The sequence below is a fragment of the Oxyura jamaicensis genome, chromosome 3 (genome assembly GCF_011077185.1).
Source record: "Oxyura jamaicensis isolate SHBP4307 breed ruddy duck chromosome 3, BPBGC_Ojam_1.0, whole genome shotgun sequence".
Lineage (NCBI taxonomy): Eukaryota > Metazoa > Chordata > Aves > Anseriformes > Anatidae > Oxyura > Oxyura jamaicensis.
The window spans coordinates 60,662,772-60,734,860 of NC_048895.1; the positions used below are offsets into that span (position 1 = coordinate 60,662,772).

At 39.6% G+C, this 72,089-nt stretch overlaps 1 protein-coding gene across 1 annotated transcript; it reads right to left on the bottom strand.

Moving 5' to 3' along the window:
* Nucleotides 1-5,206: 5,206 nt before the first annotated feature.
* On the bottom strand, nucleotides 5,207-58,986 carry ENPP1 (ectonucleotide pyrophosphatase/phosphodiesterase 1). Its single transcript, XM_035321884.1, has 25 exons — nucleotides 58,710-58,986; nucleotides 44,659-44,731; nucleotides 43,161-43,277; nucleotides 40,812-40,937; nucleotides 40,581-40,641; nucleotides 35,313-35,410; nucleotides 32,082-32,161; nucleotides 30,664-30,783; nucleotides 29,496-29,605; nucleotides 28,217-28,282; nucleotides 27,826-27,898; nucleotides 26,176-26,284; nucleotides 25,345-25,476; nucleotides 23,812-23,843; nucleotides 22,751-22,878; nucleotides 21,610-21,679; nucleotides 18,706-18,793; nucleotides 15,475-15,650; nucleotides 14,877-14,928; nucleotides 12,290-12,444; nucleotides 10,917-11,052; nucleotides 9,841-9,921; nucleotides 8,845-8,977; nucleotides 7,963-8,119; nucleotides 5,207-7,095 (listed from the first exon to the last, which is right to left on the bottom strand). Exons 1-25 carry the CDS (start codon nucleotides 58,950-58,952, stop codon nucleotides 6,928-6,930), a joined length of 2,784 nt encoding a protein of 927 aa, XP_035177775.1. The 5' UTR covers nucleotides 58,953-58,986; the 3' UTR covers nucleotides 5,207-6,927.
* Between the last annotated feature and the right edge of the window lie 13,103 nt (nucleotides 58,987-72,089).

Here is a 72,089-nt window from a genome sequence, read left to right on the forward strand (position 1 = left end):
ACAAAACTCAGAATTTCTGTCTCTCTCTTTTTATTTTACTTTTCACTTTTTTTTTTTCTTTTTTTTTTTTTTTTGGGGGGGGGGGGGCCCAAGAGGAGATACGTTGTTCTGAGGGGTATCATTGCCACTACATTTCTGAGACCTCACCCAGAGCATGTAATCGGCACTCTCAACTCAAGTGTTGAGATGGAAGAGCCTCAGGTACCCATACAACCTGCTTCTAGGACCAGTCTATCAGCTGCAAGGGTGGGCCCCATAGCTCACCTCATAGGGGAAGCCCAGGTGTGCTGTCAGGGAACACCTGGTCCCAAAAAAAAATTGTCCAGTTCCCCATGGAGTCAAAAGCCCATAAGTAAGCCATGCAAGCTTCCAGGTGAGCTTTTGCCTTTGGACCAAAGCAAGCTTTCTTTCTGTTGCAGTATGATCATAGAATTCCAGAATGGTTTGGGTTGGAAGGGGCCTAAAAGACCACCCAGTTCCAACCCCCTGCCATGGGCAGGGGCACCTCCCACCAGACCAGGTTGCCCAAAGCCCCATCCAGCCTGGCCTTGAACACCCCAGGGATGGGACATCCACAGCTTCTCTGGGCATCCTGTGCCAGGACCTCACCACCCTCTGAGTAAAGAATTTCTTCCTTATATCTAATCTAAATCTACCCTCCTTTAGATTAAAATCATTACTCTGTGTCCTGTCACTGCACCCCCCTGACAAAGAGTCCCTCCCCAGCTTTCCTGCAGGCCCCCTTTAGGTACTGGAAGGCCGCTATGAGGTACCTTCACTTAAGAGCCTTCTCTTCTCCAGACTGAATAACCTCAATTCCCTCAGCCTGTGAGGGAGAGGTGCTCCAGACCTTTGATTATCTTTGTGGCCCTCCTCTGGACTTGTTCTAGTGCTTCCATGTCCTTCTTGTGCTGGGGGCCCCAGAGCTGAACACAGTAGTGCAGGTGGGGTCTCACAAGGGCAGAGTAGAGGGGGAGAATCACCTCCTTTGCTCCTTTTAATGCAGCCCAGGGTATGGTAAGCCAGAAAGCCAACAGTATCCAAGGGTGCCACTCCTTTTCAAAGCTATAGTTGATCTGGGGAAATGGATGTCAACATGTAAGCCCTTCATGATGGGGTGGCTTTGGCAAATTGTTTCCTCCAGATATGAGCCATTTTGCCCTCAGGAGACATTGTTCTCCCTTAGCACACAATTAGTAGTTTTCACAAGCTCTTTTTTAGTACTGCAGTACCTTGTCCTGTTTGGCTAAACCTGGGGAGTTTGCTAAAATATCTACTGCTTTGTGATTTTTGTGGACTCTGGTATTAAACTCCATGTGCCTTTTTCTTGTATATAGGTCTTTTCACTTGTAGTTCTTTGGATTCACCATCATGTCTTTCAGGCAAAAAATGTCCACCTTTCAGAAGTTTCCTTGTGGTGTGGATGACTTGTTTTGGCAAATTGTCATTGCTTTGCAAAGGATTTATTTTGGTCGCTGCAGGAATCTCCACATTTTCAATGTACAAGGAGCTACACATTAGTAAGCGATGAACGTTGAATGCCACTTTCATCATGTGCTGAATCTGTATGGCTGCCACCAACTGCTCCAGGGTTATAGCTACCTCAGCCCTCAGATGACAAGGCTGTAGAGATTGCAAGTCATTGGAACAGACACTTGCCTCAGAGCCAGCTGGTGCAGGTATCTAACAACTGGTGCCTTCTTCTTTAAGGTGTTTTTTGATCTTCCAAAGTGTGTTTGCCTTGTTCGTTATACAAACTGAGAACTTGCCTACTGGCCCAGCCCTGCTAAAACTCTTCGCTCCTCCATATGAACATCATATCAGGCCAAATCCTGTCCTCTGGAACCCTAGAACTGAAGCCAAACTTGTTGACTTAACCTACAGATTTTGCCACTTAATCCATTAGCTAAATTTCCACTGAAGTCTTGAGTGTCTGTTGTCATTTCACCATCCACCTCTCCAGTCTGAACCAGTCTATTCTGGCTATGATGTGTTCTGACCTTCTGGTATATAAAGGAGCAAGGGAAAGAAAGCTACGGACAACCTGATTTATATTACATGAACTCCAAGATGGCATCCATTTCTGTAAAGTACCTCAAGAACAACTATTGGATCACTGTGATTAAGCAGTCAATACAGAGTCATACTGCATTTCTGCCCTGCTGAAGCCAGCAGTGGGATTTAGCAACACACATTTTATATAATTTGGACAAGAAAAGTAAATTATTAACATCTGCAGTGTAATTAGTTCTACTGAAACACGGGATGTACAACAATGTATATGAAAAACACCCTTCCTCAGTTTGTCTAGCATAACCTTCCAATACTGTTTTGGATTCTTTGGGCTCCCAATGAATTCAGTCTTCCCAATGCTCTCATCTCTAAAAATTGTAGTAGGAGTGTTAACTCATTACAAGAATGTGAAGTATTTCATAAAAAGCTTAGGAAAGCCCATTTTCCAAATGGTTTGTCTGGATTTCTACTGTCCTGGGGCCATATTTCTTCAGAAAATGTATGCTAAGCAAAACAGATCTTTTCCCAGTTACCTCAGATCAGACCAGAAGAGGGGCAGCTATCTGCAAATGCATTTGTTGCTGTGTAAAGTCACATGCATCCATAAATTATTAGTAAACTTTGTACTCCTCTAAACATTTTTTGTTTTCAATAGCAGAATCAATTGTATGTAATTACTTTCTGCAGTGTAAAAAGGCCGATTACAGCTTTCATGTAGTTTCAGCACTGTAACAGTTTAATTAAATTTTTGTGGCAGAATGTGCAATTTCACGCAGTCAGCAGGTGCATGATTTGAAAGTGATTTTGTTATTTTCAAGCAGTGCACTTTCTACCACCTGGAAATTCAAAGCTTTGGTACAGATGCAGGATTGTGAAGCTTCCAGCATAGGGAGACAGGAAGAGACACCAATGATTTCTCTTTCAAACTCCAGACAGAGGGGTGCTGGAATATAGCTTTGCCCAGGTGCTGTGAACACAGAGCCTCACATGTGTTATGGACACAACCCAAGGGCACTTCTGCTGCCTCTTGATTGGGGGACATTGGTCAGGGCTTTGGGGTGACTCAGTTTTCCATCCCACTGCATTCATTTTATTTGAGCGGAGAAACTTAAAATAAAAAGGACTAAACCTGCAATAAAGGGCAACACAAATTTAACACATGTTGTGGCTGAGGAGGAATATGATAATTTGCAACAGCATCCTTTAAAATCTGTAGCCAGGCTTCCATAATTATTGCAAGCTTGTCCATGGTCTCCATAGCAGCCTTTCCTGAGGCTGGAGGCCGGCGTGGTGACTCATAGTGGTTCAGTGAGGGACTCGGACTCTTTTCCAAGGGCGTCTGAGTCACAGGATACTGAACCTGGGCTGGTTTCCTGTAATGCAGAGGTTCCCAAACTACAGTAGACGCACCACTCATGATGCACAAGCCACCTCAGCGCGGTGGTGGTAGGCTGGAGACATTGCTGTTGCTGCTGCCACTGGCAATGGTGGAACCCAAACAAAATATTTGGAAATTTCTGCTTTAGGAAGTTGCTGGGCTCACATTCACTCTGTCCTTGAACTCCTCTAAAGGGTAAAAATGGCTTTCCACAGCACAGTGATAAAAGGGCTGGATGTAGTCCTCACCATTCACCCTGGGATGGGTTCCTAGCCCTGTTGTGGTGCTGCTGTGGGTACAGCTGCAGGGTGACCCTGCTGTAGGAGAAGCCCCTCACGGTGCTGTTACCCCTCAGCATCCTCTCAAGGGCGGTAGGATGTGCCAGCTCGTCCTGGCACAGAGGCCTCCTCAGCAAAAGCACTTAGTTTTGCTGCAGATCTCAGAAGAAGTGAGGCGAGAAATGGGGCCTTTCCTCTTAGCTGAGTGCCCTAACCACAGAGCCACAGATTTAGGCTTTGTTTGCCACTCCTTTTTGTCTTCTGGCCTCCATGAAGCTCATTTTCCTGGAAAAGGGAAAGTGCCCTCGCCTGCAGCAGGGGAGTAGCTCCTCCCTGACTGCCAAGCCTGGTTTATAACCTTGCATTTAAAGGGATAATTATGTATGTCGAATCTCCTCAGCCTAAGGACAGCCAGATGCCCAGGCCACCCACTCTCCAGCTGAGACCAAGCACCCTGGCAGGTGCTGATGGCAAATGGCTCTTGTGCGCTGGGTGGATGCAGCGGTTCCAGCGTGTGATGGGTGTGTTGTGAGCACGTCAGAGCAGGCCTTTCTCAAATACAGGCAGACACATTTTGCCTCATTTTATTTTTAAAACACTTTGGACAGCCTGGGGTGAGAGCGAGAAATCTGTCATGTTAGTCAAGCATATACCTCACAGTCACTGAGAGGGGAGCAGCCAGCAATATCAGCCTGAAAACCTCTGAAGGCACAACTCCAAGGGCATTTTGTCAGCAGCAAAAACATCCTGAGAAATCCTCTCCCCCACTGCTCATTCCTGCCCCACCATCCTAAAAGATTTAGTAAATAAGTCAAGTTATGGGAAAAAATAAAAGCGTTTATTCACAACACTGAGATGACACAATTGCACTTTTTTTTTTTTTTAAAAAAAAAAAAAAGGCAAGTATGATGAAATAAAAGAAGTATAACTATTTACACTAAGATGAAATCAGGATAGCTCTCTGCTCTGACAAGTTGACTTGGAAAATTCTGGCAAGGCCACATTGCACACTCCTCTCAGCAACTACCCTGTCTTGATGACTACATCAGCTTTCACAACCACTCTCCCATCCAAAATCTTCTCTAGGTCAAACCAGCAGTCAGCTGCTCCCTGAAGTCCATCCTGTTCTATCCTTACCCAGGAGCTAGGCTGGCCATGCTGCTTCTCAATTGAAATTGGCATTGCTTCACTTTCTGAAGGTGTTAACATCCCTGTCATTTGCATTCAGGAGATGATACCAGTTCTACCAGGTGTTAGAATATTTTGTCCCAAGAGGAAATAGTTTTATCTCCCAAATTTACTGATTCATTGATGTATTTAATTGAGATTATCTTCTGTTGGAGCTTTATTCCATGCCAATCAGAATCAAAACCAACCTTGATAAATGAGATTTATACGGAACTTCTCACCACCTCTCGCCTGAAATCAGGCATCAACGGTCAATAACTACTACAGGTTAGAAGAGTTATAGAGTGCTATATACGTGTACTAGTATTCAACTAGTCAGTAGCAATTGGTACAAAAAAGGGTCAAGAACAGCATACATCATCCGATGTTTTTATTGGTCACGGGCAACATTACAAAGCAGTTACACTGAATAATGCTGTCACAGTCATGTCATCATGTGAGGTTGCTACAACACATTTAAATTTCACACAGTGAAACTACTTTAGAAAAAAAATGCTTGTAACAGAAGGTCAAGAAAATACACTTGGTTAAAGGAAAAAAAAAACGGTCCCAGGATGTCAGCCCACTCAAACTGAAGTTAATGGGAAAGCTTCTATTGACTTCAGCAGGCTTTGAATCCAGCTTCCAATATGCCCTGACCAAACTGTAAGGTCAAATGCCTCTCTCTGTTCAGTCGCAGACTCTTCAGTTTTCTAAAATACTTGTGCGTGATGTATTTTCTTTCTTTTAAAATGAGAAGAACATAAATGTGTAATTGATTATGCCAAACTTTATACATAACAGAGGCAATTTTGGCTCGTCAGTTTTAGAGACAGTGGGAGAATTACAAAGGCAAGAGCATGTGTACTAGAAAAGGAGGGAGTTTCTACACTTCTGAGTGCCTGTAGCAGCTGTGTGTGTGACCTGAGAGCTTCCAAGAAAGCTCATGACATGCTTCTTCAGGATTTGCCTCTAGCAGTGTCTGCATTCAAGATAGGTAACTTATGTGAGCTGGAATTTGGATGATGTAGCACTAAAGAGACAGCTAAAAATGTAGCTAGGATCTGGCTGTTTGCTGCCAATGGACAACTGAACTGCCTGTGGGCATTTACTGCAGTGATGAGAAGCAAAATCTGTGCCATTAAAGAAGATCATATTACCATTTTAAGGCAACAATCTTAGTGCAAAATTACCTTTTCTTGGAGGAAAAAAAAAAAATCAAAACCACAAATGACATAATCATATACCAAATCTAAAAAGGCATCTTTGCTTTAGGAAAAAATCTATTTTACTTCAAATTAAACTTATATTTGATGTAAAATTATTTCTGAGAGGTCAGGTATCTTTCTGATTTTTTTTCTAATTTTAGGTGACTTGATGCATCATATTCAAAATACTTCTGAGGATGCATATACAACATGCAAAATACGCTTCAAACTCTCCTCCAGTGTTGGCAACGCTAGAGGGCAGCATCATACCAACACTTCACTGCTACCAACACTACCTAGGAGCCTATTCCTTGCTGGGGAAGTTTCACGAATCAGTCTCACTGCTAACCTCAATATAGGTTCTTGCACTACAATGCTGCATTATTTTATGAGACCAAAACAACGCTCAGAATGCAATTCATGCCTCAAGGAAAACTGGAGTAGAAAGGTGCTGCTGCTGTTTGTATTTCAATGGTCAAGAACATAGTTATTTCCCCCAAACTGTAAGATATTTGCTAATTATCTGCTTTTAAAGTATTGATCATAACACCTACCTCATAAATCTCTCCTCCAGTGCATGTAAAAGATATTTTTTTAGTTTGTGTCTCAGACTGTGATGATCAAATGCCAATAACATTTAATAATGGACATGGTTTACCACATTCAAGTGGGAATGACAGGAGCTGCCATCCTGTGTTATATACAGAGTCCATCAGGAGTCCCTGAGATACAAATATGGCACCCACTCTCCTCCCTACTGGCATTTTGGTCAAGAGAACTCAATAAATGTTCCAGCTTATTTAAAAAAAAATGTTTTCATTCATTAAAAACAGTCTATTTACAGATCAGTTGTGAAATGGACAACAACATTCCATAGGAAAAATCAGACCGTTTCAAAAGTTGGTAAATATGTTTTTAACTGTAAAATCTCAGATACTGGCTGTTTTCTGTCTTGATAGAAGCTGAGTCCTGTAAGTAATTCTATATCTCTGACCCGAGCTGTGTGAAACTTCATTCTCTCTTCAACCCACAAAGACTCAGACTTGTCATCCTATTGGGAAAGAGGAAGAAAAAAAGGGTTTGTGAAATGTAATTGACTAATTGACTAAATGTATGTCAGGGAATAAAAACAACATTTTAATGTTTTATAAAGGCAAAATGCAGTCACTGGTGGCAAAGATCTAACAAATAGGAAGCACTGGCTTCCACAAATAGTTATAATCTTGCCTGAATTTAGTACTTGCTCTTAACATCCTTAAGTACACAGAACTTCAATCTGCACCAGTTGAAAGCTGGTGAAAGTAAGGAGTGCCATGTGAAATCCAACATCTATTCACCATCTCTATCATGAAGCTGCTGCTGAGAACTGCATTTGACTTGGGGAGTGACTTGTGTAGATCTGCTCCTTAGGACAGGTCAGCACACTTCACATGCTTTGCTCTGGTTTATATGGAGAATAGCTATGTGGATTCCCATCATAATGCCAAGGCACCTGAACTAGAAGCAACCAGTGCTGTTCAAGACTGTGTCTTCTCCTTTTGGGTATGCATTTGATCTACAACTGAACCTTCTTTGTGGATGAAACCTTCTCCTAAGAAGCCTTTCAGCCTTCTCAGATGTTACGACTAGATACTGCTGCTACAGAAAGTTATGTATTTATCACACTGATTCTCTTAAAACATTCTCACTACTCCACTAGCTATAAGTTTTGGTCTTTGAACAGAAAATGCCTATTTTCACATTTAAGCATATATACACATTTTAACATAATTCTGTTTATAAAAATGCCTTCCCTCCTGGAATGATCATGATAGACTGCAGGGTTTTTACAGTCTTTAATTAGCTAATCGCTGATATTCAAGCAAAACAAGTTCAAGCCTGGCTTCTGATGTGTATGGGGACTAAACAGCCTACTTACTGCGCAGCTTTCACTGTTGTCTTCTCTGTGAGGCACAATGAAAGACAAGGCATCTAGAGACCCTTCACACTCCAGAGGAGTTTCAGAAGTATTTTTACAACTAGTCAGTACAATGAAGAAATGACTTGGAACAGGAACTTCTGAGTTACCCCAGTGTCTGAAATGCATAAGATCTTTCAGTAAATCTACCAAATCATACTTGTACAAAGAACAAATGGCAATAATCGGCTATATTCTGGCATTCTGACTTTACCAATCCATGTATTTAGTTGAAAGAAAACTAAGTCCTGGAAGGAAAATTCATCTGTAATCAAAGTTAACAGTATATTCCAGATAACAAGTTTGGCGTGTAGGCTGATCCAAATGACGAGTTTGATGAGGTATAACAAGTAAGAACTGATTTATCATAAAAAGGTGCGGGAATTTACTATCTGTCCGCTATCTTAAACCAATTTTGCTAGCTGGGACTAACTACTACATTTGTGCTGACAACTTAGTAGTGGAATACTGCCAGATACATAGGCTCAGAAATATCAACCACAATACTAGGGATAAGACCCTGCCTCATCCACTCATAGAGACAATGTCATAAGTTTTCAGGCTAACAGACGTTATTCCACACGCAACAGCTTCTCTTAGACTTCACTGTCAGGTTTTAGGATGACACATTTCTAGCATGCATTTTCTATGTGTTTGTTGTTTACTTCTGAGCTTTACACAGCTCTGTCTGTTTAGAGACATTTTACTGCCTCTCTCTGAACTGTCATAACCTGACAAGGGTCCACCTCAGCAAGATGCCTTCCTTGCTAACGAGGATCATAATTACTTTATAACTTCTAATGGTGTAAAGAAGCAAAGGATTACAATGCAAAAGATTCTCACCGTTTCACCTTTTCTGGGGTATCATACAGCCCATCAAAATCATAATCAAACACAGGACCACTGACTACATTGACACCATTTCTGGCTGCAGCATATTCAGGCAGCAGGTATTGATGGAAGTAGTTCCATAACACTGAAACACAGCAATTGAAGTGGTAAGCATCATCTCCAGGGTAGGAGATGTTAATATAACTGTGCAGAGTTTTCAGTAGAGTACAGACAGGCACAGTAAGCTAGGAAAATAGTAAATTATACAGGTGTTCACAGTTTTCAAAGGCTACATCTATCATGGCTAGCATTTACACTCACATCTCTATTTCATGTGCACATTGTCAGTTTAGATGTACATGCAACGTCTCCTTACTTATATAATTTTAATTCAATTTAAGAGAGAACTACTGCTCCATTGCAAAAAATAAAAATAAAAAAAAGGGCACCTCTTCTGTCCAAAGGAAGTGCCATACTTATTCTTCTTTTCACCAGGAATGTGCTTAACCTCCCTTAGCTGACTGCCTCGTGTCCACTCTCACCAAGGAAAGCCCAAGTCTTCACATCTTTTCTGCCAGAGATTTGATTATTTTCCTGCTTCCTTAGTGATTGAGACCCTAAATTTATGCCTGGAAAGTCATCTGAGATTAGGAGATGTTCCTAAAATAGAAGTGAATTTAACTCATATAACTATATAACTGGCATCTGGGTTCTCTAGAAGACACTGTATAAAACCTTGTTCAGATAGGTAGGGAAATGCAAGCAATAATATCAGGCATTAAATGGAGACATCTATACTACAATCCTGTGCAAATAGCCAGTTGATTAGGAATCATAAGCTCACAATGGTAGGTCTTTGTCCCACAGGTGACAGGCCTACTTCAAGGAAATTTTCACCTATATAAGAAGTCCACAGTCCGGGGAGCTCTTATTTCACAGGGACAGCTGTATCAGGGATCTTTTGCATGGTTTGGAAGCAAGCAAGATATCAAATGCACAAATATATACCTTTAAATGCAGGATACATTGGCACAATGTTGCTGGTAAGCAAGGCATCATAGTGAGGTTTCTTTGCATCTGTCATCAAATCTAAAATCAAAAAGGAATTAATTACTTGGATTTGTTACTTTAAAAGCATGAAAATGCAGCTTTAAAGATTAATGTAATGATGTTAACATGAAGCTGACCTAACTTCACTTCTCAAAGTTGATGTGGGTCTCAGTGGTAACTTCAGTGTATGCTGAAGTTTCCAATTACAAAAATAAAATAATTTGAGCAGCAACACTAACTGAACTTGTCACAGAGGACACATCTTTTAACATTTTAAAATATCAGAACAGGTTTTTGAACTGGGGGGAAGGGTATAAAATTCACTCCAGGAATGTCAGACCAACTTGTTCTGCCTATAGAATTTAGGCACAAAAATAGGAGTTCTGTTTGACTTTGCAAGTTACACTTGATGTGGATGTTAAAATAACCCACTACTCAATACTTTATGCAGTAAAATGGATGTAGAATACTTCCAGATCACATCAACAACATACAACGTAACCCTTTGTAAACAGCCAAATATTTTTGTAATATGCTTTGAGAACCAGAGCTGAGCTTTTCAGACCAAATATTGAATCCCTTTACTAAAGACCACATAGGGCATGTAAGAGTATATTTCAAACATAAAATAAACTTAGCATGTCAGTTTTTCACTTAAGGACAAATGCATCAATTTTACTTTGGGTAGTTTCAACTAATTCCTGTCACACAAAGTGAATTTGCAGTTTTTTAGTTTGCCAGACTTGACTCATGTTTTACACATTCCTTCCAGTTTCTTCTGTGAGATGCCATGTTAGAAACATGACAAGTTGAGAAGCTTTCGGGAAGTACTGAATGACCTTGGACAACCCACCAACTGCTGAAGCACCTGCAATGTTTTTCTTTCTCATGTGATAAAAAGAACTGCAATAATTCAGCAACCACTGCTTCAAACTCTGATTAATCTATCAGTAACATCTATAAAAGAGTATAGCTACTGCATTACAAATTATTTAAATCACATATACTGTAAACAATGAAGGCAATGTATTTACTTGGAGGAGAAAGGAATCCATAAGATAGCCGAGGATGACTGTTGTAAAATGAACACGTCTGGTTATGATTTGAAGGAATACGAACATCCTTGTGTAAACAGCTGGAGATATCTTCTGACGCAGAAAGCCATTTGTCCTGTTGAACGACAAGAAAGTATCTCATAACTCATAGGGCCTCAGTACCACTGGCAATGGTCTCCCCACTTCCTTGTAGATCTGCTCTCTCCAGAAGGCAAAAACCACAGCTCATGCTGAGGAACAGGAAGGAATCAAAGCCAATCCTCACAAATACAGAAAAGTAAAGAGAAGATCATACAAAATGCCTTTTTATATCTCATACGTATTTGAACTCAATACTGAGGCCACTTCTCTTCAATATCTTTATCAATGATCTGGATGCGGGGATCAAGTGCACCCTCAATAAGTTTGCAGACGACACCAAGTTAGGTGCGTGTGTTGATCTGCTCAAGGGTAGGAAGGCTCTGCAGGAAGATCTGGATAGGCTGGAATGATGGGCTGAGGCCAACAGTATGAAGTTCAACAAGGCCAAGTGCTGGATCCTGCACTTGGAGCACAACAACCCCATGTAACACAACAGACAGGCTGGGGGAATACTGGCTGGAAAGCTGCCCAGCAGAAAGGGACCTAGGGGTATTGGTTGATATTCAGCTGAATATGATCCAGCAGTGTGCTCAGGTGGCCAAGAAGGCAAACAGCATCCTGACTTGTATCAGAAATAGCATGGCCAGGACTAGGGAAGCAATTGTCCCTCTGTACTTGGCTCTGGTGAGGCTGCACCTCACCTACTGTGCTCAGTTTTGCACCTCACTACAAGAAGGACAACTGAGGTGCTGGAGCATGTCTAAAGATGGACAAAAAAAGCTAGTGAAGGGTCTGGAGAACAAGTCTTACGAGGACCAGGTGAGGGAGCTGGGTTTGTTTAGCCTAGAGTAAAGGAGGCTCAGGGGAGATCTTATTCTACTTTTTACAATTATATTAAAGGAGGCAACAGCGAAGTGGGGAATCAGTCTCTTCTTCCAAGCACCAAGTGATAAGACAAGAGGAAATGGCCTTAAATTGCACCAGAGGTGGTTTAGGTTGGGTATTAGGAAAAATTTATTCGCTGAAAGGGTTGTGAATTGTTGGAACAGGCTGCCTAGGAAAGTAGTTGAGTCACCATCGCTAGAATTCTTCAAAAAAATGTATAGTTGTGCTTCATGACATGGTTTAAGGGTAGACTTGGCAGTGCTAGGTTAAGATGGATAAGATGATCTTAAAGTCTCTTCCAACCTAAATGAGATGCGTTCAGGAATAATTTATCTTCACGCTTATTACTTTTCAAAGTTGCTTCTAACCTTTATTCAGTTACTTACATCTTTGTTAATGGTATACGCATTCCACAAAGACATCCTGTAGTCCTTGCTGTACGCATTTACATAGCGGTAATGGTAAAGTAGGCAGTAATTAAGTCTCTTCTGCAGAACTCTGGGCCGTCCATAGGGCAAAGTAAGTTTCTCTGTCTTCTTAACTAAAACAGAAACAGTGCTTGTTATGTTTCAGTCAATACTGTTTTTTGAGAACGCTCCTCTCTTATACACCTACAGTTGCCCTAGTTTCTAATTACCAAACAGAGAAGTCACAGTAATGGAGTAAAAGAAATTATTTTTTGTATCAAATCTAAATGAAATACTGGTTAGATCTTCAGATGTGGGTGGACTTGCCTTATAATGACTGCGATAGCCACAAAAGCTTTCTTCTCTCTCTCTCATGGGCCACACCTCTTTTGAAAGTTTGTATACAGAAATAAATATCTCCAAGCGCTTTATGTAAGATATTGCACAAATCCTTGCCTAAGACATTGCCTTTTAATATTGATTGGCCAACTACCTCACCCAACAGACGAGTGAAGACTTTGCTTTAAAACCATAAAGATGGTATGTGGGATCAGAAGAGGAAAACATATTAGACATAAGCTGAAGAGTAAAGCAGAGTTAGAAACAGAATTACTTTATAGTCAATATAATTTATCTTAAAAAGAAAAAAAAGGTAACTAAAGAAAGTCATAAGAAACACATGCTCTTGCAATCACCTGCTGCTGTCAAAAGAAAGTTTCAGGTCCTTCCTCCCCAGCCCCCAAGACAGATTTAAATTTCATCACAACATTGAAAACTTTATTTTGCTGACTGGAAACAAACAAAAAATAAGTTCTTCAAGTTTCTAATTCTCTGATGTAAAATAATTTAATAATGTTCTAGCTTTGCTTTGTTTTTTTTATCTTAAATAATAAAAATATTACTTTGCTACTGAAAATTGAAGTATTTTCAATTATTACACGTCTGGAATTATAAGGAAGGGTATCAAGGCTTCAAATGATATTTTCTGTTACATAGTTCACTGCCATCCACAAATCTACAACTTCAAGGCAATTGTTTTAAATGAGGAAATTATCAATTAATGCTGCAGTTTTCTTTCTCACAGTAATTCCACATCACAAAGAATGTCAATATTATGACATTTACTTCTCTGTCCATGAAGGAAAAGGCAAACATTATTATTTTTTTTTTTTCATAAAACTAAATATGCAGTTAATACCTCATTGTTCTCACAGGCCGCTAAGTTATAGCGATCAAAGACAGAATATGAAAAGGTAATTAATAAACTCTAAATAGTTTTAAGGAGTACTGAGTCTGGCTACTAAATTTTCATTATCTGTGGTAATGCTTTTTATAACTAGTAAGTGCACAATTCGTACAGCTTAAAAGCAAATTACTGCTATTAAGATGAGTGCTAACAGGTCTCACGCATAATCCAAACCCAGATCCCACTGTTTCAGAAATGTAGATTGAGCACCTTAGGTTCATATTTTAACAAATGGGACTAAAATGGATTATGTGCCTGGCATATTTCTTCAACGCCAGATTCAGCAGGGCACTCAGGCTTCTACCTACACATTAACAGCTTGTTTTAGGGAAACTGCTTACCTTCTATGGGAAAAGCACATACGTCTGTATCTTACTAACTGGATGTCACTGTGTGCTCTCATAGGTGTTACAATACTGAAAGATTTTTTTAAAGGACTCTGGGACATGCTTTAAAAAGATGCCCTGTTGTTAGTGGAAAAGACTCAAGAAAACTCTGCCCACGTTTTGTGCCAGGGCAAACTATACGAGTCAACAGAGGCTTAAATTAGTCCTGAATAAGCAGCAAGTATTGCTGTATGCCTGCCTGTAGCTGGCATACAAATCCAATAGTTAATAGTGAGGTACAGTGGGGTGTCACCAAATACAGAGAAACAAGGTTTCTCTGAGAGAAACAAGGTTTAATGAGCAAACACATGGCAAAGGCCTCTATCAGCTTATTTCTCCTTTTGACAACCTAATCATCTTGATTTCACTTTTTAAAGTTATTAGTATCAAGGTATTAGTATGTTCCATTTCAACTTGATTTTCCTTATTTACTTATTGTCTTACTTGCTTCATGCTCAAACTAGTCCATTTTGTTTTGTGAGTCATGAGCACATTTACCACCTTGCAAACTGCAGCTTAAATATGGCATGCATGTGTCCATAGTTTGAAACACAGCAGAATCACAACAAGCAATGACTTAACCCTGTGTAACAACCAGATCACATGAATACTCCATGCTTCATTATGAGTGTGCTGGTGTCACATTCTTGTCAGATACTTCCCTATACAACACATTTGCTTTACCTTCTGGAGCAATCATTACCTCAGTGCTGGAAAATTCCTATGTGCCATAGAGACACATGTACATGAATAAGCATTTGAGAACAAATGGTTCAGCAGGACTGCATCTGAATCCCAAATATATACACAACGTAACTATAACCCCAGAGTAGTTCAAATAATTTTATCCCATGTATTTGAGATTAAACATTTCATGTTTTTAATCATTCTTGCATTTTTGTTATCATTCTATTCTACTAGCTAAAGTTCTTACCTTCTGTTTCAGTGAGATTTAAACGCTGCTGAAAATCCCTTACTGGCAAACCCTGTAAGTATAAAGCAAAAACATTGAGATTCTCTTATGTGTTCCACAAAGCAAATTATGAGCTACTACTACACTTAAAATAACAAATGTTAACACTTCTGTCTTGCAAGGTATCTCTGTACAGAACTCACTGACATCTACAGGAAAGGAGCTATGGAGAATATTCAGAAACATGCTTTTGCCACAGGCAAATCAACAGCTTTGAAATACACAGCCCAAGGACACACCATAGTCACAGAAGGAAAGCTTCAACATAATTTAGTGAAGCAAGAACTGAACACTTTTCCCCTCAAAGCTTGCTTCTGCAGTGTTTTCCAGGATCTTCATAGCTGAATGTGTCTTTACATAAGAAAACTGCAAAAATGAACGTGCAAATACAGGCTAGTACCCACTAGCCCCAGGCAAGATTTCATTTTGATCTGAGACTAGATCAAAAACCAGATATAAAACAAGCTGAAAAACTACAGGGTAAATAGATAATCCAGAGTCTCACTCTGAATACAACACAGACATCTGCCTCCACAACTTCAACCATTACAGCACATACCACTGTCCTGCAGGAGCAGCCAAGGCTCATTGGAAAGGTTCTTTGTCCCACAGCAGAGCATTCAGAAGGATGGATAGTTTCTTTGGGATGCTGAGGGGTGTAAACAGGATTCCTTAAAAGATGGTTTAACAGTCCATGGGTTCCATTGTTTGGGGCTGGTTTCAAATCAAGCAAGTCTACAAAAGAATTCAAATAACAGGATGAAAAAAGACTGTAACACACTGCTGCTTGTATTGTGATTACAGTTAAGGGTGATTAAAAGTATGGGAGAGTCAATAATCCTGCACCGCTTCAGAACAACTGAAAGGGAAAGCAATGACCCCTTTAAAAGGAAGCACAAAATTCTCAGCTAGGGCTCAGGATAGTATTAGTCTGCTTTGCAAGGAGGGACAGAACAAGAACAAAAAATGACAGAGGTTTACTTCTGAAGGGAAGTGAACATGCAGCATCCAAGCATGCAGTAGAAGACAGAATGGGAATCTCAAACACGTAAAGCCTGTGGCTACACATTTAAGTTTTGGGACATAAGTCTGGGGGCTTTTTTTGTTGGTGGTGTTTTTGTTTCTTTCTTTCTTTGTTGTAGTTTGTTTTTGTTTGTTTGTTTTTTTGTTGTTGTTGTTTGTTGTTTTGTTTTTTAATTATCTGGAAATTAATAAACTTCAGTTAAACATCACTAAAAACTGTAGAACTGTAAAAGAACCAGCATAGAACATGGGTTCTGTTTAGCACCGAACTCTTAAAATGTTAATCTTCAAAATTCCAACCAAAGCAGAGTCTAACCATAAAAAGCATCTGTATTCCAAAACCACCTCTGCAGTTAAGTTAAGTCAAGCAACTAAAAGCTGCCTAACACCAATGCTCAGAGACGCATCAGGCAATTTTGCAAAGCTGAAAAGACCAAGCCCCACTTCATGTTTAATCCTCACTAGGATTTGTAGATTTGTTGTTCCTCCAACTACTTCATACTAAACCTATTAAATAATGTTTTCAAAGTACAGCAGATGATGAGACAGTCTTGTATCCAAAAGCTCGTTGGTTAGATCACTCACCTAGAGCACAGGAGTTCAGAGCTCAACTTTCCTTCCTACAGGTGGGAATTGAACACATTTCTCCCTGCACTGTGCCATTCATATTATTACCTCATTCCCTCCAGAATAAGCTGCTTTGCTTTGGGAAGAATAAATCAAGCTTCCTATAGCAGTCCCTGCTCCAATGAACATCTCAAACAAAGCAATATATAAAATAATAATCAATAAATAAACAAACCACACCACAGAACCAATCCTGGAACTCACATCCCCAGTTCAACAGCGAAATTACACTCTTATCTTCTTATAATTTTAATTGGAGCATCCAGGAACTCACAATATCTGAGAAGCCCCGAAGTCTAGCAGTTTGAACGCTTTGGAAAACATGAGATGAAATTCCCTCATTCAGAGGAGACAATCAGTTGCACATATCTGGTGTTCATGATCACTGATGTGCTGCATAAATTGGAACCGTTCTTTCTCTAGCTGCCCTTTGAATAAGGTGCACCCTAGGAACCCAAATGACAAGAGAAAGAAGATGCCTTTCTGCCATCCAGAACCGCATCTAAAGCCCTTAGCAAGGAAAAGGTTTAGGAAGTTGTCTCACTTCATCGTTTTCTACCTAAAAGTTAAGTTGCTGGCTTCCAACTCTTTCTGTACAGGATGGAAGAAATCTGTACCTCCGTGAATACACATAAGATGTCTCATCTATCACTGAACTTGCTTCCATGAGATGCTAGTAAGGACTCTACCCCTCCCCTGAGGCATATACAGAAAGGAATGGGGGAGTATAAGAAGGTTCTAGGAAATCAACCACTACATGACAAGACATCAAAACATACAAGGGTATGCAATATACACTTCCTAATGGCCAGTTTTCTATCCCAGCAAAGAATTTAAACATGTGGTTTAAATACGGTATACCTGAATATTGCCACTGATCTCAAGCATGTGCAGTGTTCCCATTAAGTGCTTTCTGGATCAAACCCTTTGGCAACATATTGTCTCTCACAGAAGCAGGTGTTAGAGCAAGCATGGATCCTGGCAAGAAAGAGAAGGAGGCAGGAGAGAATGGAAAACAGGTGAAGACCCCAACGGGAATAAATGAACTCTGAAAGTAGAAAAACTAGTGGTGGGCTTTGGGAGAAACCATGAAATAAAGAACGAAGGAGAACGGACACGAGAGGAGGAAATAACAGTCACATTGTATTTGAAAGGGGAAAAACAGGAGGGCAGCCAGGTCTGATTTTCTGAAATAAAACCCACTTCTCTGGTACACTGAAGACCATAGAGGTATAAGAAATGGGGAACCTAAGTACTGCAGCTATGCAAATGAAGAGACAGTGAACTTTAGAGGAAGACTCTAAAGCCATGGACCTGCAAGCTAACAAGATATTTTCAGACCATTAAAAGACAGAAAAGGTACGTTTGAAACAGCTGTGATATCAAACAATGAGAATGGACAGGGAAACATCCAAATTCAAGTATTAAGAGATACAATATATAAATTGAACAAGTGACACAGACATAGGTGTATCAGGGAGAAAGTTTGTTACATGACTCAAGAAGGTATGTCAATTTCAAAAAGAAAATCTCAAATACAGTTAACTGAATTAAAAACATCTAAATCAAGTAATTAAAATTGAAAACAGAGAAAAGGAAAACAACAAATAAGAACACACATGACAGAACTCACAAGAAATTGCTCAAGTGCATGAAAAATTGGATGGGGCAGGGGGGACATGACTCAGACTTTCTGGAAATGAGCTGCCTGGCAGCTGAACCCATATCCTCATAACCATTACTGTGATTGCTATTACTACACTGCCTGAATAAGGTCACCTGGGGGATTAATATTAAGTTTCTAATTAAATAGGAGAGAGAAAGGGAGGGTGCCTTCTTGACAAGAAGGAGATTGTAAAGTAGGCAGTTTTAGTACTGGTGAGCCAGTGGCATGCATAGGGACTGGTGGAAAATACAGATATAAGCAGCCTAACTTGCACAGCCTGAATAGTTCTCAATCATTTAGAAGGTGAATTTTTCTCAGAAAAACAAACAGCTTTTAATTAATGAAAATCAGCATGAAATCTTAAGGACAGTTTTCTAAGGGCATTTAAAAGTTCATTATTAAAAGAAGATTCCTAGCACCCAAAACATATTACGTTTTTAATGAACAAAGGAGACCCCCACTGATTGTACTTACCACACATTAAATTATATACTTCAATGTTTTCAAATGGATCGACCCGAGTTCGAAACTTGAATCCTGGTCCCAAACCAATGAAGATAGCCTAGGATTCACAGAGAAAAGTGGAATTCTCTCTCAGGCAGGTTGAAACCGAAAATACCTTCACAGGCTGCATTTTCTTCCAAAACCTTATCGTTACTTTAGCAACGGAAGTATGGATCAAGTTAAAACATCCTTTTCTCTAAAGAGTTTATTTTTCCAGTAAAATGCATGTAATCAGATATTTGAAAAGACATAGGAATAATTTTAAAAAACAGTAAAGGAGTAGTAGGAAAACCAATTCTGTCTCGTTGCCTTTAAAAAGATGCCGTCATCCATTTATGAATTTCTTTGCTCTCCTCTGCTTTTGAAGAAGTTAAGCTCATTCTCCTAAATGATTTGAGTGATTTAATGAAAATGTTCAGCCAAAATAACCATTGCTGTTCATGCCTTGTTGTGGTTTAAGCCAGCAGGCAGCTACACGCCATTAACTCTACTCTAGCTGAAACCAGGACACATGTAGACAATTTGGAAGCTTTTAATTTAAGTCTGTGAAAACAACTATTGGTATCAGTGTTTTAAATAGATAAAGGAATTCTGAGATCCTAGACTTCTATTTCTCATTTGCAGCTGTTTATTCTTCTTCTTGTACCACTTCCTGAGCTTTGCTGGCACAAGCAGTTCTATAGCCATACGGCAAACCTGATCTAGAAACTCAGTCAGTTCAAAACATTTTTTTTTTCTGCTGGCTCTTCTTCATCTGATTCACTTCCCAGACTCTGCAGCCACGCAAACCCCATAGAGCAGGGTTCACTGCAGGACTAAGAGCAAGGTAGCATAGGCAGCAAATGCTTAAATTCAACTGTTGTCAAGACAATTGTTTTTAAACTTAGCCTGAGATATTCAGGTAGATTTGTTTGTTTGTTTTTAAGTAAAGCAGCTTGTGCACATCTGCCATGTAAATATACTGAATGAGCATCGGATGCTTTGCATTCTACAGATCTCAAAGCTCTTTGCAAACAATGCAATTGTCTCATTTCATAGCTGTGTAGCAAAAATAGAGGCTAGAAATTCTAACTTCTTTTTTAAGATGTTAGCATAATGCAAGCTGTTATTCTGCAATTGTTGCTACCAAAACCTGTAGCCTAACAATGTACTCAAGAGGCCTACTCACAACTAAATGAGGCAGGAATACGCTACCTCCTTTCTGTTGAACTGGGCAATTACACAGTATGAAATCTATGCTGGTATAATGTAAGTTACAACAGGATAAGAAAGACCAGCTAAAAACCGACAATCCCAAGTCTGGCAAGAAGTTTGACTTTATTGTTAAATTACTGTAGAAAATTTACGCAGTCAAACTGTAGCAGAGAGACTACAGTAAGCTGTCATTTGGCATCATGTGGCCCTATTGGTTTAACCCAGGATTAGGTATAGAAAAATCAACATATTTTCCATTGTCAAATCAGGGAAGAAGAGTAAGCCTGGGAGGATAAACTGATACACAATTAATACAGGTTTGACTAACAGTTAACAAAATAAGTTGATGTCAACACTAAATATTTCTATTTATCATAATTTAATAATTTATTTATCATAAAATAAGTCTTTTAAGAGTAAAATCTATGTTTTACAAGGACTACATAGGTCTTTTTACAACACTGTTTAACTCAACTGTTAGCAGATTTTATCCTGAAAAATAACTTTTTTGAAATAGAGTATCGCCTTTCGATAGAGACCAAAGCAGAGAATAGGTTAAGTGATTTGCCCAAATCAGAGGGAGCTGACTGAGGATATGTTTTCATGTTTCTCAAGTTTAATATCCTGTATTTCCTTTCCATTCCTTATTAAAGAGAAGATATTAGGGACTCTGTCTTCAATTTAAACATGACTGACATGCTTAACAGCAAGGCTACCTCAGAACAGTGTTACCTAGGCTATCATGAAACAATAGAATTATAGAGTTGGGAGACCACTTGGTCAACTTATGCAATAAACAGAATCAAAAATAATATAATTCTTTCTGCAAGTTGTGTGTCTGAACAGTTCTTAGAGTATTCCTGTGGTGGGATCTCCATAGACTTCCAGGTCAAACTATTCTACTCTATAATGATTTAAAAGGAGTTTTCTAATAATCAAATCCATTCTTCTTTACTGTTGTTTAAGACATTTACTTCTGGTGGTAGTTACTGTGGAAAATGGAGAATGGACCAGCCTTAGAGACCAGAGGAACTGAGTGGCTAAGGGATGCTGGCAGCACCATGCTCTCCAGTGGTATGTGGTAGGAGGCAGGGAGACAGTGACCCCCCCCCCCCCACCCTCTTCCTTTTATTTATTTTTTTAAACCATGAGGCCAATGAGGCAATGCAAGGAGCTGCCCAGAGAGGTTGTGCATTCTCTGTCCTTGGCAGTTTTCAAGATGCAATTGCATAAAGACCTGAGTGATCTGGTCTTATCTCACAGCTGACTCTGCTTTGAGTTGGAGATACGACTAGAGACCTCCTGAGGTCCCATCCAATCTGAAATCTCATGCTCTATGATTCCTATATTTGAGGAGTTGGAAAGACAAGTTTTCTCTTTTCCTGCATCTAATGTTAAAAGAATAAAACTTGGAACATCTTTATATTTTCACCAGCACAGTCAAATCTCTGGGGCAAGTCCTGTTGCATTTTTGCCTGATGTTTACAGCAATAGAATCCCACTTTGTGTGGGTTACCCAGCACATCACAATAGTAATCAATTAAATGTTTTATTTCTTTAATTGCAGATGGAACAGCACCATAGATCATAAAATAATAATAATCCCAACATCTAGCAGCCACAACATTCATAAACTGAAGGTGCTAAAATTAAGAGCTAACGTAAGTTTTCAAGTCTCACCTGCATACTGGGGAAGCGATTATCAGAACCATGGAATCCACCTGTGCAACTTTTAATTTCAAACGGTTTCCTATTAATAAAAAACACAAGTTATATAACTAACACTTTATAAACCATATCAGCTTAGAATGCATTCCATGGTGTGTTGTTTACTTGTCTATTTAAAGATTTCAGAGGCTTATCCATAGGGAATTGAAAGTCTTCAAGCTCTGGAGAAGAATGCCTTTAAAATTAGAATGATAGTTTTCTCCATAAATCTTATTCCTCTGGAATTCTCAAGTGTCTATTTAAAGTCAAGTATCAGAAGACACATGAACAAAATATTTGCTCTCAGGGTAACGTCACTTCACTGACATTTAAGAAACAGAACTTTACAGTATACTATATAAGTATTTTCATATTTATTTTTTTAATAAACATTGTAATGTAATTCAGAGCATTCATCTGGGCATCTTATAGTCTAGTGAAAACAAATGTCCAAAATATGTCAGGTCCACATACATCATTTAAATGTGTTATTTTTTAGTAACCCAAATCTGATTTGCAAAACTTGCACATTTTCAGTTTTACAGAACAGAACTTACTGAATACATGAGCTGAAAAACTCTGGTGATGAAAGCCCTGAAGTATCACAGAAGTGTTCAAAATTACATTATTACAGCAGGTGCCCTTATTCTGGGGGCTGTAATTTCATTGGTCAGAACATGTAAGCTAATTACTAACAACAGCATGTTCTGTAAATTCAATGTGGATCACTCACAAGGCTGATTCAACAACAGTTATACACATGCTTACCATTCATGACTCACTTCAGAAATTCCTAAAATATGGCAAGATGTGCTTGAGGAAAAGGAAACCTTGGTTTCTAACATTTGTCACAAAGCCTGGCACTACCTGCATATTCAACAGGGGAGTATCCATAGCTGTGAGTTTAGAATTGAGCCTTCTCAGGTCTGCACAAACTGCAGAAATTAGCATTGTTTCTGTTTGCAACATCCCTTGCAACAAGAAATTCAAGAACAAGAACAAAAATTCCAGGCTCCAAGAGCTATCATTGGAATCTAAGCATCTGGAAGAAAAAGGCTATGAGAAAACAATGAATTCTTTGCTCTATAACCAAGTACTGAAAACTGCAACTTACCTAGCAAGCTGCCACTGGGAGTTTAAGTAAAAGTGCAATGGTTCAATCCGGTCATTGTTGGCGTAATGGAAACGCTTGGGTAGAAGCTGTTTCATATAAGCTTTGAAAGGTTGATTTGGTTCTCTGCACTGAAATATTTCAAATTAAAATATAAATTATAAATTTCATCACAATTTTATTTATTTCATGCACAGTTCTTACAAAGCACTTCACTTACAAAGTAACTGCAACAGCTTCTATTAAGGACAATGGGACTCCATCAAGTTTGGAGTCATATGGTCTGGCACATTAAGTATTAATACTTAAAGAGCAAAAACTAACTGGTTTTGCATTCAATAATTATTAAAATAATATTTATATGAGATTATAGAAACCATTTACTCTTCTTATTTTTTTCTTACAGACTACAGTTGTACAGAACCATACTGTATTGCCTATAATTCATAAAAATTACAGAGACATGAACATTATGATGTTTTCAAGTGGTAGGAGACTATCCAGTGCAATAATTGTACAATTCTGTAATAGGGTTTTTTAGACTTGTCACACAGGGACAAACAGATTTTTCAGTGGTGCAGGGACGTGAACAGAAGTCTAGAAGTACAGAGCAGAAAAGCAAATTGCTTAAGTTGGAATTGACAAAAACGTATCACTATAAACAGCTCAAAGCTGTTTATCGAAAGGGTGTGAGCAAGCTAATTTTATGCTTGTCCAGGAAATGGAGCTAAGCTTTACATTGATTTGGCCCTCAGTCAACATGGTCCAGATACACAAGTTCTCCAGTTTGAAGAGCAACATGATACTGCATTACGTAAGAAGTAGTGAAAAGAAATGAAAACAAAACCTTGGTTAATGCACAACCAGAGACTGTCACCTACACCTTAGTGAACTTTGACCTTCCCTTCCCTTTCCCTACAAGGAACTACTTTTTTTTGTTAACTTTACAGCATATGGAAGGTCACTGATTCAAAGTCTAGATGCTATTTCAGTAGCTTAGAAAATAGCTGATGCTATAAAATACCAAGTAGAAGTTAAGTTATAACAGGTAAGATGACACTTACTGTGAGGTTTCTGACAATGCCTTCATAGTTAACTGGAAGAATCATATGTAAGAATTAGTCACCTAAGTCAAAAAAGATCAGATATAAAATGAAAGCATTCCCATTACGTAATTTAAGTTCAAAAAATTTCTGACAGAAATAGTTTTTCCAGAATGAAAGCTCTGCAGAGCAAAATATTCACTAAGCTGTCAAGTTTCTATAAACTTTTAGTTCAGAGACACTCCTTCCTTGCTTAATTACAGCTTTAAATTTTTCAAGTACTTTAGCTAGTTAGAAAAATAGTCTGAGAAGTACGCTTTCACAAAAGGGGCAGCTAAATGCTGTGCTAATGAAGCTGGATTTTTCCTGCTTACTAATAAAACTCTTAAGAAAAAAAGAAACAAATAGAACAATCAGGACAGCAGCTTTAACTGGCAAGCATCCTTAGAAAAAAAAGCCAAGAGCAACCAAGCCAAGATTCAGATTCTTAGACTCAAGCCAAAAGGGGACATCACATCATTTAACTTGACGTTTTGTATAACACAGGCCCATTACATTTCACACAGTTACTCTGCCCTGAGTCTGATATTCAGTGCCTGACTGTACATAAAGGATTACACTTGCAAGGGAACCATTAATAACTCCTGCACAGATATACTCAGTGCTACAAAGACAGATACAATATTTCATGAAAATAGTGCATGTGTCAGAAACAGGAGATACTCTGCTTTTCTTCTCCCTGAACTTGTTTGTCCAAAGAGAACCTGGAACCCACACTTTCCAAAGGAAACATTAAAATTGTTTAGAATAGCACCAAGTAAACAGGACTTAAAGTCATTGGGGTTGAGGTATACAAGTTTTAATGGGCTTGGAAAACAATTATCTAGACAGAAAAAGCAATGAAGAGTGAAGGAAGCACTTGTATTGAACATTAACATGAACTAAAACCTGCCAGCATTAAGTGTTCTGCTGCAATGAGACTGCTTAATGAATTGAAATTTAAGATCTGTAAACATTCGTTCATCTTTACCCAGGTTGATAAACTTCTTTTATGATTATTTGCAGTTTACTTAACTGGTTTGTTGTCAGACCATTAGGAGAAAAACCTTTTTTTTTTTTTTTAAATAACAACAAAATATAATACTCATAATGATATGTAAAAGAGGGTAAATTTTTTACATTTCTTTAAGTCTGAAATACAGCAGCTCTCTACATAAGCTGGTAAATCAGGAAATAACATGAGACATGAGGGGAGATTTTGGGGTCTACCTTGAGTACTGAAGATACATTCAAAGGAATGCCCTTCACAAAGCAAAGCATTTGTGTATTGTCACTCTGAGGCATCCCACATAAGCAGTTTGTAGGATTTATGTACACTTTCAGACCTGCAAAGTCAAATGGTCTTTAAAAGCATGGGTGTACCACTCAGTATTTCCCCTTAATTATTGCCCAGCTTGTCCCTAGCTGACCCAGAATATGCATATCCTAAGTTTATACTCAGAAAGCACAAAATGGTACAACAAAGTAACAGAAATTAGTTTAGCAACTACATACAAGAGAAATACTCATCTGGAACATTATTAGGTCGAAGGCGAGCTGCAGGACCAGGTACTAATATGAAATCTTGAACATTATCCAGGTAGGTGCTCAGATATGCTGTTTTCCTGCAGCTCCCTGCTTCCATTCCTGCACAAGAAAATAAATTTTATTTAAATATGTGAGTATCAGCATGGAGTGATGAGACACATAAGTTAATTGTAAAAATCAGAAATGCAGTTTCTCAGGTGTTTTTATCAGCAACAGCAAGACATGGTCAGACCAAAGATTCACCTAGCCCAATATCTTCCAAAAGCAGGAAAAAAAAAAAAAAAAAAAAAAAAAGATTGGTAATACGACTTTTCACTTATTACAGAAATAATTATAAAAGTATAGAAAACCTATTAGAGAAATAAACCAAAGTTTCATATTCACAGCCTTTTAGTAATGGATAAGAGAATTAATAACTGAAAGGAAGATGTGGCTTTGATTTTCACTTCAGCAATTCATAGACTTGTTGTGTAGTGTAGTTAAAAGAATAAAATGAAATATATTTTTTCAATTCTCATTTTGATTTCTTTTATCAATTGGTGATAATTACAGGAGAAATTTGGAATAAAATATTAAAACGATTTAATCCCTCTCAATGTTCTCCACTTCTTTTCCCCACACTCATAGTCTAATTCTCACCCACACTGATTATCTCTTATGCCATGCCCATAATACAGAAGTTTATATATATTAGCAGGTTGCTTAACATTGCCATAAACATGCAAGTATAAACTCAGAATATTACTTTATAAAAACAGCCCTTCAGAATTTTGATACATTTTACAAAATCAAATTTACCATGATCTGATATAAAAATAATGTTCAGGCACTTATGCAAGTTCATCTGTTTGAGACCATCCATCAGCATTCCAACTATGTTGTCCACCCTCTGTAATGCCAAAATGACCTGCAAGGACAAAAGCAGGCATGTAAAGTGCCTACTAATCACTTAAATTAAAAATAAATTTAAAAATACTGCTAGAGAGAGTGAATAAGTTTAAACTGCAACAGTACATGCTAATAACAAATAAGGATTTTTCTTATGGACCATTCAAGGTTAGATGCAGCCCAGACATAGGTGAAGGACACAGGGGAACTAACCAGCTGTGCAGCAACCCCCAAACGCACAACACAGAGCACATAGAGTTCACATGAGAGGAGAAACTGTGAGGATAGGAGAATACAACATTCTCAATACCACACTAAACCTGCTTTTTCTCTATTTCCACTTCTCTCTGTTCAGCACCCTTTAGATACATATTTTTTGCATCTGCTGAGACTCAATAGGCGCATCTGTAATGCTAAATGAGAAGAGCCTGAAGGCTGGCTAGCACCTGCACCGCTCAGAGCTACCTCCATCTACAGAAGACTGGATGTACCTACACTCCTACTTTTTTCTGTGCCCCAACCCATACTAAGACACAGCTACACATTTGTATGTGTTTCCTCAGTTTAAAGCAATTAAACAAATCACATTACAGACAGTAAGACTGGTTTTAAAGTATGATATTGAGGATGTTTTTCACTCTACCAGGGGCATAACCGAGGACGATACAGAATGCTTTAGGGCACGAGCACTGGTGGCTGAACACCAGAGGACTGAAGAGAACAAAGCAAGTCAAGCCTGCAGCAATCTTCCTCCAAATTACCATTGTGACCCTGGAGCAAACCACCCTTGAAACCTCCCTTGTAAAAGCAAGAGCTTTTTGTTCTTGTCACCACTGCAGTTAGATACCCAGCTGATGCTCAAACTTCCTGACCAGTCAAGACAGGAGGATTTTTAAAAGTTCTTGAATTTCTGAGAGCTTTTTCCTATGCATGTTTCAATTCCGTTTGTAAAAATGTAACACTATTTAGTACTCTTGCAAACAACACTGACCAGTCCCAAAGACTTCTATATACAACAGCTTATACAACAGTATGTCAAGGGTGAGCTTCCCTTTTATCACTCTCTTTCCAAGAAGACATAAAATCTAACTGCAGGGAGATAAGATCAATATTAATCTGAACTTTACACAGACACTGGGGAAAATGAATGAAAATCATAGCATGAATGCTTATCCACCAAAATTTGGACTATCACAGATAAAATCTCTGTTCTTTACCAGGTGAAACTACAAACTTTTGGTGGTGTGTTTTTGTTGTTGTTGTTTTGTTCTAAAATCAGCATAAAGAGTTTGTATGGGTCAGATAAAACTACATACAAGAGATGACGGTTTTAATGTTGTTAAAGCAAAATAAAAATTAGACTTACTGAATAGGCTGTTTATTGCATGCTTTGTATTGATGTTAATTATGGACAGGCTGTCTATTCAAAAAATCTTTTTCTAATAAGTATACTGAACATGGTCTTGGTTCATCTAATGTGATTTATAGAAGTTTTATTATAGAATCAGAGCAAGAGTTCAAATTAAAAGAAGAAAAAAAAAAAACTGAAAAATTACTTACTCCGCTGCTTACTGGTCCAAACTTATGGCCTGAGGAATCTGGTTCTTCTAAATACAGAGTGTAAAAGTGTGGTCTATATCAAACAGTACCAAAAATGTAATATTTTACATACACGTTGAGACAGTTTGAAGAGATTATATTTCAACAATGGGCATGGAATATTGGAAACAAACTCTATCATTCAGAAGCAGGACACATGAGAGTGAAATAGAGCAACATAACAGTAAAAATAGGTTTTGATCATAAAAACAAGCTTGTATTAAATAATGTTTTAACATTTCTAAAGTAATGTACAATATTGTTTAAAATAGAAATAATATTTACAAATCATTTCATTGCAATACCACAATACCACTGGAACAAGAACTCATGCTTACAATTGTATACCTACCTTTCATCTTCAGGTAACTGCAGCCAGCGAAGAACAGTTACCACTCTTTCTTCAAAAGGGATTGAGCTGTATCAAAACCATACAAGATCAACTAAATCTTTCCAAGAGCTACAGAACTTCAGTCACACATATTACAAAATCAGTGTTTATCAGCAGAGAAATGTGAATTCAACTGGGTGCTATTAATGCACATTTAACAGAATACAAGGTTATCTGTGCTAATTTTCTGTGATTCTTGAAGAGTTGATGTCCTGTTCTAAAGCTTACTTACATCAATATTCTCCTCACTGACTGCAATATTAGAATATAGCTCTCGGTATTTCTTGTGTTTATTTTACAAACGGAATATTTGATTTTAATGTACAAAACAATGTGTAGGTTTTCATTCCTGTATTAAGTTTTGAAAAAGTCTTGGTTAGGGGGTTTATGTTTATACAGTTTGAGTACAAGTTCTCATACTATGTCACAAAGTAGATCCTCATCAATTTCTGAAGCAGACCAACGATAAGCACGTTGACCTGTAACATTATGAGGCATCCACAAGGTTAGTAATTCAGCTGCCTATCACAGGTTTAACTGAACATGTACAAACTGCTAAAGACAAGTATAGATAGTCAATCTAGAATCAGGATTTCCATGCTATATTAAGGTGTAGGAAGACAGACTGATTCAAGGAAGATAGAAATGAAAAGCTTTGTTTCTTGGAAGAGATGTGAGAATATTAAATAAATGGTGATAAATACATTTATGTAGCAGTTTCATTTGATAGAAAATGCTTAATTGCAATGAAGACCAATCACTGACCAAAATATCACCGCCTTAATGTGAAATATTTTGAGAATTTGCAATGAAAATAATTTCATTATTTTCTGGAACAATTTACAAGTAACAATTTAACAGTAAGATGTTAGCTTTCAGGGATAATGCTCCGTCAAGACCTGATACATTCACTTTATGAGGGATTTGGATTGAATGACTCTAAACACACCCATAGATGACTTGTATAAAAATAAATGGAAAAGCACTAAAGCTTCAAGGTTGGCTGCTCTTAAAGGTGTTTTTTTCCACATCTTTCCTGTAAATTGCTTGCTGAGAAATGGCAAAACAATTAGACAAAGAATCTACACTGCAGTGAAAGGAAGTTAATTTGATCCTACTTTTCTTTCATATGGTGTACAACTATTTAGAAACACATAAAAGGTTTTATACTTTCTCTGGGATCTGTCCCATCACAATAGTTAATGTAAAATACTCATCCAAGACACAAGCTTTCACATACCTATTGTACTTTTCATACAGATTTGGAAAGGTCCCATCAATTGCTACATCTGATCCAGGCCAGAAGAACGTACCAGCTTTCAGACCTTGGTACATAGCTGTTAGCCAAATCTGCAGGACAAGAATAATCACTGTCATTAGTGGAGTTCACTCAGTTGTGAACCACTCCCACCATCTCTGCACCTTTCAGAAAGATCAAACACTAAAAAAATTAAGCAGAGCACTCAGGACAGTCAATTTTGCATCTCTCTGCCATCCGCAGTCCCGATATACCATCCAGCCTGATTCCTTATTGCAAACACCCATACCCCTTCCGCTGCTACACTGCGGGGAGCCAGGACAGAAGCAGGAGCTACCAGCTTCTGCAGCTAGGAGCAATAATGCAATAGCAGTACCACAGCTGAGTACTGTGAAGCAGAAATTTCTCAAGAACAATGGAGTAAGCAAGAAAGAGCAGGAATGTTCCAAGGAGCAATGTACACTCTGAAACAGAGGAGCAACAATTAAGTCAATGTTTCTGATTTTACGGCAGATTCAATGATTTACAGATTTTTCTGTTTTCAGCATGGTTTCCCACCAGACTCCTGCACCACTTTCTTCTCTGTGGCCTGCAAAGTCTTCATTTGTGTTCTTTCCTCCTCAAATATCAGGCCTCCACGCATTACTAAAAGGTTGCATCTGCTCCTCCAGCGTTCTTCATGTCAGCTCTCACCCAAACTTTCCCATGCCAGTTCATTTTGATGGCAGTCTCAGCACATTTGCCATAGCAGCATGATTAAACTAAGAGCTTTTCTTTTAAAACTGCATCTTTAGACTCAGTAGTAGTTTGGGCAGAATGCAAACCTTTTCTACTGCTTATTACTATAATTGGTCTGAAAATTTCCTTAGAGAACTTAACTGCAAGCTCACATGATATTAAGAATAGAAGAAAATCTGCTATCTTCACTAGTTATTTTGAGCTAGTTTTTTCTTTAGGGAAAATTTCATTTAAGTTCAACAAAATATATTACACTGCTTTGTTCCTAATTCAGCAGCTCTAGTAGGCAACGCTTCTTGGCTGACTTAGAAGTACCCTCTGTAACTTTTTTAACATCACTATGCAGTCAAGTGATGTTAAATAATATGACAAAATACTGCTGTAATGCTCTCAGCTGTGCAATAATACTTACAGGCTGTCCTTGGTACCACTGTGGATTAAACTTCTCTTCACTTCTAAGGGTGAAGGATGCATTTCTTTTGAGGTCATACATCTTGTTATCAATTATACCATGAGATTCAGGATACAGTCCCTGTAATTGAGAGGACACCTTGTTGCAATGTTACGAACCTTCTAGCTTCACAAACATATGTTTGTTAGAAAAACATGTTCAGTGAATAATCTGTATGTGACCCTACTCCAAGCTCAAGACTACACTAGTACCTCAAATCACAAACGTAACAGCATCACCTCTTATTGCTACCAAAACCTACCTTACAATTTTTAAATGCTTTGCAGTGAGATTAAAATTAATAATTAAAAGCATTTCAAAGGAGAATTGTATATCAATGGATGAAAGCTCCAGCTGGGGAAAACCATTCTCTAAACAGTTAAAGAAGTTCTGAGTCACCAGCTGCTGGGTAGCTTTAACAGACAGTGCTCTTCTTTCACACAGACTGACTTCTTTTTAAATTAAAGGCGATAATAACACCGTTGGGGCTTTCATAAACACAACTGCCTGCTAATTTTCACAAGAATGGGGAGCTGAGACAAAGCTCTACATGGTGTTTAGGGATACTCTAAAGTGGCCATAGAGCACCGTTAACACCTCCAGCTGCATATTGAAACATGGATACTTGGCAGGATTACACAATTAAAAATCTCATTCCTGCACTCCTGCTCATTTACCAAAAGCCAGTCCTGAAAAACTGGGAAGATAAGAAAGAAGATGTAGGTCATCAAGTATTGAATTCAATTTTACTTCTCACATCATGAAACTAAGAAGGCTCTGTGGGATTCTAGCCCTGCATTCAGTGCTGGCAACCACCTTTTTTCTTTTTCCTATATACACAGGAGGTGAAGATATTCACAAGGTCAGGTTTGGGATAATTCTATCCAGGTTTGGGTACAGTCAATCATGGACACAACACTAATATGATACTCAGATCTTCCCTTTCATTTCATGCATGTCTTTGGGCTATGACAAGATGCCTTGAAGAAGCAGAGCAAGGCTGACAATTTAAAGTCAGGCTGCCCTCACTCCTGACTTTAAGAAGATCTGCAATTTATTGGAAATATTAATACAAATGGGTTTTGTAAAGTGGCATGATTTACATTTCTGTGGGAATTCCTGCAACTGGTCTCAGAAGAACTGGATTACTTAAAGAGATCAGATCTGAGCAGTTAACCATGGTGTTATACGATGACAATCTAAATTATGCAACGAGTATAATAAATACATTTCCATATTCTGGAGGGAAAATCCTATAGTTTTAATAATCCACACAGGAAGAAAAAAAAAAAAATGGAAAAAAACATTGTTGCCTTGGAGACAACTTGATAATGAACAGTCTCTTCAGTAGTGAAAACATAATATACAGGAATTCTTACTGTGACGACGGAGTAATGATTGGGAAAGGTTTTTGAAGGATACACTGGTCTCATACTGGAAGTATATGTTCCACATTTCTCTAGAAGGAAAAACAGCAAATTTACAGACAAAATTTCTACAAGTTTCTATTATGCAGACATACTTTTTAATATTTTTTTCTAAATTGTGCTTCTAAAAAGTTTTCACTTCTCATACTTCTGGTGTTAGTACCTCATATTTCTTCCCACATTCATTTACAAGCTGACTGAATGTTAGGAATACAACATTTTGATATTCATAATGACAGACTCCAATGGTCATATGAGCAAGACCTACAGTCCATCGGCACATGTATAGGTAAAAATGGGTAATAAAAGAAATCACACCCTCCAAAGTTGCCCTGGTGAGCGGTATGTGAAATGAGCAGCTTGAGACCAACTAGCTACTTCACCATGGGAGCTCTCAGAGGTGAGGCAGCACAGCTGCCACCACAGTAGTGCCCTGGCTTTCTCAATCACCCATCAAATCACTTTTTTTGGCACTCGCTCTTCTTTATATATATACACACACATATATATATAAAGTATATTAATAAAAATAAGCTCTTATTATAGAATGAATCTCAAAGTTTTCTTTATCTTGACGAAAAAAGTAGGTTCTTCAGGAGAAAATTTGTGCACAGTAGTATTTGTTAGTATGAAGTCATTAGCCAGGCCAAAACACGTAAGCAAAGTTTACTCAAGTTAGATTTCCAAAGGCAAATGTGCAGGACCTGATTTTCAGAAAAAAAAAAAATAGCCTTCATTAACAGCATTAAAAATACAATGTGATAACCAAAAACTTTTCAGCAGATCCTAAAGATCCCTGTAGAAAGAAAACCAAACTTCACTGGCTTTCTGGGTTACCTATATACATATATAAATATAATAGAATTAAAGGTTTAACAACAGAAGAAGTGTCATGCCAAGGCACTTAGACTTCATTGGCTGGAGCTTTGGGTAAGGTCTCAGTTGAAATAACCCATTTCAGCTAATAATGAAAAAAGAAGCCAAGCCAGCCAAAAATTACATGGGCGTTCTCTCCAGCGTTGTATTCTTAAGTAACAAATCATCAGTTTTACCCTTTTTGGTATGGCAACACACTTGATGCATTTCAACCATTTCCAAATCTGTTGTTGAGGCTATTTTCCTAAATAGTAGGGTTTTTTGTTTTGTTTTGTTTTGTTTCATTTTATTTTTTTTCCCTTTTTTTTTTTTTTTTTCTGTTGTGTGGGTTGGGTTTTGTTTGGTTGCTTTTGTTTTGTTTTAGAGAAAAATACACATAAAACATATTTTGTCCAGAATTGTAGGGGTTATCATTCCTATTTTTGTTTTGTTGCCTTAGTTAAAGACAACCGAAGACAAAAGGAGGATTTATTTTAAAATTCTTATATCACAGTCTAGAAGAATGTGAACATGTCTTCTCCATACCCCATAATACACATAATGGCTCTGTCTAGGTTCCCTTAGAAGCCTCAGCACCATTCTGAATTTCCCACCTTCAACACATAACTCTGTGTGTGCGTATAATAAAAGTTGCTAAAAGTGAAATTGTGATATTGCCTCATAGGCATTTACTCTAACAAAAATCTCCATGGAGATCACAGAGTTATACCCGTGACGGAATTAAAAATATTACCATTATTTTCTCTCATATGTCAGTATCAGGATATAAATGAGAAATATAATAGAATGCTGCACTTGCCATCAAGTGTCTTGAAGAATAAAATCCAGGGATTTAGCAATGCCCTAATTTAAGAAAACAGTAAGTAGTCACATTAGGTAATGTGAAAAACTGTTCATGGTTTTATAAATCCTGCCATTCATAAATTGTAAGTCTTTCAGGACACTTAGTAGTTTAGTCTCTCCAGACTAATGGAGAATGATGATACAGAATAATATTTTTCCCCAGATTGTTCTTCATTTTATTCTAAAATATTATGAGAGATTCTGGCTTTAAAATCTTCAAAACATTAAGTTCCGACCACTAAAAACTTCCATGATTCTGAAGAGGTGAATTGCCTTTGATAAAGATACTGAAGGATTTGGTTGAGGCAACTCACTTTCTTAGTGGTCAATTTACCATGGATTCAGTGGAAACAGAAATACAAGTTTATTATAGAAGTCACCACAAAAGGTTGCACTGCAGCCTATCCACACTAAAGAATGCAGAAACTTTGTATGCAGCAGTGGACAGCGCAGCCTGGAAGTCCTACAGATGCTTTGTGACACCACTATCTTGTATCTCAGCCAGAGCTATAACCATTTGTAATAGCCAACCTCTCTTCTCAATGCCCAAGATGCCAAGATGTTGAAAATTTCAATAACTGCAGTTTATGAAATTGTTTCAAAGCCTCAAAAAAAAAAAAAAAAAAAAAAAGCCAAAACCTCAAATACATCTGTGAATTGTTATCCTCTGGAACAGATCAAGTTGTAACAACCACTGTACAAAAAAGCAAGTATTTTTACTGATTTATTTTTAGTCGAACTGAAACCAGTCATACCAGGTAGTAATTTATGAATGACAACAAGATTGGCATATTTTTCAGACACGAAATGTCATCGGTTCTTTACAGACCACAGGAAAATAGAGACAGAAAAAGTAACTAAAGTTACTTAGACACTACAAAGTAGTGGCACTACAAAATCCACAGAAAAAAAATACATATGAGAAATGAAGTTCTCATTTCTTCTGAAAATGTTTCTTATATGAAGGTTTTCTCAGATTCATCACATTTCTAGACTACATACCAGCCCTTCCATATCATCTCTACCTTCTTTTTCAAGTAGAATGAAGTGCTTTCTATCTCACTTGCTGTTTTCTCCAAAGCCATTCCATCTAAATATGAGACAATATGCAATATAGAGCAAAAAGCATTCCTACTTCTAATTCCCCACGCAAAAATAAAGTAAGCACGCAACAGGAAGTGTCCATCTCTGAAATATAGCAATTGTTGCTTAACTGATTTTTAAGGTATTTCTGAAAATCCAAAGCCTAGCCAGCCCATTCCTCACACCTCCCTCTCCTTGCCCTTCCACCCCCACATACCTCCCGTTCTGTCTGCACAGCTGTTCTGCAGTGCAAAAATATGACTTTCCACAGAACAGTGAGGATTTAAGAGAGTAGTAATAGTAGCATATACAGAAAAACAGACCCCACAGATTTTTGAGGAAACAACAACATCATATTGCTTAGACAAGGGAACTACTCACGTAATTTGCTAATAACAGGTAGGAGTCTACCCCACGTCTGCAAATATTCTGCTCTGAATCCATCCAATGAAAACAGTAGCACCGGAGATTTGGTAAATCTGAACAAACAGAAATTCAAGTATTAAACGAGAGACTGAGAAATAAATTCCTATCACTTATTTCAAGAAAGCTTTCCCAAGAATCTTGGAGATGTTCCTTAGGGGACTGTAAACCAGGCTGAGGAAATTAGTCCTCCGAAGCAGGAAGGTTTGCAGGCTGGCACAGCAGCAAGCAAGACAGCCATTGTGGCCCCTCTCTTTGCAGGCTGGCTTAAGTATCCTGCCAGAAGAGGTAAGGCATACACACACACACACATCCTGACAAGGCCTATTTTCACAAACACACACAATAAAACATAAACCAAGATGTTCACATAATCTGCCTGGGTTTTTTTGGTACTCTATCATGAAATCAGTTCCATTGGAGCCTCACCCAATCTTTTCCATCTCAAGGTATGAAAAGGAAAAGAGAAAAGGCAATGCTAATCCATGGCTTTCCTTTATTTAGAAGAACATAGCTTCTGACATACAGAGTGCACAAAACTCTGAACATAACATGTACACTAGATTTTCCTTAATCAGCAACTATAATATTTTCCTTTCATCTTATAAAGATTATTTAACCAAATAAGAACTGAATCTCCACTCCTTCTGTACCAGAAGTACTACCAATCTCCAAATTGAAAAATGTAGTCCTATAACTGGAGCACTATAATATTTCAGCCTGGACTTGGCAGATAAATCCAGAAACTGGATTCACTGGAACAAGCAAAAATAAATTCACTCCTTCCAGTCTCCACAGGGCCTATGTTTTCCCAACTTCAGCCCTGTTCAAACAATTTCTGTCCAACTGTAAGTTCTTAAAACATTGCATCACTGATGGAATAGTCATCAGTAACTTCTTCCTTGAAGAAAAAATATCCTATGTTGAACCTATAAATGAGGACATGCAAGGCTGCAAAAGCACTGCAGTGCAGCAACAACCATTGAAAACATAGGTTTGTCTAAAAGAAATTAATATATTTTACATGCCAATTAGAAGCTCATTCTTCCTTTTTGTTTACAAATTGTAAAATGAAAATGTTTTTAATTTTTTTTATTGGACTTCAGTTTCCCAAAATAAAACAGTGATGACAGAAGACAAATATTATTTATAAAGTGTTGACAATTTCTTTATTGAGGTACTGCACACAAAAATCCAAACAACAATTTACTCTGACAAGTAAAACATTCATAAGCCTTATTTTAGTCTAAAACAAATGTGACCACATTAAACGGAAGATTAGTCAGACAACCAGAACACATCTTTTTTTTTTTTTTTTTTTTTTTTTTGGATGAACAGTTGGAAGCTTTTGGAAGACGTTCAGCTAAAATGACTTCATTAGTCAGCACATAGCCTACCCTACCCCAGATAGAATAAAATATTAAGATGCATTTGTAACAGAATCGCAGAATGGTTTGGGTTGGAAGGGACCTTAAAGACCATCCAGTTCCTACCCTCTTTTAGTTTAAGAGGGTAGGAACTCCTTGTCCTGTCACTGTACTCGCCAACAAAGAGTCCCTCACCCCCTTCCCTGTGGGCCCCCCATAGGGAGTACTGGAAGGCCGCAACGAGGTCTCTTTGGAGCCTTCTCTTCTCCACGTGGAACAACCCCAATTGCCTCATCCTGTCTTCATAGGAGAGATGCTCCAGCCCTCAGATCATCCTTGTGGCCCTCCTGTGGACTTGTTCTAACAGGTCCATATCCTTCTTATGTTGTGGTCCCAGAACTGAACTCTACTCCAGGTGGGGTCTCACAAAAGCAAAGATGTTTGCGGCCTGGTTTTTATCTATAGGGTATATTTAATACTGTCTTTTGGAAAGCTTAGTAGGGACAGTAAGTGAGGAACAAGAAATGAATGACCTTCAGGCCAATATTGAAGTCTTTAGCAGAAAAGAGCAGGGAAACTTCATGTACTACCTTTGACCATATTACAGATTTTTTTTTTTGCACCACAGATTTTGATTTCTGTAACTTCTACAGATACTTAACTTTTTTTCAAACAATTTGATTCTCTCCAATACAGAGGCCTAAAAAAAATCACTGCAAAGTTTCTTGCAATAAAATACAAACTTTGAGGCAAAGACTGTTCAATATTACCTACCTATAAGTCTAACTTATAAACAAATTTAAAATAATTCCTTAGAAAGGGACTTCATGCAGTTGTGCCCGGCTTAACATTTATGAGTAAACCAACTATTGAATACATAGTTGTCTGCAAATCTATCTACTATCACCTCATGCACATAAATTAAATTTGGCAAGATAGACCATTGCCACATCTAGAGATATTGGCACTTTTGCTCTTTGTATACTCTCAGATACGTAACTCAAATAGTCAATGACCTGTCCCATAGTCAGGGAAATGAACCTTGAGAGGCCATGTTAAACTGCATTCTTTGGAAGAGCTCCACTGCTAGCCCCTTTGAGTAAAGCCCTATTTCACAAGACAAACTGATCTGAGCTCAGTTCTGAGACAAATCCGTGATTTCTGTGACTTTTTCCATTTGTAGATTAGCTTTTGTTCCGTCAAAAATGTGTTATCGTGAGCAAGCAGACATGAGAGCACAGAGGCCCAAGCTTTGGCCCTGCCAGTGATTCATGCTGGCTCTGTCCAAGCTGTATGACAAGGCTGTTTCACAGCTCTTGGATAAATATGTATGCCACAGTCACATCCTGACTCCAAACTGAAGGAAATGCAGTGGTAATTATCCACTCCTATAAACTGGCTTCTATGGAAACATAACGCAGGCAACACAAGCTTGCTGTGGTCTAGCAGGTTCACCAGCCTGGATGATCGACAGACCAGAACTGTGGACCATGCTGCCAAGCTGACCTGCTTCCCAGAAGGCTGGTTAGACCACAATTAAAAAAAAAAAAAAAAAAAAAAAAAAAAAAGAGGAAAAGAGGAAAAGAAAAAGAAAAAAAGTCTTCTCAAAAAGCTAAACACACTACACAGAGAATTTCCTACTGCCCCCAGGCATACACTGCTGCCTATGCACAGCCATAAAGCATAGGAAGTAAAATGTTCTTTTCCATTAAATGTATGTAAGGCCTCAACAAGAAGCACAAAGATACAATTATTAAGGAGAAAGTAAATAACTTTCAAATACATAGGAGAGAACTGCAAAGCATTTTTTTCCAGCTCACTGAAGACAGCACATGTATTAATAGGCTTAACTTACAGCAAAAGATACTAAACACCAGGAAAAGCATCTAGTTAAGCAGTAGGATAAAGTACTTAAGAAGGTTTGAAATCTCGAAGTAGTATTTCACTCCTGAGACAGTGGGAAGGACTACATGACTACTCTTGAAATCTTATAGCCCCTTATAATCCTATTACGTAACATAGAATCCAGTATTGGAAAGATTTAATGTGTACTTCATTTTATGCATTTGAGCCGTCTTATTGAAATCAGCTGGGTTTCTCAATTTAAGTACATCATTGAACATTGCACTTTTTGCCTCCTCTGTCGCATATGAGCAGTCCCAACTAAAATCTTAATAACAGCATGTTGTATTAATATGTACAGAATCAGAATCAATATCCTGAGGCCTCAAAATGAGCGCTGAGCTAAAGTCACCTGCACTCCTACCTACTCCACCACAGGAAGAAGTGAATTGTTTACAGACTTGTCAGTTCTGGGAGAAGTCTGTGTGCTAACAGTCTGAGATGAGCCTTCAGTAAACACCACTCAACTTTGACCACACATCACCCTTTCCTGGGCTGGGTTTTATTGCAACATTTATGGTTTTGCCAGGATTAAAACAATTTTAGTCAAGTAACTATGCATTCCTTTCATGCACTGAACAGGAACAAAAAAAAAAATACAACCAAGTTAACTAGCAGGAGTTGCCATTTGACATTTATACTATTGACAGTGGTTCTGGACAACACTCTTGTTTATCTGCTTTTTGGGCTATCACTCCCTAATCCTGCATTCAGGAAATCAGCATCCTAGTCAGTTCCTAGCACACAGCACTAAATTAATTCTGAATTAAGAATAAGAGCTTTAAGAACTGGCTGGCTACAAACCTCCTATGTGGAAGTTTATCAGGGACTTGGGCTCAACGCTAGAAAGAAGCTCCAGTGTCTGTCTTGAAGCAGGTTCTGAAGTGTCAGCGTTTGTTATTGTTCCAAATCAGAATGAAAAGTACTCATTTGGTGTAAAAATATTCCAAAAGGAAATACGCCGTTTGACAATATTGTAACTCGAATAAATATAGTATGATTTACATACCTTAGCGTAAGTAAAAAAAAGTAATGATGTAAGAAAAAAAATGTTTTTACTTTACTAAAATCATCAAAATCATCAAAATAATTTGGGTGGGGATGTTTGACACTTTTCAGTCAAGAATGTAACTTAACTCAACCCCACAGCATGTTTTCAAACTTTTTTTTTTTCCAGTGGAACACTTTTCACTCAAGAATGGTTAAGTCACTTCTATTAATGCCTGACTCATTCAAGTACAGTGTGCAGTCAACTTAAGCTTTAATGCTAATTTGAAGGTCCCACAGCAGTAAAATTACATGAAGTGCTGGCTGATTTTCTGGCTGGGAACTACTTGAGTCCAAGTGCTACAGCCATGAACTAGATGACCTACTCCTCAGACGGGACATGCAGCTTGCAGGAGCAGGCCTGACATGGCGCTCACCCACAGAAGTACAAAGCTCCTATGTGCAATGTTTTACACCTTCTAAAGAAAGCTCACTTTGCAAACAATTGGGACAGTGATCTGCCCACTTTCTGCAGCTCTGGTGTTGGAACAGGCACAGAAGGGCAAAGGTCTTTAGAAGTGACTACAAGGACAAGCAGTCAGGAGTCTGAGATTGCTGGGTGGGTCCCAGAATATCTGAGACAGCATGTGTTGGAGCATATGTAGGACAATAGTGAGGCTGGCACAAGGGAGAGCTCCCCCGACCGTAAACACAGCTGTGAGAGATGGCGGGGAACAGGCATGTCTTGCAAGTCAAGCTGGGATACGTGAGTGCTGCTGCGGTAGAGCAATCTGATCTGTTAGTATGCGCGACCAAATACTGGCCGAACAGGTGTGCTTGTCTGGCTGGCAGCCACTCCTACAGTAGGTAAGAAAGGCAAGCAGCTCCTATGAAGGCACACAAGGGAAAACAATCTCAAAAATGAAACATAAGCAAAGAACAGAGCTATGCAAATATACAATATCCTCACCCTTTTGGACACTGAGGTTCAGTAATGTCCTCACACTCTTCTTCAACCCAGCTTGCCTCTCCTTAAAACAAATGAGTGCAATTTATTTTTCAAGACAGTAAATTCCTTCGTTGATCAATGCAAGTTTTTCACTTCATTAGGTGTTTTTAAAATTATACCACGTCCTTGCTCCTTTCAAATAAACACAGGTACACACAAGAGAGACTGCAGGAATTTGCTGAGGGCATTTACCTTTACAAACAGCATTATAATTGACACAGCAATCCTTTTTTTCCACACAATCATCTGCACAGGAACAATGATATTCTGGTTGCCTCTTCTCTCCACACCTGAATTTATTACAGGTCCATATATGAGCTACAAATAGATGAGAGAGGGGGACAGTACAATGGTTAACACCAGTGTAAGTGCAGAAGTAACAAACTGAATGGTAAGCTTTGTCTCAAATGAGTACTCACAGAAAACCAGTCCTGAGGTATTTCATGCATGCATAATGGTGCAAGCTTTGGCAGTTTGGAAGACAGAAACAGCCACGGCTAAACTATTCAAGTGCACAGCCAACTGAAGACAACTGTTCAGCATATGCTTATAAATACCACAGATCATAAAAGGACAACAGGAAGAATCTTTTTACAGACCTCTTTAAATATGGTAATTTTTGTGGATTTAATCTGGCATACTATAAACAAGCTCCACAACAACTGCACCAAGAAAACCCCCAATTTAAGTCTGAATTTGGAATACCTGGAACACACTGAAAAACGGTAACTTACTCTGACTTGCACTGAAGTCACAATGCATTTTACCAATCACCATCACACATTACAGCTTTTTTCAGCATCACTTAGGCACAGATATAACTCCATTATCATACAAGACTACTGTGTAAACTGACAGAAAGACATGCTGACTTCAACTTCATTGCTGTTTTCAGTAGTGATTTTTTTTAGTGAATCATATTTATTTTTCTGAACAGAATATCCCATACATCTTATCATTTCAAGATAAAAATTTTGTTATCAGTTGTAAACATAAGCAGATCCTTCACTGTCAGTGAGGATAAACCTGTGTGATTTACTGAGTGAATTTACGAACTGAATACCTAAGTGATGGTTTTAATTGAGATGTGGAAGCCAAATCCAGAAGCTTGAGTAGAGGACAATCATTCAATCTTCATACAAGACTAACAATTAGAAAACTCTAAAACCATTCTCATCTGGTTAACAAGCATATGTACGTAATCTCATTCCCAGGAATACTGAACTTGAGTAACTCTACCAATGTCAGTAATCTTAATTCTGAGAGAGAGCAGCATCTGTTATGGTTCTGGTTATGTGGCATTATTTGGAAATCATCAGTTCATTCTGCACTGACATTAAGACTACTGAATTAAAAAACATCATTCAACACATATGATATTCCATCTTTAGTAGTAAGACATACTCTCCTGTTTGTGAAGAATTCTTTTAACGGCTATAATGAAACAAAGTGGAGGGTAAATCCCATGCAAACATTGTAATATGCAAAAGGCTTCATGCAATGTTGAGGACCTTTGAAAAACAGTTAGCTGAAGAAGGCATCTGAGCTCAATTTAATCATTTGGTTCTAAAAAGTAAGCACTGACATTTTTTATTTCTGAGACTATGTTCATAATTTTTACAAATACTTATAAAGATGGGTAAGAAGAAAAATAGTTAACTGATAAGAACACCATGCATCAAGCATTAAGACAAAACTACATTATAGAATACAGCCAAGTTCTGTCCTTAGTGTTACTACCCATACTTAACATCTTTCACCATAAAATTTCTCCACAGTATTTGTCACACCCTTGCCCGTCTGCCTTCCAGCTTCCTGGTAACTCATGACAACTTCTTACTCTGTGACCGTTCTCCACCACTGCAGTCTGTTTTGTTGTCGTGCCATGTCCCAGAGGCTGGCACACTGCCCTTGTGTCATGCCCAAGCTGGGCATGGGGCTTGAGCAGCACGGTACTTTGTAGGGAGGGTGCATTCACAGAGCTGCTCTGTCCTTCCCCTTTCTCACGTGGGTGCTGACGGACAGAAATATACAACATGCAGAATCCACTCCTGTTCCCGGCCTACCCCAGAGCATGCTAGCTGTGTATTTGATGCAAGGGACAATACAATGGATGTCTCTGTTCTCTCACTCCCGAGCACAGAAAACAAAAAGCTAGCTGAAACCTCCAGTCACAGTTCTTCCTGTGCTTTTTAAGAGGAAGCACAGCAACAAGGTCCTTCACAGCCTCTCTCCCCACAGGGTGAAATACAAACTTTGCTGGTGTGTAACAACAGCTACACACAGCCCTGAAGTTTCCACGGGGGTCCCCAGGACTGCCTTCACCACTGCACCTCCACCTGCAGTTGCAACAGAGTGGGCAGGAAGAGGGGGAGACCACTGGCAGCACATGCACCGTGCAGCTCAGCCTCCCCTCTCTTGCCCTTGCAGCCCATTTAAAGTCAGGGTTACAGCCATCTGACCACAGCAGACCTCACAGTGCAGGGCCCTCCCATGTCACGCAGTATGAGAGTTTGCCTCCATCATTTTTTCTATCCTTACCTGGTTCTATGCACGTTTCCTGGTAATCTAAGCAGCAGTTTCCGTGCTTGACGCAATCTCTATCACAACGGCAGCTTCCAAAAGACCTTTCAAAGCAACGGCCTTTGCAGGTTTTCACTGTAATATTGGATAGTGTTATCAATTAATATGCAAAGGGAACAAGTATGATCAGCATATGGAGTGATACAGCTGGGCATTCCACAACTTACAAGGTGGCTGCAAAAATAGCAGCAGCTGAAGACAAAGAAGAGTCTTGATCCAACTAAATACATTTATTTTCTCTTATTGAGTGGAATTTTGTTCATCACATTGAACAAAAGGTTCTGTTTTAGTAGGAATGTGGCACTTCATTAGTGGCAGAAGGCAGTGGAACAAAGGATTACAATTCTAGTTGTGAGTGAAATTGCCTTTCTGCATCACCAGAAGATATTGGTACAGCCATTCAGCATATGGAAAATCTCCATCAGAGAAAATCTGAACCTGTGTCTTTGGTTAGTGCACCCTAATAGTGGAATGCTTTTGCAGAGAGCACTGATCTTCATTTTGGAGGATGACAATGTTCCACTTTCTATAAATAATTAAATGTTAATTGGAATCCAGACTGCACCTGCTCCTCTCTCATGCTCATGCCATCTTGGCATTACTGTTTTCATGCAAAACACTGCCACTTCAGCACAAGGAATTGAAGAAGCCCAGCTCCAAGTGGCACCTTACTATGTTTGGGGTACTACCCTGAGACACAGGAAGAGTTGTTCCAAATCAGACACAGAGATACAAATTTGAGAGTACTGCTCACTGGTTTATTTCTTGTTCAGTTTTAGTGTGAGAAAGGCATAGCCTTCCTCCACTAAAAATCATTGTGGGACTGTTTGTTAGACAGATTAACTTTGAAATTATTCTAGATCTGCAGCATGAATAAAGTTGTTGCCAAAGCAAAGATTAATTTCTTAAAATATGTTTCTTAACCTTCTACCTGAAGAAATTTCAACAGCAAAAAAATCATGTATTTTTCAGGACAGAAAACAGCCAAAGGAATTCCACAAGGAACATTTTCAGACTAGAATTCTAACCAGTAAAAAAACAACTTTTTTTTCATAGTTGACTGGAAAAGATGAAAAAATAGATGTTCCAGGACAACATGGAATAGAAATTGTTGTGTGTTGCTTTTTTGTTTTTTTGTTTTTAAAATAGTGAACTGAGAAAAGTCAGCCACGTGACATCATCACAGTGACAGCTGAGATACAAGGAAGCTGCCAGACCAGTCACTGACTGCCAGGATCAGTTTACCTTTCAGTTAAGTACACAGGTACTGAGTACACCTGAGGTTTGTTTCCCAGTATTTTCATGCCACTCTAACTGAAGCTATTTCAACCAATGCATCCAATCTTCTTCATGTAACAAGAAAGGGTGACATTCTGATAATATTAAAAGTAATTTACAGAAGAAGAAAAAAAAGGAATTGCTTAGAAATATTATTGATAAAAGGCATGCCAGTTACCATCTTTTGAACAGCTCGGCTTCAGGCCAAATATACATCCTAGGATTGTCGTTAACATGCAGACACAGAGTACCTGTGGGACAGGAAGGAAAAGAAAACAATTTTAAGTGACCACTGAATGGTTCTGATAGACCTCATTTCCTCCATTATGCTACGCAATTGTACTGAAATTGATAAACATGCAGATTAGCAGGCTGATTTCACCACTCACAAGCAGGTTTCACTCACACAAGCAGTAATGTTGTTTGCAATTACCCATGCATGAAGGTTCTCTAGACTAGGCCTGTGCATTTAATTTCTTAACTTATTTAAAGTAGGGACGGGATGGGAAGGTTATGTTTAGACACGTATACGTTTTCTACAAAACTTTATTTCTTCCACTTCTTCCTTCCTCACGGGTTGTTCTAAGAAAGTGAAGCAAGTTATGCCATTGACCACAGACTACAAACAAAAGCCTTGGCCCTTAAGTGATACCTATAATTTTCTTAGGCAGGAAAACCGTTTCCCACTTCCTAGTATGTAGTTCAGTGTTGGTCTATACTATGGTAAGCAACTGTGGGATGTCACATTAGACCGACCACAGTGTCTTACACTGACCAGAAACTATCACCATGCTTATTTTGGATTCTCAATATATTAAAGTTATCAAACAAGCACCATATTGTTCACGTCCAGGATTTTAACACAAGATCTAATGCCTACTCAAATATAGGGCAAGATTACTTCTAACCTCATTAAGCATTGGATCTGGTCCATAAACTCTATGGTGTATAGAGTACAGTGTATATATTATCACTACATCTACAGAAATTAAAGGGAATCTAGGAAAGCCAGCAATGCACTCAAGACTGCTATTACGTTCAAATGTAAAATGTAACGAAGCGCTTTGTCTTTCAGGCCTTTTTGCAAACTACCTTCAGAAAAATAATGAACGAGACTTCCTTATTCAGAAGTATTTGCTGAGGTAAAGACATCAGAGAATGTTCATCACCTTTCTGGCCATCCTCTTTGAGAAAAATGACTTTTAAACAACAGTTCAATATTTTCAGACAGACTTTAATAAACTTCACATGCATGCCTACACGAAATTTTTATATTTTTTCTACTCCTCCATCAGCAAAAGCTGCATCCAATCAGCCTTTTGAGTGCGATACAGCAAAAACTCACAGAATCGGAGAATGGTTGGGCTGGAAGGGACCTCTGGAGGCCATCTAGTCTAAGCCTCCAGCTCAAGCAGGGCCAGAAAGAGCTTGTTGACCAGGACCAAATCCAGGTGGCTTTTAAAAATCTCCAAAGAGGGAGACTCCATAACCTCTCTGGGCAACCTGTTGCAGTGCTCTGTCACGGACACAGAACAGAAGTGCTGCCTGGTGCTCAGACTGAACCTCCTGTGTTCCAGTTTGTGTTCACTGCCTCATCACATTTTAACTCACCACATTTTAAAATGCACCCAACTGTTTCTCAAATGTACCTTTTAAGACTATGAGCACTTTTGATAACTAAAGACTATTGTTTTTTTTAAAACAATACACAGTTCATAACACAGTTTTATTCACTGAAGATTACAAATATAGCATTAAAAAAAATCAAATCAAACAGGAATTATTGACTGGATCTGATCAAACGTTGTCCTAGAATTCTACACCAGGCAAGTCTATCTTCTTAAATTATTTAACAGTGTCCAGAGGAGAAAATAATTACTTTCTCAGTTCAAATCTGTCTCTGAATCGATAGAAGGAAAATAATAAGAGGATAAGAAAAATTGCATTATCAACACACCTGTCAGATATACTACAAGTGATGAAAAGTAACAAGTATCCAATAATTCAGTTGTCCAGAATGATATAACTGCAAAACTCTTTACACTGCTTTTTTCCCCTTCCATTTTTTCCCGTAGCAAAATAACATGCAGTAACAAGAAAAATTCTTTTGAAGTCAGTATCAAAAGTATTATCTTTCATGGAAATTGTTCTGGACCTTTGAAATCTTCCATCTGAAATACCACCTAGATAAGTATGTGCACAGTGAGGTAGGTAGCACATCAGATGCTAGATTCAAAGCCCAGAAAAATCAGTAGAAAGAGCGAAACCTGTTACTGTTCTTTTTATTTATATATCATTATCCAGAATATAGAAACTCCTTCATATGGTTATAAAAAGCCATCTTGACAATATTTTATTTCAGGGTGATGATGTATTGATTTCTCTACTCCCAACATGCAATGCTACCAAGCTCAAAGAGTAAAATGTCCTCTGACGTGTAACCACAAACAGGCCTTAAACAAAAAATACTCTGTCCTGAGTGTAATTCTAATCCTGAGATTTTGGCACCAAGTGTTGCAAAGACCTATTTTTGTATTGTGTTCCAGATTTTCAGTTTTACACTTTCCTGAACATGCTTAATTTCAACTAGCAAAGGCATGAAAGGATTATGTTCACTATGGCACATGAATCTCTTTTGGGTTTGAAAATGGTAACGCTTTTGATGAATTAGTTCAACTCATGTTTCCTGCAAGCAATACTCTGGAAACCACAGTGCATCATAAATCACAGCACATTGCCAGTGCTCTGCTCGTCTACTATAAACCAGTTCTGTTCTCAATTTTTTTGTATAAACAATAAAAACAAACATGGTCCAGGTCCTTACCTGGTATACTATGTCCATCTATAATAAAAGAAGAGCTGAAAACTTGTATTGAATCATCACATTGGATATTCAGGCCTTTGCTTTCTTAACACGAGCCCTACTACTTTAAAATTTAATATTAAAAATATTTTACTGTAGAATTCTAAAGCACTTTTTTTTTTCTTCAGAGCTTAATAAAGAGGCTTCACAAGGATGGTAGCTTAGAGCCAAGGCATTTGATACGGTTCTGGGACAGTCAACTGAAACCTCATACACTAAACCATGAACTTACTTTGAACCAAAGCTTTACCCTGAACCTAAAAGATTTTAGTCATCTGGATATTCCTCACAAATGGCACAAATGTTCTGCTGGACCAATTAAACCCAGCTAACAGCAGTAACTGGTCCTGCAGGAGTTGTTACGCTAATAGTTGACACCTTGTCAGTGAAAATGCTCCAAGATCATCAGCTCTGCTGATGACAACAGAAGACAGCTCTTAAAGAAGACTGCCCAGGTACAGAGAGTCATTGTGCTACTATAGCCCAAAGGTGCACTGATTTACTTTGCTATACAGGACCTCACCGCAGCAGATAGCAGATAGGTTACTAATATTACCTGAACTATTTTGCAAATGACTAGCTCAAGTTTGGGATGCTGCAATGTGCTGTGTAAAGTGTTTATTATCATTATTTTTTTTTATTGTTGCTATATAGAGACAAGTAGCTGCACATATTGCTTAAGGTTTCCTATCAGGAACGTTGTTAGAACCTCACAGCATCATGCTCCAAGCACCAGGCTCAACTGTCCACCACACCTCACCTGTTCTCTCCCTCATTCCCCACCATCCCCTTCACCCGGCAAAAAAGCAAGAATTGAGAAGAAAAGTGTGGAATAAAGGAAGTATGGGAATCCAAAACCTAACAGGAAGGCAAATAAAATTGAAGAACCAGACCTCATTACAGGCAAAAGTAGCACAGGAACTTTTTATGCTCTGTAACTTGAGAGATTGCTAGGACAAAATGTCAGATTTGGTTTTAATACAAATATTTGAGAAAAGTTTCTAAACCAACACACTAACAACTGCAGAGAAGAAAATGTCCTGTTTTAAAAATATTTTCTGAGAAAGTTTGTTTTGGAATCGGAAACATTGTCATCTAGGGATAAATCTCTGACCCATCACTGCTTCCTTCACGTGGGAGGACACAATAAAAGCTTTGCCTTGTAAACATTATGGTGGTTGGGAATAGGTGGTTGTGTGTCTGGAAGACTGCAATCCCGAAAACATTTCAGAAGCCTTTTATTTTGAGCTGGGCAAATGGCAATATGATAACATGGTTAGAGAGCACATTGCTTCTGACACTCTTCTCTGTAGAGCTGAAATCAAAGAGAATTTCACCAGGGGGTTTCAGAGAGCTGGTAGAAGGGCCACAAAGCCAGCACACATGCAGGCTGCAGGTACCAGTTTCCAAATACAGTGATCAGTGATACACAGGGAAACCTCTCACCAGCCTTACCTGCCGTCACCTGTCCTTCATAAAAGAACAACAAAGTTCTGCCACGGTCCATTTTGCTTCACTTTTCCCTAGCTTTGTCCATCACTCCTACACTCCCTCCACTCTTCTATTTTGTATTTTCTAAGGCAAAGAACACATGGATATTTCTTTTAAGGAATAACCATTGTGGATTACCATTCCTCCTGTGTTGACTGACCTTCCTTACTCTTTGCCTACCATGTACTCAGCTGCTTTCCATCTTCCTTTTTTAATCCCTGGTGTTCCATGTCACTCTAAGGTTGAAGACACATCCACTAACTAACCACTATGTAATTAATGAAGAAGCTGTGCAAATAGTGAATTTTCATTCTGACCTCCATGACTGAATCTTGCAGTTGTTGTGTCATGTCTGTCTATGAAGTGAGCACGTCTAGACTGGGTTGGTAACGGCAGTATTACAAAACCCATGGAATTTTCCGAAACCACGGGGATCTGTGAAGGGCTTACTATTTTTTTTTTTAATTTTTTTTTTTCACCATTTTGTGTGCCTAAAATAGATGACTGAAGACCTGGACTTTAACACTGAAAGATCTTTGAGAAATAATTTAATTTGCAAAAGTGTAAAGAACATAGTAATATATAATGAATTTCAAGTGAGAACAGAGGCACCTTCTGTCTTTATAGAGAGTATTGTTAAAAGTGCAGAAAACATATTGTACAGATTAAAAAAAAAAAAAAAAACTTATCCACACTTGCCAGAAGCTGCAGAACATTTGCTCATGCTTATAAAAGCTATTTTTAAACAGGAATAGCCCTCACCAACTCAGCTTTATTCACAAACAGGAGGATATTTAAGACTTTCTACTAAACTGAAATGAAGTGGATATTTTATCCACACCAGCACAGCCACGTAGCTAAATAGGTCGCCAAAATGAAGTAATCAACACTGAAGCAAGTGCATCACACACATCCTTCTTCCTTCCTTCATCTCCATTTTTCCACATTAGTAAAATTTTTATGTTCTCCAAAGACTTGCTTCTGTTGATCCACATTTCAGTGCCTGGAGCCCACAGGGGAAGGGGAGCAGCAGAGGCTCGCAGATAGATACTGGTTGTCCTGAAACACTGGAAGTGACTGAATTATCCTGAAGTCAGTGGAGGCAAAATTTGGGGTTTGCACCCAAAACCTCTTCAGAACCAAACCGATGATTTACTCTTTTAAAAAAAGATTTTTTTTCTTCTCAAACAGGCATGCAGAAGGTCTACCCATGCTGTTTCTATGGAATGATCTCAGACTGTTATTACATACTATTGAAGCCTAAGGTCATTCAATGGACAGGGAAGTTTTAAAGGTAGCTCATGCCACTATAAGGTATCATAAAATGCCTTCAAGGAGCTTACTAAAGAGCTGTGACTTGACTTGGTGGGGGAAATACCAGCAGAAAACATTATCATACCACAGCTCTCTAAGTACCTTCCAAAACTATTTAAGTGTCTAGTTTTAACAAGAAAGAGACAAAAATAAAACAGTTCGCAGCTGTCAGCTCAGTTCTAAAATATTTTTCTTATTCATTCCTTGTCCAACTGTATAGGCACAGTATGTTCTCCAGGAAAGTATTAATACACAAGCTTGCATCAAAGCACATACATTTTACCACTGGCTGTTTTGTTTTTAAAGCATTTTACTTGCCATGTGAGAATTTAGAGGGAGACAAAATTACAAGTATATACTAGTTTAAAATGAAAAAACAGGAAATTTGACCTGTCTTTAAGGAAATTAAATTACCAGAAAGCAGCTGACTCTGCTATTTAATAAGCAGGTAGTTTTTTTTTTTTTTTTTATAAAGACTTAAGGATAAACAGGACTGAAAAGTGTTCCTGATAATGCTACTGAACATACCAAGTAAACCCATGGTCACCTCCATTTTTTCCTGCGGCAGATGTAGGAGCTACTGCCATGGCAGCAACTTTAGGCTGAACAGGAAGACACGATGACCTGACAGAGCAAGTGAAGAAATCCTGTAAGATGCTGTAAAACCATAGGGAGTGGAAAAAATTACAGATTCACAAAGGGGTACAGGAAGAAGACAAGACAAATAAGGTATCAGATTGATTCACTATGACCCTTTACTAAGCTCACTGATACCCAGTACAGACACATCTTTAGCCCTGGCTCCTTTGGACATTTTCCAAAGTGAAAGGCTGACAGAGAGCCGTTATTTACCTCTGCATCCTTTGAATGTAGTCCTTCAAAAAAAAAAAAACCAAAACAAAAAAAAAAGGCAAACTATCAAATGTTTGTTACTTCACAACATGGAAACTTTGTATTTCAGCCAGAAGAGCACTTGAGAACTGGACCATTTTATCCTGTCAAAGGGAAAGAGCACCATGGGAGATAAACAACAGATTTTGATTATTGCTATAGCTGCTTACACAAAATCAAAGTTATACATTTTATGGTTCTGAGAATAATAGAAAAAATAATGTGCATCTCAAACAAATTTGTGCCAAAATACTATTGCATATTAAAAGCATCTATTTAGATCACTTTGCCTATAAACCTTTGCACAGGAGAACTGCAAAAAGGTACGTCTGAGTTTTTTCCAGTTCTGGAAATATTACATCTTTTCTCATTAATTCTCTTTTCTCTTTAGCTACCACATTCACTCTGTGCTGAAGAGTTCAGCAATAGCCAGAAAGCCCTTACTTAGTCTACTTTTTGGAACGTGCCCTCCACCATACTGCATTTACAACAAGATCTACTCCTGCCTTATAAGAACCCTTATGGAAACTTCTTATGTAACTGACCTGTGCAACATCTGTGCAGGAAACAAAAGTTTATTTTTCATTTTTTTCAGTGCAGAAAGTATTTTTTACTTTGTTTTGATATATTTCCTCTGTTATTTTCAAAATTCCAATACTGATCATTATAAAATAGCTTCTCTGAAAATAGCGGGTACTAGTGTTTCATTCAGCTGGGACACCACCACGATGCGCCACAATGACAAATTCCCTTACAGCATTCTTTAACACAAGTATTTATCCAGTTCCCACTGAGTATGGTCACGATGTTTACTGGTATATTAATTTCTAATAATGGCTCCACAGAGAGAAACTCTGCAATCCTTCCACATTTTCAGAACCTTTAATGTGCTCCGTTCATCCTTTCAGCTGAAATCAATAAAAATGTACCTTCCACATTAAGTCGAAACACAACAATTCAGCCATTGTGTAATTCTACTGATATTAGTGAAAAAAAAAAAAAAAAACACCAAGGGAAGATGTTGAAGAGCTGAAGCTGGAAGGAAGCCTTGCATAATTTTCTATCTTTGACCTCACCTAAAATCTAAGAGCTTTAACACAGTAACACAGACAGTTGTTCTGATTTCAAGTGAATAGCCACGGCTACAGAAGGTTAAACTTTAAACTCTTAATTGGTCCCTTATTGCTTTAGTATCTGAGAGGAAGTGGTGCCAGAACCAAGAGCTCTCTCCCTGCTCCCAGGAGTTTGGCTGCCTGTGCTGTGGTCCAGCTCTCTGATACTGATGCAGCTGCTGAGAGCACTCTTTGGGAAATCCCAGCCAGCCCTCAAGACAGCTATTTGACAAAAAGCCAGCAGAAACCTCAGCAGGGTCTCTCCCAAACCTCTTCTGGGAGCTGCATTTAGGCAGTCTTTGCCCTTGTCCCCTGCCTGAGCTGGGTTATGGCCACCCTGCAGCCTTGTCCATCTTGGCCAAGCACCCCATTGATCCAGACCCTGACCCTAGCTCACATACTTGACTCTATTCCCTGACCTTGGTCCTGCTTCATCACTACAGACTCATCTGGCAGTCCGGACTACTGGCCAGACATGGTTTGTGTTCCCCAACCTGCTTTGCTTACCATGTCCCTCACCAGCAAGGCTACTGCCTGCATTGGCCTTGTTGTCCTACCTACAGGTTTACTTTCTCCTCCAGCACAACATGTCCTTGACTGGTCCCTGACAGGTAGGCAATTACTGCAAAATTAAAGAAGTTCTCAAGCAGGACCTCTGAGCACACATGGCACTAATCACAGCCCCAGTCACTCATTTGTGTGGTCTGAATGGACCAAATGGCTGATCCTAGCACACTACAGTCTAATCCATCAGCAGATAGCCTAAACTAAAATTCCCAGGCACAACGTGGATGTTTTCAGCCATGCAAACAGCCGGGGATGTTGACAGAAGTGCGCACATCCCACAGCTGGATGTACTTAGGTCATTCCCCAGCTTCGTGCTGCAGCTCTAGCCAACAAAACCAAAAGCACTCGCACACTGCACTCAGAGGTGCGACTGAAGCCTGCAGGATGGTTTTCAGCCTCCAGCTCAGCTACAGAAGAGTCTCGTGGCCTGTCCTAAATGTCACCCCATTCTGCCCATGTTGGTAGCACTGCCTAACCTGCCAAGCTCAAAATGAGCTCAAGTATGCTACGAAAGCTGCAGTCACACCTGGCTATGGCCTAGCTGGACTCAAAGTGACCGTGTCTCTGGTCAGACAGCAACTGCGACACTGCAGGGATCAACCTAGCCTGCAGTAAAGTTCAAATGAGTCCCAAGTACAATTACTACACAGGCAGCCCCTGTTCTTCCCAGTGAAGATTTTTACATAAACTTTTGGTTGTGAGGGTTTTGTTTTTTAAATACAGACTAAACCTTAATTCCTGCAAGAGCTTCTTTGGATCATGTTTTTATTTTCTATCAGCTTCTGTCATCTGGGATAGGATATGCTGGCAAGCACTGTGAACCAAAGCATGAATACAAGTTAACCCTGGAAAAAATGCCTTCACAGTTGGAATGGCTGAATATTTCTTAGCCTTTTACAGCATGAGAGTGAGATGATGATTTCTCCCTTCAATACCCAGCATAAAGGTAGCCACATGAAGAAAAGTAAGGAAATTATGGGTTTACTACCCCACATGCATAATGAGAACTATTTGCAAAACCTTCCTTGAAGAAGGAGATGACTGCAGAACACCACTAAAAAGATTATGATCTTAAGTTTGGCCAAAATCTGACATTTTGTTTAAATGGATTAAATGAGGCAACAATTAATGTATTGTTTATACATTAATGGCTAACAATTCCAATATGTACTTGTAAACAGATGCATTTACACAATATCAACAGCAAATGCAGTAAGAAAACTTTCGACAAACATCATTTTTTACTGCATCTTCAGAATTCAAAACGTATACAACTCTCCAGCTCTAATGGTTGCTCTACCGATGGGACACAGGCAAGACATTTACTGTAAGAGATCCTGTTTCCAAACACTGAAATGGAGTTTCCTACTAAATATTACCATACTGGAGACTGGCCAAGAACCACCTTAATATTTTCTAAGCAAATAGCACTTCAAAGGATACATATACTGTGGTCACCCTGTCACTGTCATGTTTAACTTTTTAATATCACCAAAGGACATTTGGCACCATAAAAAGTAATAATAATCACTTGGCGAGCAATCACTTTAATATTACTGTTAAGCTGCGGGGAGTTTCTTGGGCCCCATTTGAGCCTAGTCCAACACTCTCACAGGAGCAAGTAATTTCAGCAAATGTCACTTTTCCTTACTCAAAAAGGAGGAAAAAAAAAAAGCATAATGCAAGATGGTACAAGAAAGCTGAAATGAAATAGTTTGCTGAGTGCCAAAAAAAATTAAACACTTCATGTGGAGCCCCCACCTCCAAAACTCAGGCACAAAGTACAGTACCCTCGAGTCAGCTGGATCCACTGCTAAGGAACTGGAACCCACAAAATACCTGCGCTAAAGTTTGTTAAGTCAATAATCACAAAGTTAGGGCTCAAGAACTTTCCTGGCATTGACTTCTCTCTCCTCAGTTACATTAATGCCTGAGCCTGTACAATAAACACACAGGGAAAATCCATGGGTGTGTAAGAGCTTTCTGTGCTGTCTCCCCCCAGAATGAAGGTCCCATTGCAGCAACTGCAGAAGGCTGAGAAGAAGAGTTCATCCAGCCACCACACCCACAGCAGGAGCCAAAAGTCTGCACACAGAATTCCCTTTTAAAGGGTCAGGGCTTCACACAGCTGAGTTCTGAAAACTTCCAAGGATAAAGGCTACACAGCACCTCTGGGCAGCCTGTTCAAATAATTATCCTCACTAGGATGGTTCCCCTCTCACACCCAGTAAGAACCTCTTTGGCTCAATTTACAACCATTGTCTCATGACCACGTAGCCTAGGTTCATCTTTTTGATGACATCCCTGGAACTGTGGGATGGCTGCTGTTATGGCTGTGATCTGGTCCCCATCCAAGAAGTCTTCCCAGGCTGAACGCTCCCAGCTCCCTTGGCCTCTCATCACAGGAGCAGATGTCCACAGCCCCAGTCACCTTTGTGGCCCTCTACTAAACTCACTCTGGTTTAATTGATCTTTTCTGTACTGGAGGAGTCAAACCTGCACACAGTATTCCAGATGGGATCTAAGTGGTGATAAGTACTGGAACAGAAAAAAAACTTCTCCTGATTTACCAGTCTGTAGATAGCCCACCACACTTAACTTACACTGCTTGACAAAAAGCCAACTGAGAATGGTACAGAGACTCCCAGGGATGTCATGGAATCACAGAACGGTTTGGGTTGGAAGGGACCTTAAATACCACCCAGTTCCAACCCCCCAGTATGGGCAGGAACACCTCCCACCAGACCAGGTTGCCCAAAGCCCCATCCAGCCTGGCCTTGAACACCCCCAGGGATGGGGCATCCACAGCTTCTCTGGGCAACCTGTTCCCCTGCCACACCACCGATCTCTAGCATGGTATCCCTCACGGGCTTCTGTCTGCAGATGTTTACGAGGTTTTATCCCACCCAATAAGTTTGCCTAACCCTGAAGCTGATAAGGAGCTCACTACCCATCCAAAAGAAAAAGCAACCAGCTTACAGGTGTGCAACCACACCATCTTGTATTGGTCCTCATGGCATCTGTACTGGTCTGTACCCAGCTGTAAAACTGAGAGTGGCTTCTGGGAGCACATACCAAGAGTCACGCTGTCTTAACTTGGCACGTAAAGCTGCTTAAATTCACAGGGTATTACACAAGCTCTATCCACCCTCCCAGTGAACTGCAGAAAGCAGCTGAAGAAAATTTCAGAACTGTTTTGTGTTTGGCACATGCCTAAAACACTAATCTTTAAAAACTGAGCTGACCTTTTTGAAAAAAAGTAAAAGGAAAAAGTGGTCCCAGACTTCCAAAGTAATTTTACTCTTTATGCTCCCTGAAATGTTTCTTTTAAAGATTTACTGAAGCAATCATACTTTCAAGGTCTCAGCCCAGAGTTTACCTGAATTTTTCTGATTTTTTTTTTCTAAACACAAATTCCCAAGCTCTAAAAAAAACTCTAAAGAAACTTTATAATGAAAGTGTCATTCAAATGAGTTTTCCAGCTCTGACAAAGAAATGTCTAAGGCTGTCAACAGGAAAAGTCATTTATTTTGTTACATCCCCTCCCCCCTCCCATGACACTTTATCTGTTTTAAGACAAATGGAAGAATTATTTCAGTGAAGTGAGTGAACAACACTAAAATGCAATGCCTGAGAATTACTGGCAGGTTTGAACTGAAAACTTCAAACCTAAGGAAGAATTACATTGCTCACGTGTGGAGGCAGCAGGTGTACCTGGAGGGGCCACAAACAGCATGTCAGGCTTTGAGGGATGAAAGAGCTCAGAAAATGGGCAAAACAAAGGTGTGTTTGGAAATTTCAGAACCGTATAGAAGGATCATCATCTCTCATGGCTGCTCAAGCCGGGTACTTTCACTGCGTTGCCTTCAGGGAAGCACAATGAGTTAGTAAATCCTGCAGGCCTGTCCCACCAGCCAGGGGATCCTCTCTGCACACAGCGCCAGAAGAGTGACCAGCGCCGTGTGAAAACCTACAGCTGAGCTAAAATTATGCCTGCCACAGCACGAACTGCTAAAAGTGGAGGTGATTCTATACCACATCCTCAACTACCCACATCCTCCCTCAACCATTGTACGCTCCGGTAACAATAGCTGAGTACTGCCATGCAGCACTGAGAGGCTTCTGGAACCAGAACCAGAGCCCATAGGTTGGCTCTGTGTGGCGCAACCATTTTGGCTCTGTGTGGCGCAACCATTTCCGCAAGGGAACCCTGCAGGATCCTCAGTAGCAGGGACTGGTCACCCCATGGGCTGAAGCCAGTAACACAGAGGGCGTGCTCCTGACCTGCACAGACATCTGTGGGTGGCAGGCACACGTACAGGAAGAGTGGAATATGAGCAAGTCCCTGCTTTCCAGAAAGATTTGTTGTTGTTGTTTTTAAACAACAAACACAAACAACAAGAGGAAAAAAAAGCATCACCCAGGCACTTACCTGAAACCAGCTATACCCAAATAACAGTAGCAGCAGTGGTGCACGCAGCTCAGGTAAATGCAGGCAAAGGAAGCCTACCTATGCCTACTTTGAACATCACTTTTATTGTTTCCCACTGCATGACCCTGAACATCAAGCAGGTAAGCTAACTCCTTTCTTACCTCCACACTGGAATGACACTATTAATACATTGTAAAATGCAGTGGCTGGTAACAAAAAGAACCTGCATTTCCAACTCCAGTTTTCTACCGTTCTGACTTCCTAACATGATGTTTAAGCCAAATATACTCTTGTTTCACTCAGGCCAATATCACCTACAATATTTAGGAAGTTTTTTCAAGCTCTCTCTGAATACTCTTAGTTGTCAGTGCCTGCAAGAGAGCTGAAAACAATACTACGTGGTTTACGGTGGTTTATATTTAGAGCTTTCAAATTGCTTCTGTACAGACGATGTATACCTCACTTGAAAACTTTAGTCAGCACAGGATGAATGTTTTGCCAGCTGGTCTGGAAAATAAGGACTTGACTCAGAAGCGTGCATAAGTATGCGCAAAAGTTTAAACTCGAGCACAACTCCAGTCTTGAAGAGAGTATTTATATATAATTATTTTGTTGTATGAGAGCCTAAGAAGGCTAGAGCAACTGCATTGGGTTGGAATAACATAAGATTTTTCATCATCACTACCTGTTTTGAGGGCTGGAAAATGATGGGCTGTTTTCATCATCACGACATTTATCGGAACAGCCTGTCCCTCCCAGAAGAGAGCAAAGTTATGAAACAAGCTACAGCCCTTTACTTTCATTTAAAAAGGCTTTTCCTCAGTACAGTTGCCAAAGAGACCTCCACATGGAAACTATGACAGAACCTTCAGTGAAATTTGCTATTTTTCTTATGATAAGGTTCTGACAAGCTTGCAAGTGCAAGGTACAGCCTGTTATGTCAGAAAGTATGACCTAAGCGTAGCTGCGATGGCGTGGTGACCAGCTCATTTGAAACAGTAACCACGATACTAAAAGGTCAGCAAGTATGGCCAGCTTATAGTTGCTACAGTGGGATGGTCAGTTCACCTGACACAGTAACCTGCTTACAACACTACCCCTCAGGCTGGAAAGGCACCTTAATCCTTACGCTGTAACGGATAAGAGGAGTGCTTATAGGTATGTTTTATACACATGAAGCAATAAAGGCTGCTGCGGTTGCAGAGAAGCTTCCTTCCACGAGTGCCCCGGTTTAACCTTGACAATGACTTTAGCCTCGCAATGATCACACCAGGCAGTCTGGACCGTCTTATTGCCACACCCCTACAGGAAGGATAATTACAATATAGCAGTGTGGCTAAAACTAGAAGCTGACCTACCTGCTAACAGCGGCTCTGCACGCAAGTTCGCAGGACCGGGGCCGAGAGCAGCTGCAGGAGCACGGGGAGACCAGCTGCAGCAGAGCCAGCTCCCGCTCCTTCCTCCGTCCCTTTGGCTCCCCAAGCCTTTGAAGCCTCCCTAGGCAGATTTCCCCACCGCTCCGCGCCCCGCAGGCCCCCTGCCCTCCCGCCACCACTCACCAGGGACAGCACTTTGTAGGTGTTGGGGTCCTTGCTCCTGCCTCCCGCCGCCTTCTCCGGCTCCTCGGCCACCTCCAGAGCGGGCAGCATGGGCACTGCGGCGGCCCGCAGCTCGCCGTCGGCCGCCTCCGTCCCTGCGGGGCCCTCCCGCCGCCGCCGCCCGTTGCCCGCCGCCACCATGGCCACCGTGTCCCCGTTGCCCTGCCCGGAGCCCCCCGCCGCCGTCCCCCCGCCGCCCGGCATGCCGCCGCTGCTCTGCCCGCCGCCCGCGCCGCCGCCGTTATGAGCCGCGGCCCGGCCCCGCCCCGCCCGCCAGCCCCCGCTGCCCCGCCGCGGCACCGGCTCGGGGCCGTGCCCCGGGGCTGCCTGCTGGTGGCGGTGGAGGCGGTGCGGTGCGGTGGTGGAGGAGGGAGAGAGGCCCCGGGAGGTGCTGACGAGGGGCAGGTTGCCGTGGGGCTGCCCTGCCCGGCGTGGAGGTGCCTGCAGATGGCTCCTGCCCACCCTGTGCCCGTCTCGCCCATTTTGAGGCAGACTGGGGTTAGGTGTCCCACGGGAGGTCGGGGGCAGCAGCATCGCAGCGGTACCACCACATACCTAGGTACCCTTCTACAGACCCTTCCACGTCTTGGAGTTAGCCACACCAGCCTCACCCATGGTTCGGCCTCTCCCTTCCTATTCTCACTACATTCAACCACCCGTTCGATACAGGAGACAGACACCATTAGATTTTTTGAGTGACCCTACTTGCCAGCTTGTTCCATGTTTATAGGTACAGCTGTTCCTGTCAGTTACACGCGGTCTATGAGCCAACCAGGCACCTGCAAGCTGCCCAGAATACATCGTTCATTTCTCCGAGAGATGTAGAAGTGCTCAGTTGCACTTGTTGAAGACAAAATGTTTCAGTTCAATAGTTGCCAAGACTGCTCATGGTTGAACTCGCTAAAACTTAGCAGCCTGGCAGAAGAGGACATGGGGACTGAGGTGGATAACAAGCTGAAGATGAGTCCGCAGTGTGGCCTTGCTGCAAGGAAGGCCAAGGGTGACCTGGGCTGCATTAGGCAAAGTATTGCCAGCAGATGGAGGAGAGCCCTCCCCCCTACCCAGCACTGGAGGACACACCAGTGGGCACAGTGCTGAGCTCCTACCTGCAAGAGAGACATGGGCATGCTGGAGAGAGTCAGTAAAGGGCCATGAAAATGACGAAGGGACCGGAGTGCCTTTCCTCATAGGAAAGGCTGAGAGAGCTGGGACATTTCAGCCTAGAGAAGAGGAAGCTCAGGAAACATCTCATCATGTATATTATTAGTACCTGAAGGGAGAGTGCAGTGAAGATGGAGCCAAGCTCTTTTTTGTAAGGCACAAACTGGAACATGGGGGTTCCCTCTGAACACCAGGCATCACTTTACTGTGCAGGTGACAGAGCACTGGCACAGGTTGCCCAGAGAGGCTGTGGAGCCTCCCTCCTTGGAGATCTTCCAAAGCCACCTGGACATGGTCCTGGGCACTCTGCTCTGGGTGTCCTTGCTTGAGCTGGGGGTTGGAGGAGATGGCCTCCAGAGGGCCCTTCCAGCCTCAAACGTTCTAAGAAATAACTCACTTTCCATTATTTATTAAACTTTATGTATAGTTATGTATATTAAAATTAGATTTAGTCTTTCAGCTGTAATGTGATGATGGGTTTGAAACCTTAGGGCTTGAGGATTATATGGCAGGTTTATTTTAACAATCAATATACTCAGAAAAGAGTGGCACTTGCATGGTTTCTGATGAAATCCATGCTTTCTGAAATACAGGTACAGTGAAATGGAAATTTCCTTTGAAAGTGACTTTAATCTCTTTCAAAATGTCGCTTCTCTGTTTTCTATTTCAGATGAGTCTCATAGTCAAACAGCCACTACAATTATCTGTTTAAAATAAAAATAAAAAATAAAAAAAATAAATTTTGAGCATTTATTCAACATTTATAGAATTAATGGTCTGAAGTACTACTACAGCTCCCAGCATATCAAGGGTTACTGCAGGACTGATTGCACGTGCCTGTCATAATCTTCTGAGGCAGGACTCTGATCTGTAGCGGCTCTGTAGGTGTAGTCTGGAGCATTCCTATTCTGATGGTTCACTTGATGACAGAGAAAAGGAGAAAGCAATGGGAGCTGTGGGCATCAAACTCTTGAGTCTACAGTAAGATTCATCTTTATTCCATTAATGCAGCATGTCAAACAACAGTGCAACTAAGCAAATGACATATGTTTATGGATTTTGACATGAGTGATAAATATATATATATAAATTCAACATATTGTCTGATAATTTTAAAAGACTCATGAAAACTGACAGAGCTGTAAGGTTTAATTCACTGAATGTGTTTTTAATAAATATTGCAACAAAAGGGAATGATAACCTCCTCTTTCCAAAAATGAAACAATATTGCAATCATATGGTTTTTAGATTAAAAAATAAAAAATAAAAATAAATAATAAAAAAAAAGCATGGTTTCTTTCAGTACCAAACCAAACACTGTCAGGAAATAACTTTTTTCTTTTCTTTTTTTTTCTTCAAAAAAAAAAGATCAAAAAAAAGCTTTCATCTATTTTTAAAATTAGCTTATTAAAAAGATTAAAAGCTTTCATCTGATTTTTTAAAGAACAAAAGCTTCATTTTTTAATATATATATATATATTTTGTATATAGAAATGTATTTTCTGATTAAGAATAAGTCACATAGAAATCTCCCTTCTTGTACTGTGTAAGTCATCCACTCAGAATTGCAAACAGCACATTCTGGGTACTGATGATTCAATGGAAATGATATATAATTAGATCACAGACAAAAATGTGTCTTTTTTTTCCATTTAAAGAAAGGCTACACTGCAGCTGGAGCTAATTTCCAAGTCACTCATTCAGTAACAATCCATAAACAGCTACTTTTCTATGTACAAATATTTTTGAAACACCCTCAATTTTATTATTTCATTCTATGTCAATATAAACAGCTAAGGTGCTTCAGGCTAAGCATGGAAAATAATTAACCCATGTGGAAAATAATTAACCCACCAGTAAGGAGAACATTCATTTCAGCTGACTGACAGGGTGTCAAGGGTACTCTAGCCAAGAGTAAGGGAAAGCCAAGTAGCACTAAGTTTCGACATTGATGAAATTACTTGAAATTACTTTTCTGTTGAAGACCAGGAGAAGACACTGAACAGTTCAAGTGTTAAACCTTCAGAAATCTACAGTTGCTTCACCTCTTTGAGAGGAGATTGTGAAATACCAGTTAATACTGTTTTAATAAATCTGTGACAAAAGACGTAATTGTGCAATGGATTAATGGTAATGCTTATGAAGTTTGCAATTCCAAATCAAGTCTTGGCTGTGGCCACTTCAACAGAAACCCAGAAAGCTTTGGAAGGAGCCGGGTCTTCTGTCAGTGCAGCAGTCGGCCCAAGCTCTGACTGATTCCAGCTTCCTCGCCAAACGTAAAGGAGAACGGCATTAAAACTGCCTTGTGTTTCCAGGCCTTGTCTGCAAAGGGAGTCATCAGAGCTTAACAGTTTTAGTTGTTGTCCAGCCATGAGCTGCAGCTTGGAAGGCAAACAAATGTGAAAGATATAGTGAGAGAGAAAAGCAGACAAGAGTTCTCCACACTGTTGCACCTCAATGCTCCTGTCACTTGCTGTTTACATTTTTTTTTTTATCCGGATGAGGTCCTCCTCAGTAGATGCCTGTTTCTTCAAAAGACTGGAGCAAACACCAAGTACCTGCCAAACCCTTGCCTGTCCCCGGTTTGTGAGGGGAATGTAGCGCAGACAGGAACCACAGGTGAGTGGCAGGGTGAGCATGTTGCACCTCACTGCGTGAGTGGACTGTCCCTGGCCTCCAGCCAAGGCACGGAGACCCTCACTGCTCTCAGCGGGGGAGAGGTTTAGCTTTTGCGCAGAGGAGTACCGTGACTTGAGGTTGCCTGTGATAATCAGCTCCAAACTGACAGGGGCTTCACCCTTAAACTGCAGCATGAAGCCCCTGCCAGTGGGTGGTAGTGCTGCTGGCATCTGTTTCTTGTGGCATTGTCTCTAGTCCTCAGCAGAATGTCTGTAGCCATATGAAAGACCAAAAACTCCAGACTAATAGCCTGGATCAGCTTGTTAAAGAACATTACGTCTCAGTGCAATGCTGGACTCTGCCCCTTATGAGAGCTAACGAAGCCGTGTTTCTCAGCTCCCACTATAAGGACTTCCCTGGCATTCTTGTATGAGTTGCATTGTAAACTATTCTGAAAATACACAAAGAAATTGGAAATTTCCATAGCTTCGGAGTTATCATTGTTGGAAGTTTTATTCAGCACTCAAAGTATGTATATATTTTTTGTTGTTTATTTATTTTTTTAATTAAAGAAATCCCTAATAAAGACAAATGAAACCAGAGGTTTATCTGAAACTGTTTCACTGTGTCCAGCAGTAATGCCCCAGATGAAGTCAGAAATTCCACAGTGTTTATGGACACATTAAACCACGTGGACTGAGCTGTGTTTTTCAGATTTATATCTGTAAAGCCAGCATCAAGGGATGGTACATAGCTGAACAAGGATCCAAGGATCCAAATGCAAGATAAAGTTTCAGGACACACATTGCAAGACTCAGAATCTGAACGTTCTATCATGCTGTTTGGCAGGAAAAAACTTAGAACAATCCAGCCTTTTATAAATGCTTGTTTCAGAATCTGTTAATTTTGCGCTCCAAAATGCCCCCTTTTTGATAAGTACAAAAAACAAACAAACAAAAAACAAACAAACAAACAAACATTTTTGCAAATAACTGCCCAATTATTTGGCAGTTTTACTGGTCTTCAAGAAAAATATGATTTAAAAATAATAAACTGATCATGTAGTATTACCTGTAGTATTTAAAAAATTGAATAACCCTGCCTGCATTCAATATTAGTTTGGCATAGATTATTGCAAATTTAATAACTGTTAATGCGACTGCTGTTAGATTACTGACAACAATACAACAAACCTTGAAAAGCCTTTATTTTAGCTGTTGTACTTGTTTTGCTGCGTTTGCCCGTCTCTCTAAGCTACATAAAAATGTCATTATTTGATTTCAAAAACAAATGTCTAAAAACCTTATACACTGTAAAATCCTGACACAGTGACAATGTGTTGGCAGTGTTTGGTGTGAAGCACCAGCTATCACCTAAGGAAATACACGTAAGATGTTTGAATACTTTAATGGTACCCAAGCAAACATTCATTGCAAGACAATTATGCTGTAAAACAATTATACTATTATTATCAGAGCAATCTCCCTAGAAAGTATGGTTTCAATGTCTAATCTGCCAACCATATCTAAGAGGTCTGCATAAGGAAGCCTATTATCAGGAGGAATACCTTTGTACCTACAGTGGAAAAATTACAGAGAGTTCACAAACCGGAAGAAAAAAATAATACTGTATAGGAGTAAGTAGTCTAGGGAGTTCTTGAAGACGTGATGGGTTAACTCAGTGCTTGTTCTACCGAAACTGAAAGTAGTCCTTACAACTCTGAGAGGAGTGCAGAGCTTTTATCACTTGGCAATGGCTCAGAGCAATAGTGTATGTACTGTAACAGCCACTGCAGCTAGCTGGGGACTTAAAGAAGATAAAGCATTCCTTCACAAGTTAAATTTTGAGTTACTATTTAAAATAGTCAAATAAACAGAAGAAGTACTTGCGTTCACTTCCATGTTGGTCTATGATAGAGAGAAGCTCCAATGTACTCCTCTTTCAGTTCCTGCCTTAAAAACCATGTCTTCTAAGACACCTCTTGCAACCTGGTGTTTCAGGAGGTAACATACAGATAGGCCACTGTGAAACTGCATTCACTAACTCTCATTTGAATAAGATAAATGTATTCTTAGGGCCCAGCCACATCACTTGAAATTGCAATGAGAAATCCCATCACATCTCATTGATTTTTCACAACTCAATGACCAGCAAGCCTCAACGCAAACTGAGATTGGAAAAATAAATAAATAAATAGGCTTTCAAAACAGATAAACAACTGGAGGCATAGATTTGAAAAAAAAAATAAAATAAAATAAAAATAAAAAAAAATCTAAGGAATTTAGGAATGCACATCCTGCATCTCCAGACAGACATATTCCTAAATCATGTGGGCACTTTAAATCTGCCTTCATTTCATGCCTAAGAGTACAACAACTGCTGTATTAAGTCAGATTAAACAGCTGTCAGAGATCTGCAGCTGAGAACATTTTTGAGCCAGAAGGAAGGTCTCCTGGTGTTTCAGATGATTTTTCATTACATCTAACCATTTTCTGAAAACATGCACACATTTAGTATCTACCCCATTCTGCAGTAGGAAGTTTTACTGTTTATTCTTGGTTTCTGAAGAAAAATCTCTTTTTATTTTACTATTTATCATTATCATGCAAAAATATGTAGGTCAATGTAATTTCAGAAAGCTGTGCCCTGTAGAGTAGCGTTACCATTCACATGCTGCACATTTCAGCAGCTATAGGCATTGGCATTCATAAAACCTTTTTACTGGAAGCAAGTGCACGGAATGCCAAGTTTGTATTTCACTGCTGGAACAACATCTATTTCATATGGACATACTAAATGTCTAAATGTCATCTCAACTAAAACAAGGCTCTGGAAAATATATGTCAAAAATTACCCAGAACAATTATCATGAAAAAAAAAAAAAGTGATTTTCACAATACAAGTTGTTCCTTCCAGGGCTTATCAGTCCATAAATGATCCAGGAACTCAGTGCACATTTAAGGAAACATCTGGTATTGTGAAATATGATACAACTCAAAATACCATTTGTTACTTAATCTTCAGAAAGAAAAAAATAAATAAATAAATAAAACTGATGAAAGCATAATGCAGAAGTCTAACGGTTTGACAGGGATAATGTTAAGATCAAATGGAAAACTTGAGAGAGAAAACTCAAAGTTCTCCAGAAGGGAGGGGAGGAGCACCTGGAAGGAAAGAAAGGGGAAGTTGTATCTCCGGTTTTTAGTGCTGTAGATATTTTTTCTTATTCTTCTGAATATCAGTGCTGTACATGCAAGTTTAGGAGATGATCAAATTAGACAGAACAAAAAACCTAATGAAAACATTTTGCTTTTGGGATCAAATTTCCCTTCTGTAAAAGGACATCCATAAAGCTTCCAAATAATTTGGTTAGCTGTGGGATTTCTGCGCTTCAAAGTCTTGACCATCCCAGGCTCCAGTGGACATCCGGTTTTGCAATCTTGACAAATCTGTGGACAAAGACTTCTGAAAGCTTAAACACTGTTTGAAAACAATATCCTTGCATAAATTTTAATCAACCATGAATTTGAGAGCTCTCTGGTAATCTCTAAGTAGGCTGATTAGTATCGTGGTTTAGTTTTGTTTGTTTGGTTGGCTGGTTTGATTTGTTTTGTTTTTCAGGAAGACAATAACTCCTTTCTGATGCAAATAGCTATCTAAGATTAGGGTTTTATGTGTTGTAACTGTCAGGTACAAATGTGTTTCATCATACTACCATATTAGCCTGAGTTTCTCTCTGGTTCACATCTCTTGCTCACCTGTTCTACTTCTGTGCTTCTTCTGGATCGATGTATGAACAGAAAAATTCAGCAAGCAGGGAAACCTTTCTACTGGTAAGAAATGCTCACACTCTTGTCTCCAAAATGAGTCTGGATGTGAGTGGATGTGATCAGCACCTGAGCTCACCCCAGTCCTTCTACGTATTCAACTCAACCTTGTCCCCCAGCTAACCTGTACCATTTCCTCTTTGGACTCCCTCCCCCCCCAAAAAAAACAAAACAAAACAAAACAAAACAAACAAACAAACAAACAAAACTACCCACGGAAATTCCTGGAGAACATCTTAGAATTACTTTGCACTCCATAGTTTGCCTCCTCTGCACAGTGATAACATGAGACTGTTTTCTGGGACATGGCCCAGGCCAGAAGTCCACCAGGAAATGGAATCTATGCATGTTTAAATGATTCTATTATTATTTAAAATCCTGCTGGATGATTTATCTCAAGGATGCACTAGGCGTTCTGGGGCAGTGCATTACACCTACCCCTCTTTTTCAGAACAAGCATGAAGTCTAGCAGAGTGCCAGCTGCTGAACCCCTGCTACTTTATGATGTGATCTAGATCCAGACATCTTCAAAAGACTACCCAGAGATTCACCAGAATTGGGTATCAGGAACAATAGCTAATTCAGACTGTGGGGAATGCCAGGAAGCCCATTCTTCAAGTTTGAATCAAGACCTATGCAAGATGCCTCAGACATGATGTTCAGGAGATGAGAAGATCACAAGAACACCACATCCAAACTCAATACATTGCCCTACTTTCAGTGTAGAATTTAATTATATTTATATAGGTCATGATTTTATTGGTAGATGAAGTTTACTGCAAGTGAGGCTGACAGAATCCATCAAGGAAATGTGCTAAACCAGTCCAGAATGGACATGTGGCAAATTAGTCATTGCTGGCTCTACAATCAGGATAAAGGAGTAGTAAAACCATAAGTCTTTCATTCTCTACTATTATCCTATTATACTTCCCATAGCCCTTGAGAGGTGGAAGGCAATACTCATGAATGTATTCAGCAGGTAGAATAACAAAAAGCATCTCATTTACAGAGCAGCCATTCCTCTGGTGATTTCATGTGCACGGTTGGTATTTCAAGCAGCAGCCTCTCAGCCCATTCACTACTCTATCCACTGTGTTCCAGCTTAATTTGCAAACGAATCTTCTGAGAAATAGGGCTTACTTTATAAAACACCCAAATAATTTATGTCAGTTGTTAATAAACATTTTTTCTGCATATGCCTACATTGAACTAGTTCTGCAATTCCATCATATGGGCATGCCATAATCAGATTATCTTCAGATGTCAGAGACAGATTTGCTCCTTCCATACTTGGCTCCCTTGCCTACTCTCGTTTGCCCCCAGTAGTCCCTCACTTACAGGAAAGTTTGTGTCAATTCAGCAAATCTTGTCGAAGCATCACTCACTGTAGTATATGTAATGTAGACTATGTGCAAGTGAGATGCAAGCACTGCCTTCTCATATGAGCTCTTCGTGCTAGGACAAAAAAAGCTGGAAAAAAGGAAAAAGCAGCACATGAAATTTATGTGGCAAAGAACTCCTCCAGAGAAAAGATCAAAAGCTCACTATATTTCTGTTCATTTGTCTTTTTCTAAGAAGATATGAAGGGAAAAATAAACACACTAAGTGTCAGCTCTTGTGTGGATGTTTCTTTGGACTATTTAAAAACTAATATGTTCAAGAAAAAACACAAATTATGTATTTTAGGGGAGGTTGAACTGACTCAACCAGGATGTTAGCGGAGTCTGAAAGTCATTTTACCTTCACCCAGAAACACGCTGTAATTTCAGTGAATATTTATTTTTGTCTGGGGTTGCTCTTTCATGGAAAGTTTCAAAATTTCTGTGTACAAGATACCTTGGGCACATCGTTTACAAGTTATTGGTAAATCAGTTCTTCTCAGACTAACCATATTCTGAAGAATAGCTTGTCTTTAGAAGGTATCATTCTATAACACTTCCGTGGTGTAACTCACCACTGAAACCTTGCCCTTTGTCACTCTGCTACTTACTCTTATCTTCTAAATTGCAACATTATTCATAGAGAAAGCACCTGAAAACTAGTGAGAGCTGAGATTTTTAAGATGACAAAGTGTTTGTGCTAAGGCACTTCTTTATTAGTTACCAGTTCAAACTTGTTTAGTGTCAATAATGCCAATAGCATTCAGCAGCAACAAGTTTACTCCTGGTGATGACCTGTGGCACACAATTAACCATTAATCTAACAGCTACAAAAAATGTTCTTATGTTTTGAATCTGAAGTCATGTTTCTAACTAGCCTGTTTAGAAAAAGGTCCAGAGTTTACTTTTGAATTAGTCTACATGTAGAAGGAGGATAGGGCAAGCAATTTCTTAAGATGAAGTAATGTCACTTTAATTGACAGAACTCATTGCCCACAGTCTTCTGGTTTAGCAATCAACTATGCCCCATGGGCTTTTGGAAAATGCATGAACAATTGTGAAACAAACAAAAAAAACCTTTGGGCATAGCTCCATGTTCTCCTTGCTATTCTTAGAGAGTAATAGTAGTGTCTATCAGGATTCTGTTGAAAATCTGCTTTGCATTTACAGAACCCCGTTCATCAGCACAGACTATTTCCTCATTTAGACGAGTCATAGTTTCTTCTTCTGATGCCTCACAGAGACCTTTCCTCCAGCTTTCAACACAACCTTTTCAACTGAGTTTCACCAGTGAGGATCTAAGCCACTGACTAGCACAATGTGTAGAACAAGAGCCTCAAACCTGAACTTGTCCCTTATGAGACCTGCATCTCTCTAACATGAAGAAATCCAACTCAAAGTCTGTGACACCAATCAGGAAGACCTACCTGCTAAGAAGGCCTTCTTATAAAAGATCAACACCCAGGGCTCCCACCTTGATCTGGTCTCTCACCATAACCATCAATTCCAGAAATGAACAAGCCAGCTGGCGCTGGATAATAAGGTATAATATGAGATGAATCCCCAAGCACTGGTGGCCAGTCCCAGCAATACCAATTGTGCTTTGTTAGTCTGTACTATGTCAAAGTCCACTTGTACTTTGTTCAGTCTGTACTTTGTTTACAAAAAAGAAATCCTACATGTTAACAAGTATTAATATTGTTTAGCTTCTCCACTAATTACTGGAAGATAAATATTAATGGAATGGGTTTAGACAATGTGAGGAAAATATTACTATGCTCCTTTCTGCATATTGGCTTAAAGTCTTAAAGTACATCAGTGTCCTGGTTTCAGTTAGGACAGTTATTTTCCCTCCTAGTAGCTGGTAGGGTGCTATGTTTTGGATTAGGATGAGAAGAGTGCTGATAACATGCTGATGTTTTAATTGCTGCAGAGCAATGCTTACACCTAGCCAAGGACTTTTCAGCTCCTCGCTCTGTCCTGCCAGCGGGCAGGCTGGGGGTGCAGCAGGAGCTGGGAGGGGACAGACCCAGGACAGCTGACCCAAACTGGCCAAAGGGGCATTCCATACCATCTGACGTTGTGCTAAACAATATATAGGGGTGGCTAGCCGGGGTGGGGGGGCCGGCTGCTCGGGGTTGGGCTGGGCATCGGTCAGTGGGTGGTGAGCAATTGCATTGTGCATCACTTGTTTTGTACACGCTATTATTATTATTATTATTATTATTATTTTCTATCTTAATAAACTGCCTTTATCTCAACCCACAGGTTTCACTTTCCTGTTTCTCTCCCCCATCCCAGAGAGGGAGGGGGAAGGGTGAGCGAACGGCTGCGTGGTGTTTAGCTGCTGGCCGGGTTAAACCACAACAGTCAGACATCTATCTGCCTGTGAAGAGCAGAGAGAGGTATGTAGGCATTAATTGTACCCTGTGAACTATATAAATACTGAATCTTTGCAAGGCTTAAATGAAAAATATTTGGAATAGCTTTTTCACAAAAGCTACAAGGCAGTAAATCTGCTCATTCTTCTCCTTCACAGTACAAAAATTCAAAGCTCCAGCATATAAATTTTAGCTCATGCACCAGCTCGAGCACGTAAACCAATTTACTTCTGATCTTCTTTCCACGGTTACTTCTCAGTCACTGATGTTTATCTTACACATTGTGTATCACCTGGATAATTGAGAGGTGGACAGGAAGGCAGAATCTGTTATTTTTTTCAGCCACTGTGGAAGTCTGCAAGCTCTCCAGCAGACAGGTCTTGCCACTGCCCAGCACCCTGGCACAATAGCTGAGTAGTCTTCTGTCGCTAATGAAAAAAAGCTGATGATAAATAGTGATCAACAGCCACATCCTGCATCCAAAACTATAAAGAGGCATGGACCCTTGATAGTCACGTAATAGTCTCTTAGTCAATCAGCTCTTATGCCTAGATAATTTGATATATGTAATTTGGCCTCCTGCACTTCATCTTCTGACTGACTGCTCTCAGTGGATATAAGTCTGTGTGACCTGCAAGGCAGCTTCTCTGCAATAAAAGCTTCTGAGCACATCCAGTAACTACCACCTCCTTCATCATGTGTCTGGGCTCTTTGTAGCCAGGGTGCCTTGCCCCACTCTCTATATGTTCCAACTAAATTTCACGTCTTTTTCTTATGAGGAGTTAGGATAGAATTTTGGCAAAGAAAGTGAGGACAAGAGCATGGGTTCTGGATGAGCTGAAGAGGAGGGTCACTGCAGAAATGCTGTGCTTGAATGAAATTTCCTGTCCTTGGGGAGTTTGTAGGACTTTGGCCATTCTCACATTCTGCACCAGGTCATAGCCATCACTCAATGCGGACAGAAAGATAACAAAGCAGGTAGCATGTTGCTTGTTAATACACTCACTCAAGTCCATACAAAATCCAGCATCAAGCTTGTGCTTCAGGATGCTCCAAACAGATTTTGTCAGTGCAGCCAGCTGTGCAGCAATGTGGCTGTCAGCCAGGACTCAATGAGTTCAGGTTGTTTGTCAAGGGGAGTATGAAACAGAAAAGTCACGGGGTTGATATGCTGGCACTTAACATACCTTAATCTCAAAGTTCTTTGGCTGACAAGGTTGTTGGGATGCCACTGAAAGCAGTGCAAAAATGCTCTGCAAAATTATTTAATTTCAGAGAACTGACTAATTCAGAGCAACAACAACCAAAAGAGCTAACTTTTATTAAGCTTCTTCTGACCAACTCTATCCGTGCCCTTTTTACCTGACTAGTCAAAGGCAGTTTGTACAGACATTTCCTCTGGCTCATCACGACATCTCCTGCCATCACATTTCAGAGAGGTTCTCTTCGCACATGCTTGCAGATGCTGTACAAAACAGTCACTAAAGTCAATAGAGGAAAAAGATATTGATGGGGGGACAAGGGACTCCATGTCCCTTGGAGTAGCGGACACCTTCTGCCCCTACCTCCACGCCTTTTCCATCAGTCATCCACACACATACTTCTCAACCTCACAAACACAGCTGGAAGTAAAGCAAAGAGGGAACAGTTTTCCTATCCAAGCTTCCAGGAAGATGATTCACAAGAAATGAAAGCAGAGTGGGAGCTAGGAGTGCTGAAGTAGCAGCACAAGCAGTACTCACAGAAATCCTGGCAATAAAGATACATATTTTTTTCAATTGCAATAAACCAAAAATGTTTCTCAAGTTCCTGTCCATAAGGACTTTCTGTGGTATCTTCATTAAGTCTTCTTGAGCACTGTTTGGTAATCAAAGACCTTACATTAACTTTCTATGGTAAAAAAGCCTTTTTACTCATTCAGTCATTATTCATTGAGGCAAAGAACACAGATTCAATCTGAGTCACCAAGGCAGT

Excerpts from the sequence above, each read along its gene's own strand:
- ENPP1 (XM_035321884.1), bottom strand. The coding sequence starts at position 58,952 with ATGCCGGGCGGCGGGGGGACGGCGGCGGGGGGCTCCGGGCAGGGCAAC. Across the intron at positions 32,162-35,312 it reads ACCTGTTATTAGCAAATTAC|AGAAATGTGGAACATATACT; the intron begins GTGAGTAGTTCC and ends TTTTCCTTCTAG. Across the intron at positions 12,445-14,876 it reads AAATCTCACTGAAACAGAAG|TTAAGAAGACAGAGAAACTT; the intron begins GTAAGAACTTTA and ends TTTCTGTTTTAG.